The 54,579-nt window shown below is 43.1% G+C and overlaps 7 protein-coding genes across 7 annotated transcripts; 2 read left to right on the top strand and 5 right to left on the bottom strand.

Moving 5' to 3' along the window:
• The first annotated feature begins 13,713 nt into the window (after positions 1 to 13,713).
• Positions 13,714 to 15,335, top strand: LOC6729920. Its single transcript, XM_002105186.4, has one exon. The coding sequence runs from the start codon at positions 13,831 to 13,833 to the stop codon at positions 14,731 to 14,733; it is 903 nt and encodes a 300-aa protein (XP_002105222.1). The 5' UTR covers positions 13,714 to 13,830; the 3' UTR covers positions 14,734 to 15,335.
• Positions 15,336 to 23,486: 8,151 nt separating this feature from the next.
• LOC6729919 (cytochrome b-c1 complex subunit 7) lies at positions 23,487 to 24,012 on the bottom strand. Its single transcript, XM_002105185.4, has one exon. The coding sequence runs from the start codon at positions 23,938 to 23,940 to the stop codon at positions 23,605 to 23,607; it is 336 nt and encodes a 111-aa protein (XP_002105221.1). The 5' UTR covers positions 23,941 to 24,012; the 3' UTR covers positions 23,487 to 23,604.
• A 168-nt stretch (positions 24,013 to 24,180) lies between these two features.
• Positions 24,181 to 25,293, bottom strand: LOC6729918 (DBF4-type zinc finger-containing protein 2 homolog). Its single transcript, XM_002105184.4, has one exon. The coding sequence runs from the start codon at positions 25,145 to 25,147 to the stop codon at positions 24,332 to 24,334; it is 816 nt and encodes a 271-aa protein (XP_002105220.1). The 5' UTR covers positions 25,148 to 25,293; the 3' UTR covers positions 24,181 to 24,331.
• Positions 25,294 to 25,402: 109 nt separating this feature from the next.
• On the bottom strand, positions 25,403 to 26,729 carry LOC6729917 (DBF4-type zinc finger-containing protein 2 homolog). The gene has a single exon (XM_002105183.3). The coding sequence runs from the start codon at positions 26,598 to 26,600 to the stop codon at positions 25,596 to 25,598; it is 1,005 nt and encodes a 334-aa protein (XP_002105219.1). The 5' UTR covers positions 26,601 to 26,729; the 3' UTR covers positions 25,403 to 25,595.
• Positions 26,730 to 32,784: 6,055 nt separating this feature from the next.
• LOC27207181 (coagulation factor IX) lies at positions 32,785 to 34,382 on the bottom strand. The gene is made up of 3 exons (XM_016182917.3): positions 34,097 to 34,382; positions 33,990 to 34,035; positions 32,785 to 33,927 (listed from the first exon to the last, which is right to left on the bottom strand). Exons 1-3 carry the CDS (start codon positions 34,275 to 34,277, stop codon positions 33,384 to 33,386), a joined length of 771 nt encoding a protein of 256 aa, XP_016036678.1. The 5' UTR covers positions 34,278 to 34,382; the 3' UTR covers positions 32,785 to 33,383.
• Positions 34,383 to 34,466: 84 nt separating this feature from the next.
• Positions 34,467 to 35,658, bottom strand: LOC6729916 (serine protease grass). The gene is made up of 3 exons (XM_016177696.3): positions 35,276 to 35,658; positions 35,170 to 35,215; positions 34,467 to 35,113 (listed from the first exon to the last, which is right to left on the bottom strand). Exons 1-3 carry the CDS (start codon positions 35,457 to 35,459, stop codon positions 34,531 to 34,533), a joined length of 813 nt encoding a protein of 270 aa, XP_016036677.1. The 5' UTR covers positions 35,460 to 35,658; the 3' UTR covers positions 34,467 to 34,530.
• Positions 35,659 to 53,366: 17,708 nt separating this feature from the next.
• On the top strand, positions 53,367 to 54,352 carry LOC27207904 (CLIP domain-containing serine protease B9). The gene is made up of 3 exons (XM_016183535.3): positions 53,367 to 53,629; positions 53,686 to 53,731; positions 53,785 to 54,352. The coding sequence occupies exons 1-3, from the start codon at positions 53,452 to 53,454 to the stop codon at positions 54,329 to 54,331; spliced, it is 771 nt and encodes a 256-aa protein (XP_016036676.1). The 5' UTR covers positions 53,367 to 53,451; the 3' UTR covers positions 54,332 to 54,352.
• Positions 54,353 to 54,579: the final 227 nt, after the last annotated feature.

The following is a 54,579-nucleotide window of genomic DNA, read 5'->3' as shown; positions in this document are numbered from 1 at the left end:
CCCCTTCGATGTGTGTGCCATATTTCACCCGGCGACAAAATGCAGGGGCTTCCACTACGAACATCATCCCGTGCAGCAGCTGGGATCTCCATCCCCGACACATGTTGTTGGCTTTGGAGAGCATTGGGTGTCACAGATTAACGCCTTACTTGAATTATGGCCTGGCCCCCGGCTCCACAGCAAACTACTCCACCAAATCCGGTTGAGCGCGGGGAAAAATCATGTATAAAACATAAGCGCCACCACACAAAGGCATTCACACTGAAGTTTACTTTAAAATGTAATTTTCAATGGGTAGATTTAGTTTTTTTAATTATATTTGTTTTCTGCTATAACTTAAAACCAATTGTTTATTTTATTTTAATATAATTTTTTTTTTATTATTTAAGTGCTAAGGAATTTTTCGAAGTGCATCGAATGACTGCTTGTGCGGCCTTATGTCGACAAAAGGACAAGACGCAAAGGCACGCAAGGACCTGAACCGGAGGACGAAGGACCTAGGACCTGGCACCTAGCACATAGCAGGCGATAGCCTGGCGAGGCGTTTAAAAATTGAAAACCAATTTTGTAGCGATTTAAAACAGACGATTGGAGGGGGCGGAAATGGGGGTCCTTTGGAGTGGCGGTGCGGACCGGCAGATGGCGTGTGTGTGCCGGCTGCCGACTGGCAGTGCGACTTTTCGCACCTCAAGCGCAAGTCCTGACCCGACAGAGCTTAGATTGTGTTACCAATATTTATGGCTCAATGGGGATAAGGGCTTTCGGCTGGCGTGACCGCGACCAGGTCTAATCACACGTGACCCCTTCTCGTTGGGCAGGGGCGGGTTCACATATCGCATTCATATCGAAGCTAAATTTAATGGGCGTTTAACGTGTGACTCGCCTTTGAACTTTGTCCGCACTTAGCTCACGCACATGCTTCCGGAGGAAGGTGGGGGCTGGAAAAGTCGGGTGTTTCGGAGTTTGGCTGATTGGAATAGCCGTCAATGTTGCAATTTATTGGCATTTCCTCTAATAACCAGTGACTGCTGCTCCTTTCAACAGAAACTGTAGATATACTATCATAGAATATGTTAAAGGGTTATGGTTTTAGCCCTTTAGAAAATCTTTCAATCCCTGCAGTTCTGCCACCGGACAACCCCCACAACCTGTCATAGGTTGTCGCTAACCAGACCCATTCCTGTCCACATGGTGCATCATGATTCAGATTACGCCCACTTTCCACAGGCTGAACAAACACTCGACATGTGGTGGGGCAAAAGGGGTGGGGGCACGGGGGTAACCACAGGCATAACAATTTGCACTTTGGCTTAGCGTAATTATTGCCGCGATCCATAAATATAATTTTGAGCTTTCAACAATTTTAATACCGAAATTTTCGCTTTGGTGCGCCGTCTAATTAGTTCGGCCCGGTTGGGGAATTCCGGAATCCGTATTCCGGATCGAGGGGGCGTGGCAGGAGTCGACAAACCTGTGTCAAAATTTTATCACCGCAACAGAAATGGCCGGAACCAGGAATAAAACTGGCATGGCGTGGCCAAAAAATGATCCCAATATTCGAAATAATTAAATAAAATATTTCATAAAATGGTTTCCGGTTGCAGCGTGGCGGCGCGTTCCATCGAAAAACTAATTATATTTTAGGGCTTTCTATCATTGGTGGAATCAACCGAAGCCATTGGCCATGGTAAATACAGTACATGAGCAATAAATATATCAAATTTATAGTCTGGCTATGAATTGCAACTGGTTTTCTATGGCGTTCTTTGAATGTATTGAAAATTAAACACGTACGAAATGTAGCCAACCATTTTTATTCGTCATTCAAATATTTACCTGTGCCGTATTAATATGGGTAATTAATATCTGCATATCTGGTATCAAATATCTAGACTCTGTAAAATATTTTCCGCCATAAATTTGTATGTTTCACTTGCCCAATTAGCCGAGCCTTTCGCTTAGGAGTAGGTCGCAAATTCGAGGATCTGTGCCGGAATGCAATTCCATTAATTCTGGCTCAACTCCGCTCAGTTTGGGTCTACTCAAACTATTTGCATGGCCATTATGTAGCCCACGCACTTGGCAGGACCTTAATGGGTGGGGCTTACACAGCAATTACATTTCATTTTAAATGCACTACACAAGTACAACCCGCACCCACTCCAAACCTGACAAATTGTCACAAAGCTGGCCGAGGACCCAACGACAGGGAGAGGGAATCAAATTAATGATATGAATTTCTTATTTAAGGACATTAACGCAAGGTCTGCCTCCTGCTGACCACGATTTGCTGATATCCGAACAGAGATGCCAATGGGAGTATTGAAAACAGATGGTATTCTTCCTTATATCCAGAAAAAGTATCTTAAGGATTCTTTACCTAAAAAAGCTTTAAATGAATATTATATAAATAATTGAAGACCTGAAAAAATAAACAAGTAACCCAAAACATCACCCTCCAAACACAGAGTCACATAATTTGGGTATCGAAATTGTCGTCTGTTGAGTTGAGTGCCAATAAACAGGAAACGGAAGTGCGTCAGCGGTACTCGCCAGTGCTCGGTTATTTATTAAACGTCAGGCTGGCCAGGATCAATTGCCCCCACAAAGATACACACACACACACGCAGGCGGTGCAATTAGATGTATACAAACGTATTTTTTATGAACGCACAAGCATTTATCCGACGGAGGAATTGAGCAAGCTAGAAATGTCCTTAAAGGCATTGGCAGTGTGCGGCTAAAGGACAATTAGATAAATACCAAGACACGCACAGCCACTAGCTCCTGTCGTCTGCTGCCTTTTTTCGTTGTTGTTTCCCAAACCCCTCGTCGTACCTATTTGCTTTGTTTTTTCTGCCCCGTTGGCATTTTTGTACACTCTGTGACCCCAGGACCTTTGCTTCTTGGCCAGTCAGTTAAGCTGCCATTGTGGCCATCCTTTGTGTGTGCTGTGTCCTGTCAGAGGAGCACGGGGAGCACTGTTGTTGTCCGATAGTTGTAATTGGCCAACTAAAATCATGTGACAAATTAACAGCGCAGAATTTATTGCCTGCCCGCCGCCTTAAGCTGTTGATGAAGAAATATTGTGTGCGTTCGTTTGCTCCGGTCTTATCCTGCGACTTTGCTCCGCAGGCATGAGACAGCATTTTGCGATAGCAGCCGGGTGGAGGGGTAGCTTGGCTATAAGGACCAACCACAAGGACCTGACTGAGTGTCGAAGACATTGGCAACTCCAATCGGTTGCCTTGCTTACCTGTGGCAATTAAATTGAAAGCCGTCCATTGTGTGTGCGTGTATGCGTGTGTGGGGTGTGTGTATAATGTATCTAATGGAAATCGCCCCGGTGAATTGTGGCCACTTCCCAGTCCCAGCTAAGCTGGCAATTAGGATGCGATGTGTGATCGTTCGACTGCTGCTCAATGGGATTCAAAACCTTTTATTTGAAATGTGCCGACGCAGAGAATATATCAGGATTTTACCTTCATTTTCAGCTTGAACCAGGATCTCGTTTAAAATTACTGTGAAAGCGAATTCTCTGGTTTTCCTGATGATGTACTTCCTAATTTTCTGTCAATTTTTAAGTGTATCTGAGCACTGGCATTGTTATCCGGAGCGGCGGTGTTGTTGTTTGCTGATGCCGTCGTTGTTGCGGCTCAAAACATTAATTAATGCGCCTGCAGCCAAACGACGCCATTTTGTATGAGTCGCTAGGCAAAGACACACATTGCTCACACACACACATACGGCCGGAATAGTACGGCAAAAGTACAACAGACTCCGGCCGGATAGGCGGTGGGCGGAGGGTGGCGGAGAGGGGCGTGGCCGGAAAGACACCTGCAGGCGACACGGGAATGCGCTGGGCCATGCAAAATGCGTCCATGTCTTATGAACAATGAATTTTAGATGTGCCGCCTCTCTTCATCTACGTGAGTGCATGCATATGTGTGTGTGTTTGGCCAAAAAACATGCCGCCATCACACACACATTTGCACCTGTGCAAGCAAACATGTTTTCCTCGGATGCCAAATGCCGCTGGCCAGCGGAAAGGAGATGGCTAGTTCCAAAGTTGGGTAGCCGGATGACCAGCGGCCAAAACGAGAGCAAGCAACAAGGACACGGCAGGAGCAAAACTAAGAGCGACATGTTTTTCCATGGCCGAATGGGAAAATTTGGGCGAACAACAACAGCAGGAGCAGCAGCAGGATAAGAAAAGGACTTAGGGGTTTTGGAATCCTGCGGAAAATGGTAGCGTGACGGAATTGAAAAAATATTGAATATGTTATGGGAGCAATAACTTTAAATATATACTTATGCTAAACATTAAAGGTTAAAGCTTAAGGTTTTATAATATATATTTATTGAGTGAAATGCTCATCAATAGTTTGCTGGTTAAGTGAGAGCAACAGCCGCCGCAATTAAACACACAAAAGCTGCAACGCTGCGAGCATTTCCGGTTGGACCCTTTCAACAGCCCCGCTCCGTCCACTTCCGCTGCCGGCTTGCAATTAAATTAAAATGGCCGGCGGGCAAGGGCGTGCGCGGAGACACCTAACCGCTCCAAAAATATGATAAAACGAAGTTCGCCAAAGGATCTATGGACTGGACTACAAACAGAGCGGCAAATTGAAGGCGCTAATGGCGCTGATTTGGCGCATTTTAATTAACCCTTGGCCTTGGCTGACGTACAACGTCGCAACTGCGTGGCCGACTGATTTGCAAACAGCCAGGCGGCCAGGCTGCTCCTTGAATATCCTTCAGCGGCAATAGCCATGGCAATAGCAATAGCAACAAGGACAACGTTGCATTTGTAATGAGAGTGGTGCTTGAGCAAAATGGAAAATTTATTGCGCTGACAGTTATGGGCCCATAACAATAATAAAAACAGCAGCTGCATCGGCGGAGGCAGCGCGTCGGTGGCACCAACAAGGATCCATTCCGGCTTGCCCTTTGCCACGGCGACAGCGGCTTCGTCCTGGCGTTGATGATGATGGCAATGATGGCGTTGATAGCCCAACGAGATGCTACTTCAAACTCGACTTCAATTGCTATGCCAGCAAGCCATCCGGCCAGCCAGTCACCCAGCCAGCCAGCCATCCTGCCGGCAAAGGACACTCATTGGTTTGCCTGCCATCCAGCCGTGCTGCCATCCTAGTTGTCCCTCTATTTTGCACCGACAGAAAATATGGACATAACCATTGTCATTAAAGTGGCACGCGCACTGTGGATAAGTAAACTAAATTTACCAACAGTTCGATTAAAAAGGTATGCAAAAAATGATTTCAATATTATAAATATATATTTGCATACTTGTGGGTGCTTTTATGTGTGATTTAGAAGCGATTGTGATTTAAGAGGAATGATATTCACACCACTGCCTTCTCACAGTGTATTCCCGCTAAGTGCGCTGCCTCCAAGTGCAGTGTTTCGGTGTTTTTTTCCCCTTTTGTGCCCTGCTCATCAGCGTCGCATTTGGTTAATGGCAAAAAAAGAGCCGCCTGTCATAAATGTGTAGCTGCGATGGCAGGCTTTCAACGCTGTCGCGTCTATATTGACGGCCATGCAAAATAGATGTTCTGATTTGTCCCCTGGCCGCGTATTGAGTATACGCAGCGTGGCCGCATTAAAGCCGCTTGACCTGACTCGCCAGCTTGAGGCGGGCTTTAAGCCGACGAGGCATGCCACAAGACACGTACCGGGCGTCTAAAAGTGCAAACAGTCTGGCTATTTATGCACAACAAAATGCCACGAATAGTTGCCGGCAACAAAAGGTGGAACCTGGGCCATCTTGGCCTGATGGATACTCTAAAGCCAGCTGAAGAACTCGAGGGGATGGCGCAGTTATTGCTTAAATCTAGAAAATCTTTTACCAAATTGATTAAGCATAAGTTTAACTTTTTGTGCGAGTTTAATTAAACTGCAATCAATTAAGTGGCAGAACATTGTTCATTCGTCTTTAAATTTTCTATACCTCAGCACGGATTCGTTTGCTCCACACAAACGGCATCCTCCACCATATAGTATTTTAAACATTTTTATTGTGCAACCTAATGGCCGTTTTGTTGTTTGCTCCGGCTGCTTTGATACGAGCAGCTAGCCATGCACGTGTGGTGGGAGGGGCAGGTGGGGGGAGTGTTCTTTATGCCACAGAATTGTTTCACTAATGCACGATTCTCGTCTCGAGAAGAGGTAAACTAGCCCCAGCTTAGCCCCCCAATTGAATCTATGAGTGGTGCATTCGTGGCGGGTATGCAACGCATCTAAAGTCGGATACTTTAAGATTTTCAAACATGCTCGGGCTTACAATAAGCATATTTACACATTTCGCCTCTTGATATGCGCACTTATTTATGTATTGGACTGTGTTTATTGCTGCAGGATCTTGCGAATCCTTTCGTGAATCTTCGCCACGTCCTGGCAATTGCTCATAAATAGCCAACTGGAGAAACCCGGGGCAGAAGAAAACCGTGGCTGCGGGGCAGCAAATTATGAATTATAGTTTCCTTTAAATAAATTTCTTGTGCTTCGCTTTTTCCGTTAGCTGTTCTTTAATTTTATTTATTTTCCTGTGCGTTGCGACAGTCTCGCAGAATTTACGAGTTCGCCTAATTGCATGCGACAATAAATTGTCCAACTGCTAAAAATTATGAGCACAATTTTTCGCACTGTATTTCGGTAGCTCGCTGCTTTTTTTCAGGATTTTTGGATTTTTTTTTCGCAGAGGTCAGTCCGCGTCGACATCGGACATTTTTGGCCTCTTGCTGTGATTTTATTTATGCACCATAATAGTGAATAAAGTGCAGGCTGGTCGGCATCGAAACGGATATTAAGCGAGAGATTCACGATTCAGGATTCACGGCTAAAAAGTATTAAATTTGCATTCGTGTCCGAATTCAATCATATTTCGCCATATCCTCTTGCTATTGAGCGTTCAATTTTGTTATATTTTAATTGCAATTAACAAATTATACGCATTTTTCTTCGCATGCAAATATTCTCATCAACGCTTCTCTCGTAACTTATTAATTTTGAATATAGTTTACAGAATTCAGGAAACCGAATTAACTTGCCAAATGGCGTGGAAAGTCAATAAACGTCTATCTGATATGTAAATTGAACAAACGAAAGGAGGCTCTTTGGATTTATTGCGAGTTTTATTAAGCTCTAGCGTTGAAATTGCAATTTAAATGAATTACCCAATCATTTGTAAGACTTTTCGCACAAAAGTTAATTAATGCCCATTTATAGAGAACTACATTTCCATTTAATAATATTTGTGTTTTAGAAAGGTTGTTGGCTGAAGAATGAAGTTAACGCTAAGCTGCATTTATACTTTATTCCTAGAAACGTCAGACAACTAACTTGTGAGTTAGAAACTTGGTTGGCTTCTACACTGTTTGATCAACTCATTCCGAACACGTTCTTCATTTCCCGTGGATGTCTCCGCTAAATATTCCGGGAGCTCTCACGCTTCGCTTCCGTCCACCACATGCTCCAGTGCATCCCAAACTGTCGCTGCGTATTTGCATTTACAAATACAAAAGTTTGCAACCTCTGAACTGTGGCCTGCCTGTATCCTTTATCCTTCGGCTCGATAAACTTGTCCCCTCGAAATGTTTGTCACACGTTTAAATGTCAAGTACGCGAATGCTAAAGACAATTTCTAAGCAAATCGCACCAAATGCAATGCAAACCACATAAAAATGTCAAAGTTTTGTCGAGCGCCACGCAAATCTCGACTTCCGCCGAATCGCTCCTTTTGTGAGAAATGCAAATTTTATCATTCGCTGGAACTAACTTTTACAATTTCATTATGTTTCATTTGCATCACGGCGTTGCATGCAAATGCGCCACGCCTTTCTGTGCGTGTAACCAAGCCGAAACTACATATCCGTAATGATGCAGGTTGAAGGTACCGACGAGATAGCAGTTCCAACTTGTGATTAACCAAAATGCCTCGGGTTATCATCGCAGTGGAAAAATGGAGAGAAAATCTCAAACTCCACCATGAACTTTCCTGATGTATTGTAATAATAGAGCCACTTAGTCAAAGAATTCATAATTATATGGGTCCTTCTTGGAAGTCGTGAAAAATAGTTCATAGGTGACCAAGATACCTGAGAACCCAAGAACCTTTTATATTGGTTGTATAACTTATTAGTTTCTAGTCAAACATAGTGACGAAGGAATCCCTCTGAAAGTTTCTTGACATTTTTCTGCGGGTCAGGTGCTTGAGTGCTGGGACCCTTTTATTTGTTTTGACTGGAACCTTGGTCCTTAAATGGGCTCGAAAGTTTTAGCCAGTCCAAGGTTGCCTCAGCTGTGTGTGTAGGTGTGTGTTGTGTTTTGAGGACTGAGGCAGCATGTAATATAATTAACATTAACATTTGTTGCGATTTGTTGGAGCGGCAATGCACATTTACCTAATGGCAAACTTTGTCTCAGTGCCGGGCCCGTTTTCTACGGAGATTACTGACACGCCGGGATTAAAAATTCCCTTTCAAGTGTTGTGGCAAGGACATCCTAATGAGCCCCAGGACCTTATCGCCGCCTCCCCCCCTTGCGCCACCACACTCCCCCACTCCACCGCTCGCACTCTGGGTAGCAAATTAACATATGCTTTTTGCGTGGCGCTGGCAGAAAGAAGATTTCTTATTCTATTAGCCGACAGCACTGGCAATAATTTAATTGGACCATGCGCACTGCGTGTATCCACAAGATACGAAATGAAAAAGGGGGCCAAAAGGGAGAGTCTACGGCAATTTTTCTTCGTTTCACCTAGCGCCTAATGAGAACGTAGTGCCAGGACATTCGCTCCTGGCAAAAGGACACTAAAAACGCATAAGCTACGAAACTTTTTGAGTTGCGACTTGCTGCCGGAACATTGTTGCTGTATGGACGGTGTTAATTAAAAGGCAAAACTCATGACACAAACGGAATTTGCGGCGCCCAAGGTGCCGCTGCAAATGAATCGTATATACTGTATGTAGATGAACGAATCCCGGGCGAGTTCAGATAGCATTTGTCGCGTAATGTGCATGAATAATAATTTCCATTAAGATTGTCCTCGAAAACTTGCGGTGTCTTTTACTTAAGCTGATGTAGATAGCTCCCTTTTCCTTTCACTGAAAAATAATGGATCTTTCTCCAGTTAAATAGAATGAGAACTGATTTTGATTGGAACAGTTGTGACCATTTAAGAAACCAGCTTCCTTTGAAACCATTGAAAGGTATTCTACAAATTTCATATAGTCTATAATTCGACTCCTTTTTTTTTGCTGTGTATGCTCCCAAAGAAATGCGACGACTTGAAGTTAATTTGTGTAGCTGCTGGAAACCTCTTAAGCTCTTTCGAGCACTATCTCCATTGTAAATTCCGTCTTTCACACCTGTTACACGCAATTATCTCAACCACGGGCCAAGAAGAAACTCCGGGCGGACTGCACTTTGGGCCATGTCCTCGGTTCCTGTCCCTCCGATGGAGTTACCATTCCCATCTCTTTCGTGGGGTGGAAAATGAGTTTCGGATTAGAGGACAACCCCCCGTATTACCTCGTCACTCCCACACTCCTTCCTCGCCAGTCATCAGGCAGTCAAAGCGCAGTGTAAGTAGCTTGGGCTAAGTGCCACCAGCAGCACCACTATCGCCACCCGGGGCTGGCACCACCAGCACCAGCAGTACACTCAGAGAAATTGGTTGTTTCAGCATGAGAGTAAATTGAATTACTTCTTACTACTTAGCTTAATAATTTGATCATTTCCTGTTTTCACTCCCTTCTTAGTTTGATTTTTTGCTATGCTTGTTGCCCATTTCGGAGGATGTAAATGAATTCCTCTTTGCTTGGGCCGCATGAACCGAACTAGGCCGCATTTTCTCTCCGTGCAGCATTACCCGTTGAGTGGAGCACGCACTGATTGCCAGTGAAATGCATGTGAAATTAACCTCGTGCGCTGCTCGGTTTAATTTGCACTCGATGGCTGGCAGTGGGCGGCAGCGGAAAAGCGAAAAAAGTTGGGCATTGGGGTTGCATGCCAATGGAGGCGACACGCCGGCGTCCCAAATGTAATTTTCCCTTTGCTCATTTGCTGCCTGACTGGCTGATGGCTGGCGACGAAGACACGGCCATGGCCGGGCCAACTGCACCACTCAGAGCACCACTCACTCAGCCCGTCACCCACTCATCCACCCATCCCACCATCCACCAATCCACCCATCCATTCACTCACCCACTCAGTTGGCCACGCGTCAAGTTGCGTAGTTGCGACGGAAAGTGTTGAGCAAGTTGTCAAATGGTCTGTGATGGCTGATGGAGCAGCGGAGGATCTGGCTGACTAATAATTGCGCAAGGGTGGAGCACTCTATGGCAAAAGGTCGCTCTGAATACTAGAAGTACGTACGACTCTACCACTTTATGTTGAATTTACAAGGATGAATATCTTAGTAAAGGTTTAAAATGATTATTTGCTTTAAAAATGAGACAAATTGGCAACTCGTTCGAGGCGTGGTTTAATTTATTATAAGTCGACATGGATTTGAAGCGGATTTAAGAGCACTCAATTACCATTGCCAACGCATCTGCAAACATTGATAAGCCGCTTAACTGGCCATACTTTTCTCACAATTTATGGCTCGGATGCGCGTGCACACATAAAAGTGCGGTTCGCTTATAATGAATGCTTAATAAGCATTTGTCGAATACATAAGCAATGTCCATTAAAATTGATTTCATTTGCTATGCAATTTACAATTCATCTTCGCTATAAAACGCAGCCAGGCAGCGAATTTCGCGGCACTTAATCGCACCGTCCAAACCAACCAAACCATTCGAAATCATTCGAAAGCAACCCATTCAAAACTCAACCCACAAGTGCGGACTCCGCATAAACTATTCATTTCAGTTCGATAACAAAGCCAGTGCCAAAGCCCCAAGCAGCCCATATGTGTTCATTCCATTGAGTTATTCGCCGCATTAACGAAATCAACATTTAAATTGCAAATTGTGTGCATTTTGATTGAAAAATGCCGCGTTGACGACCCCGCCTCGGATCACAGATAGACCAAAAGAGGTGGAGAAAGGCCATGGAACAATGCTCCGATTCGGTTCGGTTCAGCTTGGTTTTGTTTCACTGTACTCGCTGGCAGCTGCTGTCTTCACACATCCACAGCCACCCGCATACAATTTGCTGCTCTTTTGTGCAATAAAAATAACACACAACCAACGAACATTTCATGCGCATTAATGTGCGACATTTGAGAAATGGGCCCTGGACTCTCAAACTCTTCCTTTCATCTGAGTGGTGTATACACGCATTATTTTGTTTCAGTACAGGGTATTTGTTAGGCACTCGGATGTATTCCCTTTGATGGAAGAAAAGTAACAGTTAAATGGTAGCAAATAACTCATACGATTCATTTAGTCCAGTTGATATACTAGCAAATAGTTATATTTTAAACCTTAATCTTTCTATATGTATTATCAATACCATCGTAGGGAGTCTGGCTAAAATGCGGGGTATCTTATAGTCGTATCCCAATGTTTCTTATTTCTTTTTGCATACCGGAAAAGTGCAATAAAAATGCAAAAGCGAATGCGAATTGATTGAACAGAATCGGACAGGACATATACTTACATTCAGTCACGCACCATGGTTAACGGAGAGCGGTATGTGCGGGGAGGGGAAGGCCCAAGGAAGGGGAAAAACGAGAAAATTATTCATTAACACATGCGTAAAATGCGAAAGGAGCATTGCCATAAATAAATAATTGATAAATTGCAGATGAATTTTCATATTTAATGATGTTTAAGTGAGTGGGGCCTGCAAATGCCAGTTTTGTTCGCATCTGGGTGTGCAATAATATTATGTTAAAATATACGATTACAATTCGGAGTTCGGTTTCCTTTACTTCACGTTTTTACGACTCCAGTTGCCTGCGATGTCGCACAAGAGTGCGGCGTATGAAAATTGATTGTTGCTTTATTTATGGCCTCGCACTCGCAGAGTAGACATAAAAAATTAAGACAAACATAAAATGCAATCATGCAGCTTGGTCTGGATATGGAATCTAGCTGCCTTCGCTACATCCCAAATACGTTTAGTCCATTCGTCTGATTTGGTTTTACGTGCGTCGGGAGACATTGCACGTCCTCCTCAGGGTTGTCATAAAGCCACAACTTTAAAAACTAAAAAAAGTTTAAGAAATATGTTACTTTAAACTAGTTAAAATGTGCTAAACTTGTTACATACTATCAATCTCAATAATCATCCTATTTATACTATGTTTACTTTTGAATAAAACATGAAAGTATTACATTCATTCATCAATAGGAAACGTGACAACCCTGAGTCGCTCCTGAAAGGGCGACATTGAGGTCGCTACATGCCTCCTTGGGTCGTGTAATAAAAGGCATAAAACTTTGCCTCTAACGAGCATCGTTTTTACGATCCTACTGTTTGACATCGAACCGAAAAAAATGTGTACTGATATGGGGGAACTGGAAGGAACTCCCTGTGGAATCCTTGCAGCCTGACAAATGTTAAGCAAAATGAACCCTTAATGATTTGTAATGCGTGCTGGTTTTAAAGCGCCTAAAGAGCAACACCAACCAACAAAAGGGGTTAACTTGATGGGAGCTTCACTAAATTTAAACCAGATAATTGATCATTGCAACCTAATTAATGCCGTCAAACATGATTACATAAATGTCGACAATAATTTATGGATATCAATGAATTCAGCGAACGGAAATGCAATGAGAGCAAGTTGGTGGAATATTTAATGCTGTTAATAAAGAAATATGGCAATAACCTATGGTAACATTTAGGTTCGCTTAAACTAATTAAACCATTATTTTTTTTATTCATTTGTATGGCCCAACAAAGTGTTCATGCCGCACTGCCAAAGTGTAGACGGTTTATTAGGTTTTGAATTTAGTCAGACACAAAGGAGCTCCATTGTTCCACTCGACTGAGATAATCTTCATCCAACTGCAGGCACTTCAGCCTCGAATGCCCAAGCCGGCCCTGCAAAATATGTAATTAAACTTAATGAGTGTAAAATGCTCATGTCCTGGCTCAGACTCGTTCTCGTGCTCAGTTTCAGGAGCTGGCTGCGATTTTGGCAACAGCATCGAATCAAATGCTGTCAAGCAAATCAAGTCATTCATTTGTCAATTAGTTGACAATGGGTCAACTTGAGCTTAACTGCTTCTGCAGGCCAAAACCAAAAAGCAGATCCGACAAATGCTAGAGCGTAATTGCATTTAAGATTTGCTGAAGTCCAGTCAAGAATTAACTTGGCCTTAGGTCTGCTCCGAGTGGAGTCACATTTTGTAATTTGGTATCGCTGATGAAATGCATTTCATTAATATTTATTTGCCTCAGGCATGTCAAACAAGACAGCTTGGCTTTGGACTTCTTCGCTGCCAAAGGCCAGTTATTGTGGAAAAATGGCAAATTCATATTCCTCAAAATCCAGAGTCTCAGGCAAAATCTTGTGAAATATACTGTTAATTTTCAGCTCTGATAGATTAATTTTAATGGAGCCTCGTTGAAATGATTATTTATGTTTATTGTTCTAGGGCGTACGCGCTTTCACAATTTTAATCACTTTTCGTTTTTAAATTTATTTTCCCCCATAAACTCTTTTAATTTTCAAGTAGTATTCAACATAATTTGTGGCGGTCTTAAACCATAATATATTTTTTTAATGGTGCGTCAGTATAAGGAGGTTCTCTAGAGTGCTTTTGTTTTTATTTCACAACCGCACTCATATTTATACTTTCAACCTTCGAAATTATCAATATAACTGCTTAAATTATAGCTGACATAATGATCCATCCGGTCATAACTCGACAAATGGTGCAAATCCTGCCAAGTGTAATGGTCGATAGGATAACACTTCCCGATATTATTGAGGATGCAATCAAACCCCCAACGGAAGATATTAATTCCGAAGCAAAATCGAATGAAGCTGAGGTGGAAGATAATGAAGAGAAATCGGAAGCGGTTTCTGAATCCGAAAATGAGGTATCTGAGGTATCTGAGGAGCCCAAGGATGAAGAGGTAAAGTACGCGTGGAATGCACCCTGCATGATGGTCATCTTCGAGGATGGCGATGTCAATTGTGCCCTGCATCACCTGGTCGAATCTCTGCAGGATCCCTTTGCCTTGGATGCGGTTGCCGTGATCTTGGTACAGGAAGCTTTAGCCGAAGAAATCGAAAAACGAGTTAAAACTCTGATGAAACCCTTGGATGCCAGGGTGGCCAATCATCCGTGCTACAAGCGCACTCTGCTAAAGATTGACGAACTTAGGCCGAAAACTATAATAGGTTCTTCAGATCGTGTCTTACCCGATGCCACGCCCATACTGGTGCGGGACATACCACACAAATTTCTGGGCGATGGACCCACTGGCATAATAACCATGCATATTTTTCGAACCCCCTTTGAAGCCACTCAGATATATAGAAAGGAATATCCCCTGCCAATCGCATCGGTTAGTATATGGAATGAGCGGGTTTCGAGTGTTTACGATGTAATTGGCATGATGAATCTACTCGATACCTTTAAGATCAACTGTTTCACTGTCGATATGGAGCCTATTAAAAGGGCATTCGAGCTGAGGAAGTATAGTGCTTGTATGCATCGGGGATATCACTATGAAACACTGCCCATAAATGGCGAGCGAAAGATTATCATATACCCAGTCGGAACTATATTTGGTAATTGAAGTGTAAGCTGGGTAAATACAATACCATTATTCGAATCTTATCGCCACTTATTTCATTTTATTCAAAAATGAATGGTATCCTTTCCAATTAGGGAACCATTCACCCCTCACCTTTATGGTGTTGTGTCAGTATCTAATGCATGCAATCTAATTCAATGGGCCGGGGCTTTCAACAGCTATTTACACACAGAAAGCCTGTTGAGAACATTCAACTCGCACTTTTCGTTCGCTAATCTAAATTAATGCCTCTCACTGCGAATCGGAATAGGCTGTGCAGCGATGTTTTATCATTCAATTAAAAAAAGGGAGGAAAGCAGCAGAAAACGCGTGCATGTGAAATTCGCGAAATAAACCAGAGGATTTTCGCACATTTCCCCCGCTACGTAAAAATAGTGGGCGGAAGAGTGGAAGCAATTGGCACCACCCCACGGACGGAATAATGAAGTGTTTAGTTGATTATCTAAACGCACGGCGCCGTATCCGGATCCGGGAGCACTGGGCCTAGTAGTGCTGGAATTGCTTGGGGTTTTCGGGTAGCGGTTGAGTCAATAATGCGCCAAATAAACAGCTAACAAGTTGGTAATAAAAGAACTCTAAAATTGCCCGAGATCCGACCGATTTGGTAGATTGCCAGGCCCCCCACCCATCGACCAGTTATTCACCCACACGCAACTGCAGGTAGTGGCAGGTAACACCGGACTGAAAAGTTCCAAACAAAAGCACAGCCGTTGGCCATGGCGAATATAGCCATATATATAGAGGCGATGAGTGCCGCGGGGGCGTGGCACGCATTGTCTGCAGGTAAGCCTTTTTGCGGTGGGGCCCACTTTTTGGCGCTGAGCAACAACGCCACGCATTTGCATTGATAACCGAAAATGTTGGGACTTGAAACGAGTTTAGTTTGGCCTGCTTTCGTGTACAACTACTATATTTCACCGGTAAATCAAACAGACAATGGGCTTCAAGCCCCGTAGATTGTTGTAGAACAGCTGCGGTCAAAATGATGTAAATTGGAGCACATGAAATTGTGGGCATTCTCAAAAATTGTGTATACGCCATGTTAAAGAAGATCAAAAACCGTATTGTTCGTTGCATACTTTCAGGCAGAGAGTGCATTATGTATAAGCCAGGTAATAAGAAGTCATTTTGAGATTGTTTCCAGTGCATACTTTTAGGCATATTTTGACATTATGTATACGTCCTGTTAACTTAAGCAATTTAAACGGAATTCAAAGTTTTATGCAGTTTTTTAATTGATTGTATTTATTCTAGATTTATTAAAAATGATAAATTCTGAAAAATGAAAACAAAATTAATGGTCGGTTGATGGAACTTTTTTTCTAGGTGATCAGTTTCAGCAGCTGCTACTAGTTACATCACCGCAATTGTTTTCCAGGTAAAAGGAGGCGTATGCGTAAAGCCTTTGGTTCTCGGCTCGCCACGATGTTTACTGGATGTCTTAATTAAATTTGATTAGCTGTGTGCGCAAATTAGTTAGTTTTGCATGGGAATTGATGAGCGTGATGAGTTTGCCGACTAATTGGCTAATTGATTGATTGTTGGAGTGGTTGCAGTGCCTCTCCTCAAAACATACCGCCCAGAATGTTTGCCTAATTGCGCTTCAAATGCATTCGCTCGCTCCGAAGTTGGTATTCTTTGTGTGCATTCACTAATGAAAATCGAATGAGGGCTCAGGAGCCAACGCTGCCGCCCGGCAGTCAATCAAAAATGTATTTGCCCAGTCCATGGATTGCCGATGCTGCTGCTGCAGTTGCTGTTGGAGCAGTTGTGCTATTTGTTTTTAAATATTTTCAGTAACGCAGATTCCTTAGCTAGGGCAGCGCCTGCATAATACATATCGGAATAACCTTGGTCCGAAATTCGCCAAAAGAATAACTGCGCATTGTTTGCAAAGAAACAACTTTGCTTTCTGCCTTGGCTGACTGGCATGGTTAGTAGTTGTTGCCGTCGTTGTTGGCTGTCAGAGTTTCCCGGGGGATGGAGATGCAGTTTTCCAGGCGGTGGGCGAAAGTGCTAAAGTTTCCACAGCGCGCATGAAATTTCCACTTTAGTTGTGTTGTGTAGTAAATTTTTGTTTTCGCTTTTTGTTTCTTATTTTTTTCCCTCCCTCAATTCTCGAGATTTCCCCCTGCGCGCTCTCTCGTGCTTATTTCAAGTAGTTGAAATTATTTTATAGTATAAAACTTTAGTTTTTTAACTTTGCCCGGTGCTCTCTCCGTGTTGCGTTGTGCTGTTGTTTTGCCTTCGCTGGGCGAAAGCCCTTCGTCCATTTGGCGTCCGCACGCGCTTCTTGTTTTAGCATATTTATATTTTAATAAGCGTTCTGGCAGCTGCGCTCCACCGCCTCCCATTACCCATTTCCCCGAGCCTCCGATGTCCTGCGTAATTTTACTGCAATTTCTGACAGTTTTAGAAATCTTCGCGAGCAGAACTTATGAACCCAAATGCGCCTGTCAGTGGCAAATGGCAAACTCAGCCGGGATGCTGGGCTACGGAGATGCCGTGCTGGCTGGCAGGCGGGCAACGTGGCGTATGATTGTTATTAATTTCATATTATGTGTAAGCACCACTGCGATATCCTTTGTTGCCTTCCGCCCGTTTGCAATAAGCAATAAGCGTCAGACGGAATGATATTTAATGTCAGGAGGCCGTAAGAGGAGAGGATGAGACGAAGGCATCGAGAGGATGACTTCGAGGTGCAGTTCAAGTGGCTCCTCGGAGCACGAAAGTGTTGAGATTCCAGAAGTGTTTGAGCATCCCATTTGCATAAAGTGCGGTTAATCTCGTTGATGTCGAAGGCTAAGTGAAAAATTAACAGCGCACAGTGGAAACAAGATTTGAAAATTTAATTCAAAACCAAAAGTATTGCAGATTATCCACAGTAGTTTTACCTTCTACTCATAGCGGGAAACGGCGGGATCTTTGAGTTGATCTTTGGGTGGGTTCTTTGAGTTGAATACCTATGACCTTATATCCCGTTTAAACAAATCCGCTCGGTTATTTTGATTGAACTTAGCTAGACGTGGAACCCTCTCTTGAATTAATTAAAATTCAATTAATGCTTTTGTTTAGTTGGGCGCAGTGAGTGTTTAAAAGGAAAATCCATCACAAGCATGAATCAATACGGCTTTGTTGTTGCTACCGCCGCAATTGTTAACCATTTTCACTTCAATACAATGTGACATGGCCCTCTTGATTGAGTATGGATGTATGTGTGAGTGTCGATTGTTTATGACAGTGTGGATGTGTGTGCGCGCGATGGCATTGTGTTTGTAACAAAATATAATCATAAACGTAATTTAATCGCGCCAAACCGCGTCTGTCACGTACTTGCCAGCCACAGATACAGATACAAATACACAAAGGCACATTATTGACGCGAGACACACACACAAGCAAACATCGAGATACACACGTTTGGCAGCGTTGACAACAGAAACTGTTATAATAATTCAATTCAATTCAGCCAGCCATTCCGTAATAATGTCGATTCAATGTTGTAAATACGTTGCGAATCGTTTGCGACTTGCCAAATCTAATGATCACCTGTTTGGCACCCGCATACCTCCCATTTACTTCTGTGTGTGTTTGCCGGGGAATTGATTTTGCTATCCAAGCACGTCATGTTCCATGGGTATCCGTAAGCTCACAAAACTATTTTCTATTGAATTAAATTGTTATCATTACAAATGGCAGGCCAAATGAGATTTGTATTTCGGCTATTACAATGTTTGGAGCCCAGGTAAAACGATTGTTCAAATAATTAGATAATGTAGGGAAATCGTTGAGATTAGTTATGGTAAAAAGGATTCTGCAGTAACTTTTCATAATGCATAACAATCGAGAAATGCAGAACTTTAAAAAATGATTCATTTCGAGCTGATTTCCTGCTTTCATCAAATCATTCTCAAATCATTTTCGAATTCAAATTTTCATTATTCGCATTCAAACGCCGTTGAGGGGCTTCATTTACTGCATTCGCGCTAGTTCAGCGCGTCTTGGAGATCCTGTCTTATGGCGTCATCCGCCTTTTATGGGGATTCCTTCACCGGCAGCCGGTGAATCAGTCACGTGTGTGCAAAATCAAAACGAATTGCGGAGCCTGTCTCCCTTCCGCGTCCTTTGTTTGCCATTTGCGAGCGGAGTGAGCGTGAATGCGCGTAAATTACGGCTGACAGGAGACGGCTTCCTCTGATGCGGATGCCGTTGGCTGATTGATGCGCTTGCCCGGGTCACTCGGAAAAATGGGATAGTTTCCCAAGCCAATAGAGTATCAGATACTTACCATGTTGTGTTTCCTGTGGTGCCTAAAACACCATACAAACATTAAGTTGATATATTATTAGAGCAGCCGCAGTTAGGTTTCATTCGAGGGTTATATGATTTTTCCCTGTGCATCCAGCGCTGCAACTTTTGCCACTTAGCCGTAAGCCGCGGATCCAAGGCTCCAGAAATCGGAGCCATTCCATTGCACGCATGACAGCTGCCATGTGCTGGCATTTTAGTATCCTACCCCATCCAGCCATCCTAGTATCCTGGCATCCACGCATCCTAGCAGTTAACCACAGCAGCCCAGGGAGCGCTTTGTCCTTGTCACCTTTTTAGTTTTCGGTGTGTTGACAGCCGAGCACTCAGTTGACAACGCTGCGCTGCCAGCTCTTCTCGTAACGGTTGTACACTGAGCGAAATAGAAGAGCTTCGTCATGACCTTACAGAGCCTATAAAGTCAGAAAAATGTAATTAGCTGCGGGAACATATCGATTAAGATCTAGGTAAGCATATGTAATGAATCATGTCTAAAAAGTTTTGTACATTCCTTATTCATTACAATCATTGGTTGACATTATGACATTACTTACTTGGAAGATAAAAAAGTCAGTAATTGTTATGTAATCCTGTGGCTCCCCTTTTTTTCCGTGCATCATCATCTCATCTTCGAGGAGAGGCAAGTGCATTTATCTCGATCTGGAATGCCTTTTGAATAACTTGCCATATTAGCGTGTTTCCGTTTCCTTTCAGCTCAGCAGGCAGCAGTCAGCATCTCCCAGCTTAGTTGTGTCTGGGCGTCCTTGTGTGCGTATTTGTCAAAAGGATTTGGCAGTGATTTAGCTGCTGGCCCAAATTTCATACCAAATTCCGTGTCTCTCACTCACCCGCCCTCCGTTGCTTGCAGTCAAACCGCCTGACTGACTGACAGCGTCCCTGAGGCGTCCTGTCTGGCCTGTCTTTTGGCCAGAAAGGCAGGATTAGGTCGCGCCCAGCCCTTTTAGCCGCTGCAAATTAGCTGCCTAATTGTTTGCCAAAGCCGCAACTTTGGCCATTTCTTCTTCTCGACCAGGAGAATTGCGAGAATAGGGTATGTGCTCGCCATTTGTCGAATGACAGCTGAATAATGTGAGCCCCATAAGCAATTAACGCGCCTGCGGAGCTTACACACGTACGTCTCTGGAGTGTGCGAGTGTGAGTACAGTGCAGGTTGAGAAAATAGCATCAATAGCTTAAAAATATCTCTATGTCTATCTATATGTATGAAACAATATTTATAGTTTTAAGCGTTATTGCACTGTGATACTAACCATCTTATTTAAGTAGAAGTTTAGTGCCTTAGCAAAGTGCTATTTTCGCTTTTTGGCTAGGCTATCCGTGTATCTAATTGTTCGACCCCAACTGTATAAGTGTGCGCGAATCGCTATCTGTGTGTGTGGCTCCTGTGCAAGCTTACAAATTGAGTCAATAATTTTGTTGGGCCCCCGAATGGGCGGGAAGTTATCCTCGTGCTCCATTCCTGATGGCACTTTGTGCATAATAAATAAACGCCATGAAATACGCGACTTAACACGCAATGCGCAGCAAAGTCGCATGTCTCCATCTCGCGCCATTGTGTGTGTGTGTGGGTAAGCACCATATGACACCACCTTGACTCATTAATTACGCACTGGCATTTTTATTTTCATTGCATACTTTTATGCAATTTATTATTACAGCATTGCGGGGCAGCGCTGAAAAAAAGCACACGCTGAAATACAAATTGCCTTTTTTTACGCACACCCATATATTTAAGTATATATGCATACACCAGTGACTTATTTACCGAGGGAGGTGCTCACGTATACTCTGGCCAACACACACACACTCAAGAGGAGTTGTGGCAAAGAGGACAAGCCGCAAATGAAATGCGCGCTGGATTTTTGAGCTGCCTTCCATCTTCACTTGGCCAGGACTTTCCTGATGGTCCATGTCCTTTGGGCCGTCCCATAAATAAGCACAGAACTGTAAGAACTGTTAATATTGTAACAAATTACTTACTATTTTAATTTAACGGTTCAATGCAGTTTTTCAAATATTTTTAAACGGAATCTTAAAGATAATGTTCATCCATATAACTTTATATTTGCTTGTTTTATTTAAATCCACTTTGTAAAATCCACTGTATATTCTTAATCGAATAAACAATCTTTCCGTTTCCCCTTCCCAAAAAGGTAATTGCAGAGCAGTAAACTCAGTTCGCCCCGAAAGATGTTCAATAATCAGAGGGCAGCTAAACTTAATTTTCCCCAAAGCGAGAAGGCTTTAATCTTACTGCCAGATCGCAGCGCATTTCCGTTTCGTTTATGCTGGCTGGCGACCCCTCGCCAAAACCGAATAAATATTCACTTTTTACTTCACTTGTTGTTGTGGTTGCATTATTATTGTCGTAGTTGTTGTTGTTGTTATTTTCAGCGGTGATGGTGATGCTGCTTCTGTGGTCGTGCTGGTCGAAAATTCCCCAAAGAATCTGACGCACTTATCGCAAATTACTTTGGCAGTTGCAGCGCAGCGTTGCTTTTGTGTATAAATTTAACAATTTACCCATACACGTGCAGGCATGTGTACATTGCAAGCGCAGGGGATTGTAAATTACCATACACATACTGAGACTAAATGTGTCCAAGGAACGTGCAGTGTCCATGGCCGGGAAATGGAGGGCAGGGCAAGGAAAGGACAGAGCGGGATTTGTAAAACTTTTGGCCAACATGGCGTATGCATAATATTTCTCCCTGCCGCATGTCGGCCGACAAACTTCATTAACAACAGAAAGCCAGAAATGCAGCAAGCCCACCAACTTGCCGCAATAACAATGCAAATGTAACAGCTCGAGATGTTGCAGGTTGCAGCTGCAACGGCAAGTTCTGCTGCTCCTCCGTTGGCGTTGCAATTGCATTCCTCCAATTAGCCGCACAACTCATTAAGCTTTCCCGGAGACTTACCGCCTCTTTTTTTGAAAGCACACTTTCTGGCACTCGTCAATTAGCATTTGTTTCGGGGCGTTTAATGGCCATCCAGATGTTGCTGCTGCCGCAATAAATTATTGTTGCCGCTGCCAGCTTCATAAGATGTTAACGCGCACTTAATGCCACTTAAAAATACGCATAAATCGCAGAAAGAGTTTCGGCCAAACGGGGAGAAAGGCAGAGAATGCGATGCGGGAACGGTTGGCCACTTGTCCACTTACATGGCTACTTACAACGCTGCTCAAGCATATGCATGCAGATGACCATGTTGCAGCCACCACCCACCATGCCACCCACCATGCCACCCACCATGCCACATCAGTAGCAGCTGCATAAAAACAAGGTCGAACGGGGGACAGCAGAAAATGTGCACAAAAATGAGGCAACAAAAATAAATAAAAATGAAAACCGAGCAACAACACAGCAACAGCAACTGCGGCACGCAATTAAGTGCATTTAATTAATTATTGTTGATAAAATAATATTTTTGCAATTTATTGTACAAGCGCCGCCAGTTGGGCGTTCCTGTGTTGGTTGGGTGACTTGGTGGGTGGGTGGTGACGTCCACCGCCCGTTATTTATGCATATGTGAGCGCAAATAAATAACGCCAACGATGGCGGCTTGAAAAAAAGGGCTGCTTAAGAAAAATTAGACTAAGAAATACTCAGTACATAAATGCGAGTTTAAACGCATTATTATGAAATTGATGTGGCTAGGATAAAGATTTGATTAGCAGTTACTTGAACAATTATGTGTACTTTAATGATTCAGGTACTTTTACCTAAGAGCTACATACCTTCAGCCCTTAACATTACAGGGTACCCATTACGTTTGCTGCATCCTCCTGCGTTGACGTTATCAGAACTCTGGCAGTTACTGGCCGCAGACGCAGCGATATCGCTCCTGTGGCAGGAGCATTGCCTATCGCAGTGGCCAGCATCGAAATCGAAACTATGGCAGATCAATTCGAATAACAATAATTTCTTCCGGTCCAATGGCAGCGCCAGAACAATCAGACAGCGGCAGAGATGCAGATATATACGACTGCGAAAGTATCTGCATCTGCAACGGCAATCGCAACTGCAACGGCATTGTTGCTGTTTGCTGCATTTTAAACAGGATGCGCATAAGTATACGAGGATTGACAGGATGTGCGGGCCATGCACACGCATTTTGTTTGCCGCTGACGCTGCCACGCCCCCTCTGTCATTTTAAATCGTGGGGCGGCATACACATGTTCAATGGGCGGCTTTCGCCCCACCCAGCTGCACTAATTTGTATTGTATTCGCTGTTAATGAATTTCATATATTGTATTTATGCGAATGCACTTAATGCGAAAATTATTTGCGTTGACATTGCTGTGGATCGCAGTGGATTTTCAAACGGCTGACGATTTGGAGAGACGCGCTTAAAATAAGCTGGCGATAAAGTGATATTAGATGTTATGATATTAAAGCAATTTTTAATTTCAAGCCAGATAATTAAAGTTGTGTTTATTATGCTTATTTATATTAACGATTTATTTAAATTCCCTTTGTGTTCTGGTTATGGCATTTATTGTGACCGAAGTATCCAGATCAATGGGTTTTGCTCCACTCCTCACGCTCTTCGCGCTCCTTTTGCACTTCGTTAAGATACGGCTCCAGGTACTTGATGTCCTCCTCGTACTTGGTCCACTGCTCCTTGGGCAGGATCGTCTTGGTCATGGAAAGGTGCAGTGCTCGAAGAATGCGGTAGTTGCGCTCATCGTACAGTTTGCGGGGCAGACGACGCACTGCCTCCGTCACATCCTCATTCTCGTACAGACAGTCATCGCGATACAGGCCGTATTGGTTGAATCCAGACATGTTGTAGGCCCACTTTCCCAGCTTGGAGAAAACCGCTGGGCCCACTCTAGCCACATATTTCGACATGATTTACGATCAAGAAAAATTTGGATACGACTACTATTAAGTCCACAAGCTGACAGGTGACTCAGGGCTACACTGGTGAACTAACAAGTGTGAGTTGTTAAGGGACTATGTATGGTCAAAAAAAGTCCCCAAACGGCCTTCCGAAACATAAATCCCGATTATCAAATTTCGTTATCTGGATAATGCAATGAAGCAACTAAATTGCAGAAACTAATGCCCCAAGAAAAAATGTGGTTTAAATATTGTATTAATGCACTTCTTTAATTTACGAAACTTGCAAAGTTAATTTGGACTGTCATATAATTGGGTGCGGATGTGGACTTCCATAACGCGGAATTGTCACAAAATATTTTTGCAGACGTCAAGTAAATCTTTCCAGTTGTTTTACAGATCAGCACGGTCCGCAAGGACCGAAGCCACAAGCGCCAGGTCCGCAGGGTCCACACGGTCCGCATGGACCACAGCCTGGTCCGAAGGGTCCGCAGGGTCCACAGGGTCCGCAAGGACCGCATCCTGGTCCCCAAGGTCCGCAGGGTCCGCATGGTCCGCAGGGTCCGCAAGGTCCGCATCCGGGTCCACAGGGTCCACATGGTCCGCACCTGCCCTCAGCCACTGGGTATTGGTTTGTGGAGAAGCAGGGCAGCGGACAGCAGGGTCCTCCAGGAGCACATGGTCCAATGGGGCAGGGTGGGCAGGCTGCACTGGGCTTGTAGTTGATGGGTCCATTTGGATAGCAGCAGTACTCCCTTGGTGGCGGAATGTCGATGGTCTGCGGCTTCGGCTGGCACAGGATCGACTGACACACCTCACGTGGTTCGCAGACGCGCTTGGGATAGCACACCACATAGGGGTCGGGGATCATCGAGGGGTAGTAGATTACTCTGGGTTCTCGCACCATCTGCGACACCCAAATCAGCTTGGGCACCTTGATCACCCGCGTGGCATCAACGACCTTTGGAATGGTGATCTGCCGGCATCGGTTAACCACCATTGGCTCCGGCACAATCTTCTCCGTGAACACCACGCGTTTTTTGCAGATCATGCGTGGTGGCTGCTGCACGGTAATGCATTTGGGGAAGGGCGGTGGAATACGTGGAGCACATTGTGGCAAGGCCTCCAGTTGGGCGGCATTGTAGCACTTGGGTGAGCACTCGAAGGGACCGCAGCAGGGGTCACATGGACTACAAGGACCGCACGGAGAGCACATGTTAAGCTTCGACTAGAATAAACCGAAAGATTAAAAAGTTAATTTTTGTTTTTTGTTTCTTATAAAATTTGATCAGAGAAAATTTAGAAGTGTATCGAAGCGAAACCGGATTCAAAATGCGAGCTAAACCTGAGTAACGAGCATAGGTAGATTGACAAGCAAAGGCAAGGCCTACTATTTAACCAAAATTTGGTAGAAATTTGTATCTGATAGAAGCCATTGCACAACCTGTCAAAAGAAATTGAAAAAACCTTATTTTTGCTTAAATCCGATTTTTATTTACAGCCAATGAGTCGTCCATGCGTTGACAAAGTATAGAGAACTATAGACTTTTGGTAGAGATTGTAGCAGAACGGCGAGAACACTATGGCAATCTGTATTGGTGATAGACAAGTTGGTCCACTGAGCACCGGTTTCCGACAACAATCCAGGCAGCACAACGATGATGTTAACAGGGGCCGCTGGGTCCACAAGGCACTTGAGGACCGCAAGGACCAACTGGGCCGCAGTGGGTGTTCCAGGGAGTTGGGGCGCACGGGTAGCAGGGGCCGCACTCGGGTGACTCGTACGGACACGGGGGCGAACAGGGTCCGCAGGGTCCGCAAGGACCGCAAGGACTATTGCCGAGCGGTCCACATGGCCCGCATGGAGCACAGGGTCCACACGGAGCAGGGACAAACGGACCCGACGGCATTGTGAGGCCGCAGGGCCCGCAATTGGGCACGGCGCATGGTCCACCCGGACCGCATCTCGGCCCACAGGGTCCGCACGGGCCGGGTCCGCAGGGACCACATCGCGGACCGCAGGGCCCGCATCCCGGACCGCAAGGCCCACAGGGTCCGCACCTGCCCTCGGCAACAGGATACTGGTTTGTGGAGAAGCAGGGAAGCGGACAGCAGGGTCCTCCAGGAGCACATGGTCCAATGGGGCAGGGTGGGCAGGCTGCACTGGGCTTGTAGTTGATGGGTCCATTTGGATAGCAGCAGTACTCCCTTGGTGGCGGAATGTCGATGGTCTGCGGCTTCGGCTGGCACAGGATCGACTGACACACCTCACGTGGTTCGCAGACGCGCTTGGGATAGCACACCACATAGGGGTCAGGGATCATCGAGGGGTAGTAGATTACTCTGGGTTCTCGCACCATCTGCGACACCCAAATCAGCTTGGGCACCTTGATCACCCGCGTGGCATCAACGACCTTTGGAATGGTGATTTGCCTGCATCGGTTAACCACCATTGGCTCTGGCACAATCTTCTCCGTGAACACCACGCGTTTTTTGCAGATCATGCGTGGTGGTTGCTGCACCGTGATGCATTTGGGGAAGGGTGGTGGGATACGTGGAGCACATTGTGGCAAGGCCTCCAGTTGGGCGGCATTGTAGCACTTGGGTGAGCACTCGAAAGGACCGCAGCAGGGATCACAGGGACTGCAAGGGCCGCACGGAGAGCACATGTTTTCGACTTAAGTTTTCCAAAATAAAATTTCTAGAAAAATAGTATACGTATTTTTTGTTAAAAATTTTTACTGTTCAATTTGGAAGTTATTCGGAGCGAAAATAGAAACTGAATGAGGTATAACAGTAGGACGACAGCATTGCACAATAGTCCAGGCCCACTTCGATCGAGATTTGAAAAACCGAGCTCTATGATCACACCATAGTGTAGGGTTTTTGTTGTGCAGGTACAGTGAAAATCTTTGAGCTTTGAATGGAAATACAATACTAACAATACTTAAATCTGCCGGATTCGATTGCTTAACCGCTTGCAATGAAAAATCGCAGAGCGCTGCTTGAATGGAATGCATTTTGCAAACCGGATTCCATCTCCACATGACGTATGCGCGACGTATCTGCATATATTTCAACAATATGGCATCTGCCGTTGAGTGGGTTTAAGCCTTTAATATGCTAGCGCCTTTATGTAGGCAGGCCGCTTTTTTCGGCCCGGCCGAAAGCCAACTTGGAAAAAACCTACAACGAATTACAGAAAAACGTCGGAAAACACTCTGGCAGCGCCCGGCCTATTGAATATACATATATGGGTTTGTTTTTGCCCAGTGCCTGGACATGTCAGCGCCGAAAAAAGCGTTTTGGTCGGCATGGTAGTTGGTAGTTGGATGGCATATCCTGAAAGCTTTAGTGGGTGGGCGTGGGAGGTCGGGTGGATGGGCGGTGCAATCGGCGCTTTGTGCATGCCACAGCCATGACGACACTGAACAATTGCGCATTCACAAAAAACTACAACAAAGAGCGTGGTCACAGCGGACCATTGATGTTGACAAAGGCTTTTGCATGCGATTCAGGTGAATTCTAAAATATTTGCTCCATTTTAAATGCGAAAAGCGAGGGGCAAACGCTACAATATGCGCTCGGAATAAGAAACGTTCTGGCATTCAAACAATAAATAGAATACGTTTTAATATTTTCTTAATTACACATAACTTGCATTAATTCTAGAAAACTTAATTTCCTCGAATTGATAGCATCATTAGTGATAGCTAAGAAGTCGACCAATATTTTAAATGGCGTTTGCTTCTCAGCATTAGTTGCTGTCTAATAATTCCGGCTATTAAAATTAGGAAATTTAATCAAGTTGCTTCCAGGAAGTTGAGATACAATAAATGTCTAAATTAAACCAATTTAAAGAGCAACATTGGTTCAATCGATTTGGACTCGGGCGTTTCCCAGAAATCCGTCCACTTCTTTGGCCTGCAATAACAAGCCGTTGGCTTATGGTCGTAATTATGCAAGAAAAACATCAACTTCTTGGACTCGAGTGGCCCTGGAGCGCTTATCGAGCGACAGGCTGATGGTGCCCGACCAAGATTCTAGCCACAGACAAAGCGCCTGCTAATCCCACAATTTCCCGAGCCCAAAGAGCCGGCCTAATCACAGACCCGCCACTTGGCACCACAGTGCCACCGAAATTGTCAGCTAATAATGCAAACAATAACAGGCAACAGTCCGAAGAAATGGCGCACATTTCGCATAATTATGGACGGGGCCTTCCCCGAATCCCGGTCGAGATGGCCCGGCTAAGGCGGCGCAATTAGCGGACTTAGTTCGGGACTAGGCCCAAAACAATGTTGGGCTGGGAAATGGGAAAATAAGCACAGATTGCCCATAAATTGGCGCCCACAATGCCTGCTGGAGCTGAGATAGAGCAGCAGGTTTCATTTGTCGAAGATTTCAGGCCTGGCTGCACTGTGAAGAAATATTTGTAGCTCAATAAAATGTTTTATTTTTAAATTTTAGGTATTCCATTTACTTTCATAAATAACTTTAATAGCGCCTAATGAACTGCTGCACCTCCTGAAACACATCCACATTTAGTTCTTATTGTTTGCTCGCATTCTTTGCGGTCCTTTGACGTTGATAAGTATTCTGATTTATTGGCAAACAAACTGTGAGTGTGCGGGTATTGCGGCGGCATTTATTTAAATTTATATATTTATTTATGGGCTGCGCACAGCATATATATATTCACAGACATATAGGCAGATGGATCGTTGTTCTATTGGAATCGGGACTTAACCTACTGAAGCGCAGACGTGAATAATATTATTGTATTTTAAATTATTAGCGCTTTGAAATCTTAACTCGATTTATATACATAAATAATTAAATTAAATGAGACATTTAATGACATGACACTTTTAATACGGTCTGCGAATCAATTCAAATATTTGCCATAATTTTAAATGGGTTAATCATATTTTTCGGCTCCCGATTTTTTACGCATTTGCTTCGATGCATTTCCGTTTGATTTCAATAATTTCAACTTCCGGCACAAACCGGAAATGACAAATAAAACGCAATGCTTTTCAAATACACTGAGAAATAAGATGTAGCATTTTTTGAACTTACATAATTGGTAATATTGGAAATAATGACACTTTGATATAATGACTCACTTTACACCCTCCAAATTGATTACAAATGTACCGCTTTTAAAAGTGTAATAATAGTACTATGAAATGAGTGGCTACTCTTTGGGACAAATAAAAAACATGAACAGTATATTAAAATGCATAGCTGCAGGTTATATATTTTTTCCACGATTATTTTTACTTTGATGTTTGCTTAACTTTCATCATCTCAGTGGGAAACTGCATGAAAATTCGCATAAATTACGTAATTTTCGAGAAGGCTTGTCTCTGCCCAAATCCGTGCATATAAGTTGTGGACTTTTTTTGGCCAGGCAGTAAATTTGCCGGCACATGCATATGGGGAATGACCATGAATTACATAAAAAGCCGCAAATACCGAAGTCAAAATGCGTGGCCTCAACGATTCTGTGTATTGTAAAGCATGCCGATGTGCCTGGGAAGGGGGGAAAGGCATTTGCAGCGCCGTTCCCTTGCAACATGCAAACGATTCAGTCAGTGGCAAACAAGAAAATAAAAATAAAATTCAAATATATATGGCAATCCTTTAGGCACGCGGAACATAATGAAACGAAAATGCTACTGTGGCAACAGCAGCAGCTGCAAGGACATGCAGGACCAATTACCGAGCTCCCAAATCCATGGACCGGCCGAAGCCGTCCGCTTGCCATTTGCCGAATAAGTAAAAATAAATAAAATTGTGAAAATATTTCTTTGCCCAACATTTTTACAGCCGCCTTGCCCCTCCCGTCGCCGCCATTCCTTCGATGACCCCGCTTGCCAACCAGTTCGCAGCCATTTTTACACAAAAAATGTTTTTATTTATTCCATTGGGGCGGCCTCATCCTTTTGCATTGGTGGTCTGCATATCGACTGAAAAGTTTCGATATCGTCCAAAAAATAGCTCTTTTATAAAAAATATTTCTTATACTTAGAGATTACTGCTAAAAAAAGGTTGTAACTTTTCTATTCTAAAAACTATTTTTTTCGAACATGTATATTTGCAGAAACCCTTTATCACGAAGCAGAAGGACATACCCTGGAAATCCTGTGGGCCTGCTCTGTGGCCGCCGGTTGATTTATATTGATGAATGTCCGTTTGTTCGTTAGTTCCGTCTTCGCAGACTGCCAAAGAGATTTACTTGCAGGAGGCGGGAGGGCGTGGCAGTTATTTTACTCTTTGCCTTTTGTGCTTGCTGCACTCGCACATATACACATACATTCGCATGTGCACACACACACTGGGTGCACTTGCTTATGCTCAGTGCCAGAAATTATTGCATACTTTACGGAAATTAACCGCATTTCCATTTCTTGCACGCACACAGGATGGCTGCCCCTTTCCGCTTCCCCCCGTAAACTCCTCTTCGGCTTCCACTTGTATACATATTTACAATTTTAATGACTTTATTTTTGTGCCGGCATAAAATATTTCCACACACTTACAATAGGGGGTATACAGGGTATTGGTTGGAACTTGGTTATATAAGGTGTGAATGCACAGATACTATAAACTTAATTCTTATATATTTAATCTAAGAATATATTACCATATGGCTATCGTTATCGTAAAATATTGTCTACTTTTCAAAATAATATTCAAGAAACATTTGTTCGTATCTAAATGTACATAATTTAAGCTTAAATTTTTGCTAATATGTAAAAGTCATACAACAAAATATATTAATCAATTTTAAGAGTGTTTAAGCCTCGGCTTTGTCTTTTTTAGAAGCCTTGTTACATTTGCCTTGATGCTGATTGGTTCAGGTCCTTTCTGAGTGAGCTGCTGAACGAGTAGAGGGAATTCTCTGAGGGAGCCGTAGTACAATCATATTTCTTTGTGACATTTTCCTTGTTCATTATTAATCAACCGGGAGTATTTTAATTTATGTTGACATGCACTTATTTATAAAACGCAACAGTAATGCGAAAAAAACATTTTAACCGGAAACCACATGCGAAACCAGACAGTCGCTGATTTCTCAGCTATTTTTGGGGGCGGCTATACTGACGTCAGCAGATGTATTGGGTGTGCATGTTGAATTTTCCACGCCCACTGACCTTTAAGCTGTTTATGGCGCCTTTTCAGCAGTCCCTATACAAGGAAATTATTTTCTTCTATGCAGTTTTATAAAAAGATTCGGAAACTTTTCACGTGAAAAGGGTGAAGGCAGCATTGCATTAAGGGGGCCAAAGAATTGGCGTTGGTTGAGTTGTGCCAAATGATATTTCATTTGCAGCTAAATATAAACTTCCATGCAAATCCTGTAGCTTTGAGATGAAAAGAAATCAGCGTCCGACGGAAGGGGTGGAAATTCTTTGGATTAAATTAAGATAGGCTTGTTTGTATCAAGGAAACGGATTCAGCAGGGGACTTACCTAATTGAATTCCACCCAATCTGAGCTGCTCGTTCGCAATGAATTTTATTAAAATCGTTGCAAGGGGCAACAGACTTGCCCGGCTACGGAAATCGAGAAATATTAATAAAGCTTTGATTGCATTCAATCAATGAAAGGCGGTACGTACCCTTTGAGCAGTGACCTGCTGCTCAAAGTTCAAGGGGCAATTGGCACGCCGGATGCGTAATCTATTTCAAACAGCGACCATGCAAATCGAAGAAGCTATTGCTGTAGCTACAGCCATCGCCTCTCAGCTGTCGACTGTCGGATGCATGCGAGTACAATACAACACAATTTGCTGGTGTTGCCGCTGCCAGTTCTCCTGGTCGTCCTTTTGTCCTGTCAGGCCGTCTGTCGAACGGCGAGATGCATAGAGAAATTGCATATAAAATGCAGACAAATAACTTGCTCCCCATGTTTAGCGTATGCCCTAACGCCTGACATTAACAATGCAGCAGCAACAGCAGCAACATCAGCAGCAGCAGCAGCAACAGCAACAGCAGCAGCAACATCAGCTACATCAGCAGCAACCAGCTGGCAATAAAATGTAACAAACACATTGACTGCTGACAAATAGCATTGCCTGTCAATTCATCAAAAAGAAAAAGGCAGCGAGGAGCGTCAGCGAACGCGCAAAACCATTGACATGCACACGCATCGTACACTCGAAGAAAATTCCTTATATTTTTTAAACAAATAAGAAACATCATAGCAAAGTGCAGTTGGATTGGCCATGAACTTCATGTTGTTCTACAAGTGCCACATATTTGTCTAAATATTTATTGCAATTATTATTTATATTTTTTAAGTTCTGTTTGATTTGTATTTTTTGTACAGTGCATCGTAAGCGGATCTGATCGAATGGGATGCAGGATGCAGAATTCAGGAGGCGCATCCTTGCACTGCTGACGCCGCAGTGGCAATGGCAGACTTGCAGCAAATTTGCTTAGCTGCCAAACCAAACTTCGATTGCCGCGAGGCTGCGTGCGAGTGTGTCTATATAAAAGATATAGAGGAGACTGTTACAAATTGTTTTGAAATGAAATTCAAACTGCAGTGGGAACGGTGCATATTGCTATGTGCGCGCACTTTGCGACCTCGAAACTTCATGCCTCGCCAGCGTTGCTGGTTCAAGAAGTTCTACGTAGAAAGTTGACATCTTTGTGGGCAGGATCAGAGCGATTATTTGGTTATTTCAAGGCTTTACATCTGGCAGGTGGATGAAGATGGGGAAACGAGCCTGCATTGCCCGGACCGGTGCCCTTACCTTTATTTCCTTCGTAACAAATTGCCTCAATTATTTCCATTTTACCCAACCCCACGGTTTACTGGCCGTCTTTATGCTCGTAGCTAGGGTGTAAAAACTTTATTAAAAACTTTTGTGCCCAAGCCTTTTTATGAGACCTTGTCTGCCCTAAGTCGGGCCCTGCTTTATATACCGTTCTATGTGTAGGGATATATATTTATAAAATACACGCACATTTAGACGCCTGCCCGCAATACTGCACTCCAGGGGCGTTGAAGAAATCAAATTAAGAGCATTTTCTTTGGCGAAACTTTTGCGCCTGTTTAGAGTTTTGTAATACTTCAGCACCGACCGGCATCCCCGTTTCCCACCTCTTTGTGGCTATTAAGGTTCGTGCCCTATCCGCTGTCGGTCTTAGCCCCATGTGGTTACTTGAAAAATGCTAAATGGTCCCAGAGCAATTGTAGCCACAACAACATAAATAGCAAAAATAGCATCAAGGCAGCAGCATTTTTGGACCAAAAGCCAATGAGATTGCCTGCTGGCCCAAAAGTGTGTGCTCGCTTGTCTCATAAAATGTGCCAAGGTGATGCTTAAAAATACGCTATACTCTTTCAGTCATACAACTTTTACAAAAGCGGTAGGTATATCTATGATATTATTATGGCATTAAAAATAGTTTACTGATCTAGCCTAGGATCGCTTCAAGAATTAGGATGTATAACATCAACATTCAGCACGATTCCCAAAATCCAGTCAATATAGTGTGCGATTTTATTATATATACACCTTTCCGAAACGCCATAGCTCTGAATTCCGATTAATGTCTTCCAAAGTTTACCCGAGATATTTATCTGCTTAACCAACGAACTTCCTGGCTCCGTACAGATTCTACCGCTTTGAAAGCCAGCGCATATCTGCGATTTTTTCAGAGTTATTCCGAATGAATCACGACACTTTTTAATTTTCAGAATTTGAGCCCTGTTGATCCTTTGGAAAATCATTTTTTCGGATATTCCCCATTGGTTGGCGTTCAAATTGTCCAAGTTGTTTATCTCACCCAACCTAATGCATACTGGGCGTATGCTCTTTTTATAAGTCACAGGACCATCTAACAAGAGTAGAGCTACATCGTGCTCGAAAGTCTGTTTGTTGTACAGTTTGTGAGTGTAGACGCTTAGGACGGTGTGCTTGACGTATGTCTTTCGATTTTCTGGTAAATTGTCAAACATTCCCAAAAAAACGGTGCTGCAGAAGGTATTTGGGCTTAGTATAATATGGGCTGCATTTAGAGGTTTCCACTTGCTTACCTTTCTCTTTGATCGAAAACGCAACTAGCAGTTGTTATGACAAATTCTGAAACGAAGGACACCCTTACTATGGTTTATTTTTGTTTTAATTCAGGCAGTGTACAAACGTTTATTGATAAGCGATCCGCTACAGTTTTTTGTGGGAGATGAAATAAATGCCATCCAAGGTGAGTCCTTAAAAACATCCTTACTCGGCTTGTGGTTCACGCACTCTGAGTCTAAGAAATGGGCCGATCCTTGATGTGCTAGCACCAAAGTGAACAGAAAACACCATGATCCCGCGGTCATCTTAACAAACGAACTGATTCGTGAACACTGAAGCAATCTCAAAATGTGATTTATGTACAATCTTAGAGGGAGAAGGTCAAAACTTATCAGCAGAGTTGTATTGTTCTCGAAATGCTGATAGCTTTCGCTACTCATTTAAATTGTAAAACACTCTACCATAAATGTGACACTAAAATATTTTTTATGTAATTACATTTTGGAAAGAACGTTTATAAGTTTCCTTGATTATATTTTTTGTGTTTATTAAAGAATCTTAAGCGTAGGTATTTTTCCCATTCGAAACTATCACATCAACATTAAGAATGATTCCCATTATCCAGTCCATGTATTTTGTGACATCGGTGTATAAACACGTTCCCGATTCGCCATAACTCTGAATTCCGAAAAGATTGTAACGAGTGTTTTTGTGATAGCGTATCTTATTAAACAACGGACTTCCTGTTTCCACGCAGTTTCTTTTGTTCTCGAAGCTGGCACAGATATGCGAACTCTGCGGATAAAATTTAAAGGCATTTTCGCAGTTGACTTTTCTGATGTGTTCCATTTTTCTTGTCTTGGCCGCCGGCAAAATAAACTTCTCCTCTATACCCCAGCGGAATGTTTGAAACCTTTCAATCTTTTGTGTGTCGATATCAAATTTGTCTAACCACAGGCAAATTGGACGTATGTGGGCCTTATAAAGCACTTCGTTCTGAAGTTCAAGCAAAGCAACGTCATGCCCGAAATTGCTTTTGTCATAGAACCTATGAATGTAGGAACTTTGCACCTGGTATTCATCAATGCGATATCTAATACTATGCTTTTGTTTAATGCTCCACTGCCCCAAGCGGACGATGCTGTAGAAGGGAAAGATCTTATAAATGGTAAAAGTATAGAATTAAAATGAACTTACGTTCTCTCTTGATTGAATACACAGCTTGCTGATGTTATCACAAAATCTAAAATGGTATTCTAAATTGTAATAAAATATTAAATTTCATCCACATTTGTATACAAACACTTGTGAATCAGGGCGCCACTACAGGTTTTATTAGGCATTAAGACCAGTGCCATCCACGGTCTACTAAATCTCAAATCTGTAGAAAGACGTGAAACTTCGGCACAGTTCTCGTCAAGAAGCTGCGCCAATCCCTGATTAGCCAGCATCCATGATAAAACAGCAAAATAAACTGCGAAATTCATTATTCCGAGTTAACGGCTGCCAAGCAACTAAAATACTTCCGAGATTTGTTCAGTACCACAGGCCACGCGAATGACTTATTTGATAATATTTTCGAGCGATAGAGAAAGGCGGTCGGTACTTCCTAAGAAATTCCCATAATTAGAGCCATACATAATCAAAACAAATATTCTAAGTAAATGAAATTTCTTTTCTTTAGTGTTTTGGGTTCAATGGTAAGCTGTAGTCTACCCCAAATAGCACACATGCACACCATTTTTCAGTTAACCGGAGTTTACAAGGTCAATTCAGTGGCTTTTGTGTGTCTTGGCCCCTGATCCTGCACCTACTCTTCCGCTTTCCGCTTATTGTTTTGCTGCCCAGCCGCATCCCTTTCAAGTTCAATAATGTCATAGAGCGTGTCGCAGGGCAGGCGTCTAAATTTATGGCCCAAACGGTTGACCCGAAGGCCGGTGGGGCCGGTGGGTCCGGCGGAGCCCGTGGAGCAGCACGTGCTTTGGAGTCAGGGAAATAATTTAGCCAAAAACATGTGAAGCTCGCCATATAAATTATGCACACTCGCTCGACGGACGACAACACATGGGGGCATGGGTTGCTTTAAGGTATTGTATTGTCTATTCGACCTGCCCACTGCTCAATGCAGGCCAACAACAAGTTCGGACATAACTCACCGCCTTGGCCCTTTATTTTATTGTATTTTATCTTTTGGATTACTTTCTGCCATGACCACAACAAATAAACTTGAGCATCTTTGGGAAAAACCCACAGTGGCGCACTGGTGGTGCGGGGAAACTGTGGCCGGAAAAGAAAAGATTTCCGTGGCATTGTTGCTCCTTCTGCTTCTGCTGCTGCTCCTCCATCTTGGCTCGAGTTCGCCCGGAGGTCTGGAGCTGGACAACGGCAACAATTGCGCATGTTAACATACTTGTAAGTAGTTTTTCCACTTTGCCATGGTATTTTGCTTTTTTCCACACCCTATACCCTCGGAAATCTAGGGTGCGTTGGTCTGACTTGCTATATGTTCAAGTCACTCGGGATCTCTGGGTCATTAGTACATGCAGACTTAAAAGTTGTTAGAATCGAAACACATTTAAAAACGTGTTTATTATATACAAAGTCATTCATTCATCACCATCTTAAAAGGAAGAGTAAAATAGCTAACCTGAATACCTATACTTATAATTATTGGATATATCCCAGTCGAGTTCTTTTGTACTGTATCTTGCTGTACATTTTCTCTATTTTTTTTCATCCCCCACAACGGACACATTTGTTTTCCTGGGGGCAGTTGCCTTTGTTTTTGTAATTATCTGCACGTTATTTGTGGGTCAATAAAGTTTCGTTTCATAGTTTGAGCGGTTGTCTGGCTCTCAGCCCGGTTCAGGATTTATGGCATATGCGTTTTGGGCTAATTTTCAGTGCCGCTGACCATGCCATTGGCCAGTAAAACATTAATAGCAGACCGTGTTGGCCAGGAAAAGAAATTCGAAATGCTTCTTAAAATAGCAACGGGCGATTTAATGGCAGCTGGTAGCTGAAGCAAAACACTCCTGGATGTTGATTAATTTATCGATACTCGGGCGTTTGTCGGATGTAATTGTAGCTGCCTGTCAGGGGATCGTATTTCCAGAGATTTATACGATGGGATGATGGGTTGGTTGCAGCGGAGAGTGGCCTTTTTTTCCCCAGTTTGGCGTACAACTCATTTGTGATAAATTGCCGGCAATCGGTGCTTAATTATTTAATAAGCTCGACTGCCAACTATTGAGCTATCAAATTTCATTCGTACTAATTGCTGTTTAGCGTACTCGAATAGCGCGTTGCCATGACTGCGTGCCGTTAATGTTTGCACAGCGCTAATTTCGCATCAATCATCGATGCATTGTTAATTCTAATAATTGCGAATAAACAAATTGCAACTGTCATGTTTTCGTTAGACTCGGCATTTCGCAATTCGGCATCGCCTGCGGCTTAATTGATTATTACAGATGATCGGATGTGCTTATAACACGGCGTCCAACTCGATTTGACACGTATCGTGTTGTGTTTGAAATGCAAACACAATTTGTCCACCGCCGATAATTAAAATACAACTTTTCGCTCTCTATTTTTTTCCGCCCCTCGAAAACAGAAACCGATTCCTGAAATCCCCGCCAGCCGCCTCGCCAGTTTAGCAAAATAGTTGGTAAATTTATTTGCCAAATAAACTGCACACAAAAGCCAATGGCAGCGATGAGAGGCACTTGGCAGAGCTGAATTAAGCTGACCATGGCAAAAACAAAGAGTAAACAACAAATTGAAAGGCATGAAATGAGAAAAGTAAAATAAACGAACGCAAAAAGTTGATCACAATGAAAAAAACGAAGCCACTGGCACACATGCAGGTGTATCCGTATGTGGTAACGTCAATTGTTTAAAAGTGAAAATTCGATTTTGTGGCAAGGCACAAGGCATCGGGACACAAACAAATGGCGTGCCAAACCAAAAAGCAAAAACTTTTCTTTTCCAAATTTTCATTCCCTATTCCCCAGTGTTTTTTTTATATTCCTGTTTTTTGCCATGTGCAGCAAACAAATTTTTGGTGCCTCCCTTGTCGGTTTGTTTGAATTGTCCCTGGTTATTGTTGGCTCTTCCTCCCGACGCTTTGTGTCAGGCCGAGAGTCCTGGCCGCTGATGTGGCCAACAAGACGAGACGAAAAGGAGTATAAAATGGCAAAACATAAAAGAAGTAATTGTTATCCCGAAACGTATAAAACAAACGTGGTCGACGAGCATAAAAAATGTCCGGCAGTTAAGAGCAGGAGAGTGTCCAAGAACCTGTGTCGTGAGCTGCATGAGAAACCGGAAAAGCGGAAAGGAAAATGCGGAGACACCGGTCGGAGGTTTTCCACCACTAACAAGAAACGTAACGATAACGAAAAACAAACTTTAAAAATTGGATTCTTCATTTGCATCGGCAAATCCAATCAAGCCAACGTAAAGACCTCGGCCAGACATATACACAACATAAAGCCGATGCACCACCAGCTGAACCACTCCACCGGCAGCACCACCACAGCACCACCAGCTGCAATTGGGAACCAAACACTGAGGAAAATCAATTGGTAATTGATAATTTCCTAATCTAACAAAGATAGAAAGATGTCTTTACTGGGTTATTCTATTTGCTTAGGTCATACAATTAAGTATTTATATTTATACGAATTTCTTACCGTGTACGCGCTTCCATATGAACATGCCCCACGTTACGTATACGCCACCAGCTCAGAAAGGAACCGAGCGAGAGAAGGAGAGCGGACACGAACAATAAATGAAAGGTGTGCGCCTCCTGTTTGTCCATATAGTTGACCATTGCTTATGGCCTGCCACCGACCACGCCCCCCGCTCGCTGCGCCCGCCCCCCGATCCGGCTGAAAATTGGTAACGATTTGTATTGGACTATGGCCAAGCATAAAAGAGGCTGAGTCCGAGTCCGTTTGGCCATTGTGAGAGTGAGTGCATGTTTGTGTGTCTGTATCGAGTGCCGAATCTTGTTTAAAAGTTTTGTCCTTTTGCAGTCCTGCTGGCAGTAGTTGCCCCCAATCTCTCGCAGCAAGGTGAAAGGAGAAAGGAGGAAAAATTGTCTTATTTGTATGCCCGGCTCACCTGCCGTTATCCATCTGTCTTGTATCTTCATCAAGTTGGCCAGTATTAAGTCGCTTGTTGGTCGGTCGCTCAGCCTTCTCCGTTCGCTCCCTTTGCAGCATGTCCTTGCAACGTTGTGGTTTTTTGCGTTGAGCTCTTAAAAAACCCACAGCATGCTTTTTGGGGGGCGATGGAGGGGTTTATTGATTGCCTCGGCATACGTTTGCCATTTTATTACAAGCCGGAAAATAGAGCTGCAGCAACAACAAAAAATGAAGGAAAATGCATCGAACCGCCTCACTTTTGTTCCCTGCTGTGCTTTTTTTTCCTTCACCACCCCTCGTTTTCTGGCCTCGTTAATTGCCTCAAAGCCAAACATTTGCGTCAGTGGCAACCGCATTCGACGTCGTGACAATGACAACGGCAACCGCCGCTTAAATTGCCCAAAACCGCGACAAGTGGCCGTGTCCAGCGATTTACCACCCCACCTCCCCATACGGATTCATCGCCCCACTTCATCGGGCTTTTAACCACCACCCGTTCCGGATTTTCTTCACCACGGCCACGGAGCCACGGCATCGGCTTCGGCCCAATGGAGCGTATAAGAAAACCATTCATTAGCGCTTATCAAACGGCACAGACAGATCTGTCCCGCCACTCAATGGCCGTTTGATTTTCGCCCTAAACTACGGCGACTTTTTATGCCCTGCCAAGGGGTAGCATGAATTTCTGGAAGTATGCAAGCAAACACTAATATTGTTGCTGAAAATATATTTAAGATTACTACCAATGGTATAACACTTTCTTTGAAAACTATTTTGATATGTCGGCGACTTCATAAGTTTATAATATAGTATAGTTAGATAGAGTATTTTAAGCATCGGCTCCTGCTGACTTACAGACTCTCGATTTTTTTCGCCTAGCTAGGCCTCTGCTGACGTTTATTGTAAATGGCTGTCCAATGAAAATTGTTGTGGCCTATCAACGTCAACGCGGTCACGGCCGGGCCGTGTGTCATTAGTTCGGGAAAAAGTGGCGGCAAAAAACTTGTTCGCCCGCAAGTCGTGAAAAAAATATCTGGCATTTTTATCGGCCCTCCCCGCCATACGCTGGATGTCCTGCGTCCTCCTGTTGCTGATGCTTTAGTTTAATTGGCACTTGACAGAGTGGCCAACACCATCGCCGGGAACAGCAACAAAACACCAGCAACCACTAGGTAAATCTGCTGCTGGTCTTGGTCTCTGGTGTTATCAATCAAATTGGGTTTTTTCTATACCTATCAGCACTTGCGGGAGATGACTACTGCGTTGATTTCCTGCGGACGCATTATTATTTGTAATGCCCCTTAATTGGTGTTTGATATGCGCATTATGTGTAATTATGTAGGTTGTTAAGATTTGGAAAAGCTGAAGAGGCAGTTGCCTTATTGGCGGCTTTCACTTTAAAGTCACTAATGAGTGGGCTTCAGAGATGTTGTTTTCCATCGAAGAATCTCATTTATTCTAGCCAAAATGAGTGACCTCCTCCTGATATAGAAAACCAAGCTATCCGCTAATACTACAATATTAATTTTATACAAGAATACATATTTAATGAATCCATTTGTTTGATGGGAAAATTGATATTAATTTTCTAGGTGCAGCATATCGGTTGACTTCTAGTCCTTTTCCGAAACCTGATGTATTTGCAGTCCTTTGCCTGCTTGCGATTTGACCATGGCCAGAATGTTGTTTTACTTGAATAATTAAAGGACGCACACACTCACAGATCACGAAGTGTATGTTGGCAGTCGCAACGTTATCAGCGCCAAGCCTGCTGGTTAAGGGAATTATGCATATGTATCTGTAAATCTAATGTCCTGCAGCACACCGCATCCGAATCAGGACGAGGACTGGAAGCCAGTGCTCAGGACCAGATCCAGGACCCAACGGCCAACGAATTTATAACTGATTTCTGGTGATTTAGTTGGCTCGCCAAATGGAATGAGCTGAGTAGCGAATGTCTAGGGCGGCTGTTCTATGCACAGAGAAAAAATAATGTTAAGTTCATACTAATACATTAAAATTGAAAATGATAGTCATGAAGGAAGGAATAGTTGTCTGTTCTATTATATATTGTGTAGTATTTTTTAGCCAATTAGTTTTTCATTCATTTGAGGTGATGGTTTCTCCATGTGCGGCACTTATTATGCAAAATGCCGCACATGGAGCGACGGATGATGACCAGGGGCCAAAAGGGTTGGGGTTCCAAATGGTTTGGACATGTCATGACGGAGCGCGTCTCATTTATATTGCATGGCTGAAATGGCTGAGAGGCATTTGTAGACCCACGGATAGATACGGGCCAGGCTCACTTGAAATGCATTGAAATTCATGCAAAAAAAAAAGGAAAGAAAATAAAAGGAGAAAGGGGAAATGAGGCAAAGTGGGGAAAAATGTGGCACAAGGCCGTGTGCCGGCACAAAAGTTAATTGAAATGCTATCAAAGCATATTCAATTAATTTAAATTAGCTCAGCGCGGCACAACACAAAACGCAATGCGCCTGCGGCGTTTTTGGGGGCCGCCAAGTTTTCCAGTTTTCCCGCCTCGCAGTTTCCACTTGGCTGCCATGTTAATTATATACGCGAAGGCTGCTGCCAACCAAACTAAATGGCAAAAGTTTTCCCCCTGTCAGTGGCAAGAGTCGACTGCCAATGATAAGGAAAATCGGACGGCAGGTTTGGGGGAAAGTGCGGAAAACGGGGCGTCTAACCACGCCTTCATTAATCAATTATTGCAAACAATTTACTGCTCTTGGTTTTTGGGGCGAAGACAACAATGCCAATGACAAGAGCCGACAATCAGCTATCAGCTCTTGGCAAAATATTTTTATTTAAAAAGGGCTTGCCAAATGATAATGCTCAACCAAATCGCCCGGAGCGTCCATCATTTGTCGGTTTCTGGCATCTCAAGGAGATGGCGAATGTAATTTTGTTTATTTCACATGTCGAGCGGAGCTGTCAGTCCATTGACAGTGTCAGAATTTCAATCAAAATGCAAATTAATAATAAACAAAAATGGCATGGCATTTACTCTCGCCGATGAGATCAAATTAAATTTCAATTAGCTGTCACAGGGCAATCCAAAATGGCGAAGGAGCTGCAAATTAGTCAATCGTAGAACCTTTTGATACTTGCTCAAGCAAGAGATTGAGGTTGCTAGATCTTCTTGAGCATAACTAGACAAGGGAACGTGCCCCAAGCGATTTTATTCAATTGCAATTACTATTTACATCGAGCTGTTTATAATTAGCCCACCGCACTGAATTGGAGTGTCATTGATAGCGAAGTAATCATTTGTAAAATATTCTGTACCATTCAAGTCATAAAAACGGTTTCAAGCATTCACTACTACTTTATTTAAAAGTTTAACTTTTTTATTCGATATATAATACTGATATATAACTACTATTCCAGATTTTTCGTAGCTGTTTTTTATGCCCCAATACTTGGAAAGTATGCTGTTCCCTTGCAGGCGTAATTCCCTTATTTGCCGAACAAAAACGAAATCCTCGTTTATTTGTTTGTTCACTGGTTTCATTTACTGAGAATTCGGTTGAGTTCTGGTCTCTGTGTGCTTATTAACGTTTTGTTTTTAACATTTACATGAGCCTGCCTGCCTGCACCGAATTGTCGACGGGTGGGCGGTCGGTCGGACCAATGGTCAGCCGCAGATGGTCAGTAGCATCTGGTTTTTGGCCCCAATCCCTGCCTTTGTGCAACTAAATTATTTAGTTGTGTGGCCGGAAAGCAGAAGCAAGTAGTCCCGCGCATTGGGCACTGCGACCACTGCCAGTCTGGCAGTCCGGCGCTGGCCAAAAACTCACTGACATGGCCGGGCATCAAATGATTGCCCCAGACACTTTATAATGCATGAGTCTGCAGCAGTTGCAGCAGCAGCAACAACAATAATGACAGCAGCAGCAACAGGAAGAGGCCGCACAATGAGCATGAACACGAGTAACCGAATTATTTATATTTAAATTGTTTTGGTTGCTGCACTCGTTGTTGCCTTTGAGTTTCGCATGTCTATTTGGCGAGTGCACACAGAGAACCCGTAGCCATGGAGCCCCCGAATCCTCTGATCCCCGGCACCACCAGGCTGCCGTCTCCCACAGTGAAGCCTCGGCTTTCATGGCCATGATTATGTGGCAGCGGCAGCCTTTGACTCTGCCGAAAAAGTGGTGAGAGCGCGTCGTACACTAAGAAAATTACATAACAGTTGCAAAATACAACAGACATATTACAGAATAATTTAATAATAATAGTAACAACTTGAAGTTTACTGGTTATCACTTTGAAAGGAGTTGTGTTGCGAATCCTTAGGCTCGTCTTTAGGTGCTCCTCTGCTTTGAATTAAGAGTGCGTTTCGACTTTACTGAGTCTTTTTCGGGAGTGTACCACCGAGACACTATCCGTGTCCTGACCAGACTCCGCGTGAGCTTTATTTATGCATTTCATTTTGGTGTGCTTGCTGGGGGCAACTTTTGGTATGGCGATGCCACGGTAAGTGGGCGCAGAAGGATGGGGCTGTCTGTCGGGTTGCGTTGCGACCCGCCTTTGAGTTGATGTATTAAAAATTTTCACACATGGCAGTTGGTTGGCCGGTCGTCGCCTGCGAGGCAACCTCTTTGCTTGCAGTGAGCACTGAAATTTGATTTTCCACCCCACGAGGAAAAGCGCCCACAATAACCCCGCCGCCATTCGCTTCTCATCTGGAACTTTGGCTGTGCACTTTTCAGCGCTTGATTTGCGTTGAAAATGCGCTGCTGGTTTTCCCAACCCCCTTTGGATATACTCATATACTCGAACGCAACCCTGTCGGGGGATCACACGGCCAAAAGCTTTTGACGGTGCGTTCATTATGATTAGCAATTTTCCACGGATGAGTTCGGAACAAGTAGGTGTGTGTGTGTGTGTGCGGGTGTTTCTGTCTGCTCTGGGGAATGCCTGGGGTTTTTAATAAGACTTTTTGTTGGCTTTACGCTGCATTTGGGTAGCAGATGGAGCAGGAGTCAGCGAGTTATCAAGTGGCTTTTGTGGATTTTGTCAGCTGCACCGTGGTAACTTATTAATTTTGGCTGGATGAGCGCACAGGCAGGAAGCTCGAGTTACAAAGCTCGCAAAGTCAACTTAGATACTCTATTTATATTCATCTAGCCAGATATTTCCCAGAATACGTATTCCTATATTATTTAAAATACATAGACATACATTCTTATAAGCAGCCGTATTCCGATCCTTGTAATATTTCATATTTATGTAAACTACCAGGAGATGGTTTTTTGGCGTGCCGCTCGGTTTGTGTATTTTTTACCATTAACCATAATGCTTTGTGTCTGTTTCGCCTGACATCTTGTGGCAGATTCGCACATGGAATTGCATTTTCGCGTCATTGTTTGATGGCTTCCGCTGCCGCTGCTGCTGCGCGTCCTTGCTGCTTAAGCTTCCTTTTTGGCTGAAGCGCTTCCTGTTGCCATATTCCTTGCCATTGTGGCAGCTCCCGTTTGTTGTCAAAAGCGCATACGCATCCTTATTTCCACTACCCAGAAATGCATTTAGCATTCCTCACTTTTTTTTGTGTAATTTTATTGCTCCTGTTGGAGCAGTGGCGCTTCTTCTAACTGCAGAACGCATTGTTGTCAGCGGCAGCGCGTGCCACATCCTTTTGGACTCGGTAGTTTTTCTCTCGGCGAATGCAAACATGAAAATTGCATAATCCACGCATCGCGATTTATGACTTTTGTGCCAGCGTGACTGATGGCAGTACAAACAAATGTCAGGGAAATGCGAACCGCCTGTCACTTCTTGCGCCACTCTAACATTTTCATAAAAACACGCCACTATATCCTGCGGATCAGCCAAGGACCTCCCGCGAGAGTGATGCCGTCAACCGCAAGGCATTATCAACGGGACTCTGAGGTTAATCAGCAATTTAGGGCCCAAATTGATAGGCATCTTAGCTGCGGCACCGCAGCGCCAATTGCTCAATTAGCCGCCAATGCAGTTGGCCTAAAACAATGCCCATACCACAAGCGGCTTTCCTTCGAGATCCAATCGAATACTGCATAATTAATTTGCCAATTCGAAGGCAGGTGCACTTCAGTTGAGATGAGGTTGGATCAAGAGTGCACAGGGGAAAAACTATAAGCTTTATATAGTGCTTTACTAAATCCAAAAGTTGTTTTAAACATATATCTACGGAAAGATAGTATTACTACTGTTACTTTGTTAAGATTTCTTTTTTCGATTTGCCATCGGTAGGTTTCTCTAAGTGTAAGAGTGCACATTAAGCACCTCATTATCTATCCTTTTCTCTGCATATAGTTCTGCCTCTTTTGCTCTCTTAAAGACCTGTCGCCTGAGGCACATTTGTTGAACATTTTGCGGCCATTTATGAATGGGCGCGCATAAATTTGTGACACTTTTTGTGGCATTTTACGAGGCAGGTCCATTAAAATGGGGCCACATGTGCCCGCCGCACACACACATATACACACCCTTACACCCGCACTAACACAGTGGCAGACAGCAATGGCAGGCCTCGGAATGTCCGATGTGGGAAAATAAAATGAAATACATAAATTTTGCAACGATTTGAGAGACCGCATTTTATAATTGAATCACGTACGACATTTTCAGAGGCGCGCGCGCGGAAATAGGAAATAAGTTTTGCCGCTGATATAAATTAGAATCTTAAGGGATTGCCATCGCGGCCGACTTAATCAATACTGCTGCCCTTTTAGCCTTGGTTCTCGCAATGAATTTGCTATTCCAACAGGGTTCACTGAGAAAAAATGATCTAAAAACCAACCAACCAAAATATCATAGTAAACTTGAAGGTCTCACTTCCATTTCATTCGAAATTCATCAAGTGTTAATAGGATTATTCTAAAATTGTTATACTGTACTGATATTTTTATTGTACATAAATTTTTTTCCGTGTTTACTGGCAATAGTAAGAGTTTTAAATGCCCAGCCTGCGAATGCTTGCAATTTATGTGACTTGTTTGGCGGTGCAGAAAAGTTGCAGCGAGTTTTTCTTTAGCGCTTTTGGCAGACAGCAAAAGTTGCATGCGCGCATTTCCGTTTCCGTTTATTAGACCGTGAGAGTGTGTATGTGCAAGACTTCGTGTGTGCCTTGTTGTGGGGAGGAAAAACCTTTTGATTTACTTAGAGGCCGCGGCACGTTTCCTCCAAGAATCGAACAATTGGCAATTCACAAACAAAATACAAATCGAAGACGATGCGAATTGAGCTTTTGCAAACTTTTTGTTTTATGGCCCTGCGAACGAACACACACACACGCTCTTACACAAACACACACATGGAGAGGACGACACGCCGACATTTTGTATCAGTGTGTGCACACTCCATTGGGCCCCAATGATGCGTACAAAATGCAACAGCAACAATTTTCGGCATTTTTTAAATGGTAATTTTTTCGTCGTCGCTGTACGGCAACCCAGCCCACCCACCAGTTTGCCCCCCTTTTCCACGAATTTTCCAGCCCCACTGATCTGCTTTTCTCTTGTTGCTACCGCGGAGAGCACATTACATGGAAAGCGCTTTTCCATTATTCGTTATTGTAGCTGATGTTTTTTGTTGTTTTGCCATTGTCCGCATAAAAATGCATTGATTTTATCAAGTGAAAAAATCAAAAATGTTGACATGAACGCCGCATGGGGCAATAAAATATGGTAAGTGCATCGGTGGGCGGATTTTTCCTATTTTGGGGCCTCGTGGATGTGGGCTTTTGATATCTCCGGCGATTTACATTAGTTTTGTGTGCAATTTATGCGCGGGCATAAAATCATTGTGCTGCATCATGTTAAACAAAGTTAGTTATGCGGATATTTTTTCCCGTAAAATACGGGCTTGCTATGTATTTTTATGGGGTTTTTAAACAATGGCGCAGGTGTCGTAAACCGTGGAATTTTAATTTTTGGAAATTTGGTAGTTTATTACATTTCTTGGAAAACTTTCTCCATTGGTTCAAATTTATACATCGAATTAATATGTATTTACATTCCCTGCTTGTTTTTTGATGCATTAATTGTAGATTGTAGAATACCTTGTTCTCTATTCAGTGTGGTCCATGTAAACATCGAGCAAGTTTCAAATAAAATTTGTTTTGGAATACAAGGCCATTGGCGCCATTCATCTAATTGGCAGAAACTAATATGTGGCCATGTATGCAGGCAGCTAAACCAGCAGTCAGAACAGCTAAGTATGTGGCGCCACCAAGTGTGAGAGTCCAATCCCAATCCCATAGCCAAGTCTGAGGTTTTGGGGCTGCTTTGCGGCATTTTGTCGAGATTTGTTGAGAATTTATGCGCTACCTTAGAGAATTTATGAGTTGCAGTCGAGTGAATTATTTTATCATACGCATGCAGCAGCAACAAACACAGGGGGCATGTAAAGTCCTTGCCACAACAAGCTGCAGCGGAAACAGCAGCAGCACAGGCAACTAAGGCCTGCTGCACAGTTTAAGCTACTAATTTCACATGCAAAAGTCTTCACTAAGCTGGCATTTTAATCTTGCCCGAGTGGTGGTCCTCCATGCGTGTGTATGTGTGTGTGTTTGTGAGTCCTGTTTCAATGTGGAAGTAGATGTGAAATGGGCGTGTCTATGGGCTTGTAAGTAATTAAGCACTCGCCCTGCTGAAATGCCTACACACTAAATAATAGCATTGGCCGTGGTACGTTTTCCCTCTTCTTTTAAAGGGTATTTCTTTCCTAGCTTATAATTGTGCACTGGAATCTTAATGTTAAATTGATAAAAAACATGCCAAAACTATTCAGATGCAATCGCTTTTAGTGTATGTTTAATAACAATTTTAAATTAAATTTTGATACCCTTTCAGTTAGTTATTAACAGAATTTGTAGGAAATTCAAAGGGGGTTCTGTATTTTTTTTCGTGTAACCTGTCCGCAGAGATTTAACTTGTAGTCCGGCCATTGATATGCGTTTCCCGGGAGGAAAGCCTCGAACCGGGCTTAAGTTGCTCCAAGTCCTGTCAAATGGGCTCGTCCTTCGGTCGCTGTTGCTCCTTCCGATCCTTCTGCTCTCGATGCGGCTGACGTTGCCGTTGTACTTAGGCCTAATGCCTTGCACTTGTTTGCAAATTGCATTGGGATAACAACGGGCAGCAGCAACTCCTGCATCCTTCTGCGTCCTTCTGCATCCTTTTGCATCCTGCTGAATCCTCTGCTGCCGATTCTTGGCCCATTGTTTGTGCTGTGCCGTTGCCAGGTGTCCAGATTGCAGTTCGTGCTCGAGCCTGGGCTAATCAATTTGCATGCTGGCGCAAGCTGATTTACCTGCTGCTACCACCTGCTCGCTTTTCCGGCAGCAGCAGCAGCAGTTCTCTCCGCCGTCACTAGCTTTTCATTTAATTTCCAGCCGACGTCGCAAAGGATACTGCTCCTTCGGCTGCTGCACATTTGCATTCTGGCGCCGAGTCACGTCATTCGGAATTGCCTTTCGAAATGAAAAAAGTTTTTTAATTTTACACATGCTGCGATTAAGATGTCAAATGTCAATTGTTGCCACAAAAATATTTGCGAAAAACTATTGCAATTTCATAGAAAAGCACATGGAATAAGTTTTCTCAATACTTGTATCATCGCGTGTATTGTTTTAACCTTACAACAGAGTTTGTTACAAGTCAGTATACTGAAAAACAGAAATCAAAGACCTACCCTTAAAAACATCGACTATTAAAGACCCGTGCCATCAATTAGTCCGCTGGTCCAGTACTTTGATCTGTGAAAAGAGTTGCGATGGTATATCCATGCCGTCAATTAGGAACCTGCCATGTGCCGGCCATTTAAGCACGAATTAATTAAAATTCCAGCACATAAAATGCTAAATTTGCACCCCTCTCTTTTCGGCTATAATTCAATGTACGTGTGTGTGAGTCGGTTATGGCTACTTTGACGTATTTGCCGGGCATAATTAGCTTCATTACTCATTCATCTTTGCATTCATTCATTAGAAACCAATTGACAGTTTAATTAAGTTTTCGCTTTTCGTCCCTCGTTTGTCTTTGCCGTGGCCGACGCCAAACTTTCGCTCAAAATAAAAAGTTTAAACAAAACGGCATGGGTGTAATGGAAACGAAGGGTATGCAGGGATCTACACAAAGTGGTGGCCGGCAGTGCCTAATTGGCACCCAATTAGGCATAAATATTTGGCTGTGTCGGCAGCAAAACAATTATTCGTGCCATACTTCATCGTCGAGCTGCGCTTTTCATTCCTCACTTTTGGGGGCCTTTCGAGACCGGACTGAAAGCTGCCTTTGACCTTCTCGACGGGGTTCTGGAGTCCTGATTAGGTTCCCTAATTGAGCATAGTTAAATGCATAAGCTGATTGTGGTGGAAAAATTAAAAAGTTCTCCTCAAAGGGGCTTCCAAATAGGTAAAGTGTCGGCTTCAATCTAAACTTTGTTTTGGGTTGAAGGACTCCGTGGGTGGAACATTTAAAAATGCTAGGACCCACTTTATTGTATATTTGGTATTTTTAACATTTAAAGAAGCTATCTTATCATTCGTTTATATATTCTTAAATTCCATTTTTTAACGATTCCTTAAACATTTTATCGGCACTGGCCCATTAAACATTTGATACCTCTCGCACATCAATCCTTTTCGTGGTATTCATCCTTAACCGCATTTACCTGCATATAAAGGGTAAACCGGAAAGTTTATAACATTCATTCGAAAATTATAATAAACGCCACTCGTCTGCACTTTAAACTTGGATTCTGAACACTTAGGGCTCGTTTCATGCCACCCCATCGCCGACTAACATTCAAAGTTGGCCGCATCAAGCCACATTGTTAGCGCTAACTACCAGGAAAGGCCTGCGGCCTTTTCTGTTCCAGGCTGTGTCCCGTTAATGAAATGTCGAATCCTGAGCAAGGACCTCGTTTGCCACCCATCACCCGCCGCCCGATTCACATGTGTGCGTGTGGGCGCGGCTTGTTCGCGAAAGTTGATAAAAGCGCCGCGAGACAAATTCTGATGTGGGTGTGCTGTTGTTGGGTGCAGGTTGTTACCTGTGAGCAGGATGCCGTACATCAATCTGCCGCTGTTGCCGTTTCGGTTGCATGTTTATCGTGTTTGCGGCTCATTAAATGCGGCTCATTAGGCCCGGTCAGAGTTCAGAGTACAGGCCAACCGACTGCAGCGCCAAGAGGCTGAGCTCGAGCTCCCTGTTCATCCTTGGCAGGAGCCAGCCGCATTAGACTCATGCAGAATGTACTACATGTGGAGCCCGCAAATTAATATGATTCTCGATGTCTTTCTGTTTGTACAGCACATATCGAAATCCGAAAGTAGCAATCATATCAAATATTAGGCTCGAAATTAAACAAAAACAGAAGCGTAATCAGAATCTTGGCACACATCAGGCCAAAGGAAGTGTTTATTAGAGTGGTCCTATTCTGTATAATAAAATATATTATTCCTCATATGAAAATATATAATAATAAACAGAAAATTGATTTATTTATTTTTGTTCTATTAAAGCACACTTCCGGCCTTAGAGACATCAAAACTTGCAAACTTTTAGATTGAAGCTTTGGCAGATTTTTGTGGTGCATAATGCATGTATGGCTCATTTTAGGCATGCCCCAATTAGTATTGCAAGTGTAATTTCTAAGTCCACCCTGAATATCAGACAGAAATGATTCGATAACCGGCCAGAATCAGAATTCAGCTCCTAATTGAAATCGACTATGTTGATCATGGGCCTCTTCCCGTCTGCCGATGACAGATGTCGGATTGAAGTCTGCTCCCTTCCTTCTTCCCCTTTGATGTATATGTGCAATGTTTAGGCCTTTTTATGAGCCAAATCCCTGTGTCCGTGTGTTTGTCTGCCCGTCTGTGTGTTTGTGGCTGACAAACAGCTTAAAACCTTGATGGACATTAGGCTAGCAGAGGGGGGCCAGTGTGGTGGGATGTTTTACATTTCAACGTCTGTTGGTCGAAAGGCAAACCAAAACCCGAACCAAACGGACGATGGGGCGTACAAACAAATGCGCTTTGAGGCCTTTCACTCACTTTGGCTAGGTAGCAATTACTGTTTGTTTATGCATTTGTTATTGTTGCCGTTGCCGTTGCAGCCAAAGAAGTAGAATTGAAATTTGAAATTCATAATTCAATTGAAGTTGTGCTTGGCTGGCAGCATCAACAAAACCCGAGACCAACAAATGGAATTACACAAATACACAGAAGTTGAAGTTGATATATCAACGGTATATAACCGCGTGCACTTGTAGCTTTCAATTTAAATTGAACTGTCTATATATTATTTAAGTACTTTATTTGAGAAAGAGGTAAAAATCCATAATGAAATTGGAATATAAATTAGTTAATAGCTTTAGATTTGTTAAAGAAAGAAGCTAGTAAATAAGAATTATAATTAACAATTGAACGATTTTGATAATTCTTCTATCATTTTTTTCTGTGCACTGCTGCTGCAGCAGAAGGGGGCGTGGTCGCCAAAGGCGGACTACGTGCATGTGTGTTAATTGAATGCAGCTGCAATTGCAGCAGTATACCATCCAAATGCATTGCCAACTGGAATTTTCTTTGATCGTTTTGCCGGAGAAGGAACGCAAAATGTACGAATGGAAAAAAAGAAATGCCAGCTCCTTTATATACGTCCATTTGCTGACATTTTGTTTAAAATGCATAAATCATCAAATGCTGCAGTGTCATAAACGAAGCAATGCACAAATACACCGAGACAATAAATAGATATGCGCTTGCATACGAAAATCAAACACGGCATATTATTATTTTGTGAGCTCGGCAAAAAGCAACAGTAGCAATGAGCAAAAAAATGGGAAAATCACAAAAATGGAAAATAGAGAAAAGAATTCAACTAGAACGAGGCGAAATTCGTACCCTCATCGCCAGTTGCAATAAATCTGCTGGGGCAGTCATAAATATTGATTTCGAAATTGTCCCTTTGCATGACGCTTGCATGTGTGTGTGTGTGTGTGTGCGAGTGTGTGCGGCTGTGAGTGCGATGTAGCCACGCCCCCTTCGACCCACTTCACTTAGATTTGTCGCTCATATTAGCTGCAGAAATGAAAATCGTTTTCCAATCGTATTCTTGTCGTTTACCTTTTCCTCTTACCATCGCCGCCCCCACATTTCCCATTTTCCCATTGTTCCATTCAAGTGTAATTTGCAGTTGCTTTGCTTGTCGTTGTTATTCTTTTGCTGACAAACGCTCTTTTTCCATACTCTATTTAACGGAAGGTCCAGTGTCCTAGAAACCAGCTTTTAAAATGGGTGTGGACTCCTACAACCTTGCATCAAGCATTTTGCATTCATAATACTTTGTGAGTGGTTTGTTAGCTGCCACACGAAAAATCTGAATAATATTAAAACAATACATGGTATTTATTATTTCTCAAAGCACATATTTAGATTTGACATCTGCGGTTTTCCAATTAAAACAGTTCAAACAGAGCATTTGGCAGTCGAAGTTTGCCTGAGCTGCCGACCTTCTCGAGTGTTGAACTCAATATTTTCAATATGATGGCAATCGGGTTTCGAGTTTGATGCTTTCGTCATTGACCGTCGATGGTTCCCATGGATTCATCTTAGGTCGCCCATCTTGAACCATTGTTGTTGCCTTTGGTTGTTTCTGCCACTGCCGTTTCGCAGAAAAGTTTCGAATTTATGATCCGTCACTGACTTTAGAATTATGGCCAATGCTTACTGGCAGGTGGTTTGCCAGGGAAACTGGGAAAGAGGCGCGGTAGGGGAGAAAGGGCAGGATATCGAAGGGACGACACATATGCTGGACCCAGAATGAAATTGAAATTAAACTCATAATTCATAGCGGACCCGCTGCCTTTAGCGTTCAGTTTTGGTTCTTCTATGAAACACACGAAGAGAATTCTCCATTGAGTATATACGATAAGAAGTGCATGTGAAAAGTGTAAGCTGATAAGCCTTCAGCGAATCAAAAATATGTATACAAATTTAATTAGCACAAACACACACAGAATATAAAACTTATACTCTGCTTTCGACTTCAGAATCAGTTGACTGAGTTGGATTTTAAATTGGTTTCCTATTCAACCTTTGCTTGCTATGAAACGGAAATATCAAATAAGAACTTCCCTTTAAGTGCTGACTAATATTTCTGAATAAATTATTTGTTGGAGGCTTAATCTTTCAGTTAAATAAATGTTCTGATCGCTGATAAGAAAAAAAAAACATAAAAGCGCAGCGGGAAGCGCCAGCTCAATGGAAGATTGCTTTTAATGGGAATCATTTGAAAGTATATTTTAGTTTAAAACAATGAGTGCGGCACTCCGGTTTGCGGTATTTGCTCTGCTGCTGTTTTACCAGGGATCAGCATTACTTTTGGAGCAGAATTGTGGTAAATGTTCTGTATTTAGTCCCACTCCATGGCTGGTCAAAATTCGAACAGAACTGAGTTCGAATATCACGTGCACTGGCACGCTTATCAACGAACGTATGTATTAAATACAATTTTATTAAAATTAGTGAACAATGTTGCTGACTTCGAAGGGTTTGTCTTGACCGCTGCGAGCTGCATAGATTACCAAGCTGAACTGTATGTAATAATAGGAGAAACACTATACTCTATTCACTAAGTTCCCTTCACAGCATCGTTCGCTTGGGAGAGATTGACGGAACCCTTAAAAACAGCAGTAAACTTCAGTATGAAGAAATCTATGTTGCGAGGGCGATTGTACATAGGTCTTATTCCTCAGAGAGCTATCAACATAATATAGCCTTGCTGAGATTGAAAACAAGTGTTGTATACAAAAGAAATATACAGCCGATATGCATTGATGTAAACGTTGGAAAAGTATCAAAAGCTCCTACCTTTGAGATGGAAATGAAAAAAAATGAAGTGCCTAAAAAGGACAAAGTTGGCATCCTTAATCGTTTTTTCATATGGCTTGGAGTGCGAGATCCAGAACCCGATGTTATTTTACCCCCCCAACCCATTGAAATTGGGTGGCCACTCACCAAACAAATGGACAAGTCTTCAGTATTTCATCAATACGGCATTCTGAGCCATCATAATTCCAAGTCAAAGAAGGACGTCTATACCGATGTAATGGCCTACGCCGATTGGATAATGCCGCTCGCACTTGATGTGCATATAACCATGGCCCCAAATACAGATTTTGATTTTAAAATTTAAATACAAAATTGTAAACTTTTACTTCTATGTTATGTTCAGTTCTAATGTTGCTATTGACCGCTGTCGTTTACTTCTTGATTGTATTTAATATCCTTCTATGATGGAGGAGATGGAGATGTCAAATCTCGCCCCGAACTGGACGCACTACTTCAGGATATTCCCATCTGGTAAGGTCCTTTATTCTATTTCTTGTCTGCCCTGAAATCAGCTTGTGTGTGCGTGTGGCGTAGTTGACAATGTTGGGCTAT

The sequence above is a fragment of the Drosophila simulans genome, chromosome 3R, assembly GCF_016746395.2.
Source record: "Drosophila simulans strain w501 chromosome 3R, Prin_Dsim_3.1, whole genome shotgun sequence".
NCBI lineage: Eukaryota > Metazoa > Arthropoda > Insecta > Diptera > Drosophilidae > Drosophila > Drosophila simulans.
This window is presented reverse-complemented; position numbering and strand designations above follow the sequence as displayed.

What these genes read in the sequence shown, in the direction of transcription:
- LOC6729920 (XM_002105186.4), top strand. Translation starts at nt 13,831, where the DNA reads ATGATCCATCCGGTCATAACTCGACAAATGGTGCAAATCCTGCCAAGT.
- LOC6729919 (XM_002105185.4), bottom strand. Translation starts at nt 23,940, where the DNA reads ATGTCGAAATATGTGGCTAGAGTGGGCCCAGCGGTTTTCTCCAAGCTG.
- LOC6729918 (XM_002105184.4), bottom strand. Translation starts at nt 25,147, where the DNA reads ATGTGCTCTCCGTGCGGTCCTTGTAGTCCATGTGACCCCTGCTGCGGT.
- LOC6729917 (XM_002105183.3), bottom strand. Translation starts at nt 26,600, where the DNA reads ATGTGCTCTCCGTGCGGCCCTTGCAGTCCCTGTGATCCCTGCTGCGGT.
- LOC27207181 (XM_016182917.3), bottom strand. Translation starts at nt 34,277, where the DNA reads ATGACCGCGGGATCATGGTGTTTTCTGTTCACTTTGGTGCTAGCACAT. An exon ending in CGGATCGCTTATCAATAAAC is followed by an intron (nt 34,036 to 34,096) that starts GTTTGTACACTG and finishes CCTTCGTTTCAG; the next exon opens with AATTTGTCATAACAACTGCT. An exon ending in GTTTTCGATCAAAGAGAAAG is followed by an intron (nt 33,928 to 33,989) that starts GTAAGCAAGTGG and finishes TACCTTCTGCAG; the next exon opens with CACCGTTTTTTTGGGAATGT.
- LOC6729916 (XM_016177696.3), bottom strand. Translation starts at nt 35,459, where the DNA reads ATGAATTTCGCAGTTTATTTTGCTGTTTTATCATGGATGCTGGCTAAT. An exon ending in TGGCGCCCTGATTCACAAGT is followed by an intron (nt 35,216 to 35,275) that starts GTTTGTATACAA and finishes ATACCATTTTAG; the next exon opens with ATTTTGTGATAACATCAGCA. An exon ending in GTATTCAATCAAGAGAGAAC is followed by an intron (nt 35,114 to 35,169) that starts GTAAGTTCATTT and finishes TCCCTTCTACAG; the next exon opens with CATCGTCCGCTTGGGGCAGT.
- LOC27207904 (XM_016183535.3), top strand. Translation starts at nt 53,452, where the DNA reads ATGAGTGCGGCACTCCGGTTTGCGGTATTTGCTCTGCTGCTGTTTTAC. An exon ending in TGGCACGCTTATCAACGAAC is followed by an intron (nt 53,630 to 53,685) that starts GTATGTATTAAA and finishes CTGACTTCGAAG; the next exon opens with GGTTTGTCTTGACCGCTGCG. An exon ending in ATAGATTACCAAGCTGAACT is followed by an intron (nt 53,732 to 53,784) that starts GTATGTAATAAT and finishes TTCCCTTCACAG; the next exon opens with CATCGTTCGCTTGGGAGAGA.